This window comes from Microtus oregoni, unplaced genomic scaffold (genome assembly GCF_018167655.1).
Source record: "Microtus oregoni isolate MIOR12 unplaced genomic scaffold, Mior012 000052F_ref0000163, whole genome shotgun sequence".
In the NCBI taxonomy this organism is placed as follows: Eukaryota; Metazoa; Chordata; class Mammalia; order Rodentia; family Cricetidae; genus Microtus; species Microtus oregoni.
Window position 1 is genome coordinate 10,106,222 of NW_024543828.1, and position 72,089 is coordinate 10,178,310.

Below are 72,089 nucleotides of genomic sequence, written 5' to 3' on the forward strand. Positions count from 1 at the left end.
TAAAAAAAATAATATATATTATTATTATATCATATTATATTAATTTACCTACTTATAGAGTGAGAGCGCTAGCTCTCTGAGATCTCAGGGTGAAGCCTAATGTTGCCATGGAAGGGGTAGGGATGGATGTGGGGTGCACAGTTTCCATCCTCTAGAAATATATCTTTTGGTATACTCTGGTTGTTAGTAACGGCCAGTACATCTAGCTGTAGTAGGGCCACTATCTTTTAAAGGCTAAGTGGAGAGCAGCATCAAACCAGAGGAAATTGGGACTAGTGGGAAAGACATTACGTAAGTACAATAAAACGCTACATGAACATAGAATGTTTAGTTTCTTTACAGCACTAGGTGCATGAAGCATGTTCCAAGTGATTCATGAACACCGAATGTGTCCCACCTCTCTCCTACATATCATAATATACATAAGTAGCCCGTTTAACCCACACGGTAGGTCTCAGGCAGGAGTCATTCCCATTTTATAAATCTGAAAATAGGCTCTGCAAAGTCTCTGAAAAATGTCCTTTAATCATCTATTTAAAACGGTGAATGATAGGACTGGAGAGATGGCTCAGTGGTTCAGAGCTCTTAGGGAGAACTCAAGTTCAATTCCCAGCGCCTGCATGGTCACTAGCCACTGTAGCTCCAGTTATAAGGGATCTGACACCCTCTTAATGGCCTCCTGTGGTACTGCACACATATGATGAACAGATGTACATACAGGTAAAACATTCACACACAAAAAGTAAATCTTGAAAAAAGTTAAGATGGGAAAATCATTTTGGGGGGGTGTTTGGTTTAAAGGAGTTTCTTCAATATTTAAATGTAGTATGGCGCATGTGCTTTTCCATTTACAAATATATGGCAACCTCGCCCAATATCATAAATTAGCTTTTGATATATCTTTCAAGCCATTCGTGTTATTTATCTCTAAAGAGATACTTGCACAAATGGAGAAGGGATAAAACACGAGGTCAAAAAGCAGTGTCCATCTGGCCTGACTCTGATGGGGATCATAAGCCTTTTCCTGGATGCTTTTGGATGTCCCCTTCTAGGAACAGAGGTGTATAAGTCAAAGAGGCTACATGAGGCCCTCCTTGCCATTATCAGTAAATTAAACGCTCAGTCCTTTCTATAGAGAAATCAGCCATACTCATTTAGGGCTAAGAAATCACAAAAGTGAAGCTCTCTTTTGGGGCAGGAGTGGTATGCACCCATTTGAAAGCCTTCAGTGTGTATAAGGAAAGCCAAAATCATCAGGCCATTTCACTATTGCCCTGTACTTCCACGGAGACAGATAACTAGATGTGGGCATGCAGTGCCTCCGTGATCACTTAAGTCTCTAAGTACATTCAGAGAGAATGGCAGGGGGATTGTAAATGCTTAGAAGGCTCTTGGGCTTGCATCTTGGCTTTCAGGTCCTCTCATGCTCCCCAAACTTCCCTGAAAGAAGACAAGGTAGCAGCGCAAACTAGGGAGGGCAAGTACGATGGGCAGACTTACATAGGAAAAATGCTAAGCCTCACTTCCTGTCCATGAGGAGATCTCCCTGATTCTCAGTCTTGGTTGTCTACGGAGCCACATATTCATTCTCTCTGAACTCACTTCATAGGGGCTGCAACGGCATTTTATACCTCTTCTGAAGAAGCATGAAGAGGGAATACAGGGTTCATGGCACCTGACACCTGAGAATAGCATTGGAGAAAATCATAACTGCAGACATAGTTGACTACCAAAATTTTGCTCTTTTATTCATAACGTACATAGTAAATAACAGTTTTATTGTAAAAGCTGGAAACTAAGTCTTAAGAGCGGGGAACAGTGTGGATTTCTTTCTGGGACGCAAAGCATACCTCCCCCCAATTTCCTCTGCTACCAGATTCTTATCATGGGAATCTCTACATAGTAAATAACAGTTTTATGGTAAAAATTGGAAACTAAGTCTTAAGAGCGGGGAACAGTGTGGATTTATTTCTGGGACGCAAAGCATACCTCCCCCCAATTTTCTCTGCCAACAGATTCTTATCATGGAAATTTCTACATAGTAAATAACAGTTTTATGGTAAAAATTGGAAACTAAGTCTTAAGAGTGGGGAACAGTGTGGATTTCTTTCTGGGACGCAAAGCATACCTCCCCCCAAATTTTCTCTGCTACCAGATTCTTATCATGGGAATCTCTACATAGTAAATAACAGTTTTATGGTAAAAACTGGAAACTAAGTCTTAAGAGCGGGGAACAGTGTGGATTTCTTTCTGGGACGCAAAGCATACCTCCCCCCAATTTTCTCTGCTACCAGATTCTTATCATGGGAATCTCTACATAGTAAATAACAGTTTTATGGTAAAAACTGGAAACTAAGTCTTAAGAGTGGAGAACAGTGTGGATTTCTTTCTGGGACGCAAAGCATACCTCCCCCCAATTTCCTCTGCTAACAGATTCTTATCATGGGAATCTCTACAGTCTGTCACTGACTCTCCTCCACCTGGCCGTGTTGCCTGACAACGTGTCTTCTGGTGTCTGAAGAAGCTTGACTGTCTGCTAAACCTTTTCTCACACAGGCTACACGAATAGGGCTTCTCTTTAGTGTGGACTACCTGGTGTCTAACCAGGCTACACTTCTGAGTAAACGCTCTCTCACATCTCAGACACTTATAGGGTTTCTCTCCTGTATGAATTCTTTCGTGTTTATGTAAGTTTGTGTTGAGAGAAAAGCTTTTCTGGCACCAGGAGCACGTATATAATTTTATTCCTTTGTGTGCCCGGGAATGCGCTGTCAGATCTGACATCCACCTGAACCTCAGGTCACACTCCTGACAAGGAAAAGGCTTCTCTCTGGTGTGAACTCTATGGTGCTTAACAAGCTCAGCAGGAACTCGGAAGCATTTCTTACACTCCTGACACTGATGACGTTTTGGAACCTGTTTTTTACCACCTGAAGCTGACACTGTTCCCCTCCTGGGATGAGCCTGACCACGTTTCTGTGCCCTGAGTGTGTCTGCACGGGTTTTTCTGCTGTTTTTGTTCTGGGCAGCTTTCTTTCTGGTGTTTGAAACTTTAGACGGTTTTGCTTCTATTCCTGATGTAGAGGCAGATTCAGGCTTATCATTTCTCTTGTCATTTTCTGGCTTTAACCCTGTTCAAATAAAGAAAAGAATCAGTCAGGTGTTTTATAGACAAGAAAATTTAAAGACTAGAGAGAACTGTCGATGAAAATTAAAGAAATACATAAACTAGTGACTCTGGCCCAGGCAGAAAAATGGTTCATATCCATAGTCCCTTATGCCATCTTCGAGGCACAGAAAGAAGCCCATCAAATGGTGCCAGAAGTTACAAAGGGAATCAGAAAAAGCAGAGAGAAGACAAAGAGGTGTAAGACTCAAGAATTTTAGAAAGAAACACCAAACAAAAACCTAGCAAAGTACATCACACCCAAACAAACACCCAGAAGAAAGTAGAAACTCAAACCCAGTATTTTCCAACCCAAAACCTATCTGCAGAAGGCTGCCTAGACAGACTTACGCCTTTCTCAGACCGAGTGTGAAACCTTTTAAAGACTGGTAAAACGCAAACCAGACACGGCTCCGAAAAGGAACCCTCCTGGTATCTGTCAACAATAAGCAGATTGGGGAGTATATACTAGCATTCTGTCAGAGCATGGAAGCTTCCCTCAAGAAGCCGAGAGATAAACGACATGTCTAAACAGCTCCATCTACGGATGGTGTCATGTCACATAAGGGCCAATGAATAAGAAGTACCTTCAACATTGTAGGCATGAGATACATTCTTATAACAAGAGCCACGGAAGTGAAGAAGCAGAAAGAGCAGGAGAGACCCAGCTAGAACTAGTGACCTGGCTTAGGAAGCCTTTTCCACAATGCCTTCTATGCACTTAGACAGCATCAGCCATAAGCCATGGCAGAACTAGCGGGATCAGAGGAACCGAAAGACACAAGATGCCAGGAAGTCTCTGAAAACAAAACTCATTGGAAGAAAGTCATATAAAAGCGATGAAGACTCTGCATGTTAAACTAACAAAGCGTGGGTGTCTGCTAAAATGACATATATCGACAGGACCGGAGCTCTCTGATTGTAATAGATAAACCAATTAGAATGCAATAAAGGCACTTATCAGACTAAACCCTAAGAGAGTTGTAACTCGAGTAAATGGCAAATCTGACAAAGGTGTAATCAAACTAGAAAACAAAATCAGAAATTGTATAACTTAAAGACACATGGAAGCAATAGGCTTACAAATAATGTGTCGTTAAGGAAAACCCTCAAAGCAGGGCGGTGGTGGCACATGCCTTTAATCCCAGCACTCGGGAAGCAGAGGCAGGCTGAACTCTGTGAGTCTGTGAGTTTGAGGCCAGCCTGGTCTAGAAGAGCTAGTTCCAGGAACCAAAAAGGTACAGAGAAACTCTGTCTCGAAAATCAAAAAAAAAAGAAAAAAAGAAAAGAAAACCCCCAAAAGAGAGTGAGAGAGTGTAATATACTTATATTGGAATGAAAATGATGCTAAACTACATCAATTTATAGAGAGTAGAGGTAAGGGAGTGGTCAACGACATACATGTAGCCTTAAGTGCTCACAGCAGAAAAGAAGAAGGCGACAATCTCCAAGTTCCCTCCTCGAGAAACTTGCAAAAAGCAAATTAGGCCTTAACCAATGTTACTAGATGAAATTTCAACAATGAAAATGGACATCACTAAGTAGAATGCTGCTTTTCAAACAGAATAGAAGCAGTAAGTCAGCACCAAGACTGACAGGAAATCATACCATGCTGAAAGGACTAACAAGAAGCACAGAATCCCAGCAGGCTCTGTTGCACAAGACTATGATCTCAGCGCTAGGGATATACCTGGAGGGAGAATAATGAGTGTAATTACGGGCCACATTGCAAAACCCTGTCCCAAACAGCCCTCCTGAAAGGAAGGGATATAGGGCAGGTGGTGGTTTATGAGAACTGGCCCCCAAGGGCTCCTCTATGTGACTGTTTTGACAACAGGAATCAAAACTATTTGAGAAGGATTAGGAAACTTGGACCCGTCGGAGGACATGTGCCACTAGTGGTGAGCTTTGAAGGTTTAAAATCAATTTAGTTTGCTGCAGACTAAGACACTATCGAAACAAAGTGTGACATTATCACATACACTCAGAACACCAAATCTCTGGAGATGAAAAGCAGAGATTCATGAGTTCAAGCCAAGCCTGAGACGCACATTGAGAATCTGGCTTAAATGATGAAAGAAATGAAATTCAAATGTTCTTAGCAATTGACAAAAGTATATGACAAAATCTCACATCCATTCATGATAAAAAAAAGAAAACAACTCATAAATGTAGAATCTTTGAAATTTTTACAAAAGCAAGAAACCTGCCCCCGTACTAAGTACAGGAAGTTGAAGTTAACGCAATAAAGTCAAGACAAAGAAATAAAAAAGCATTATGGATAACTGATACAAGGAAAATGCTGAGGTTGCCGAAGAAATCTAAACAACAACAACAACAACAACAAAAAACACTTGTAGGGAGTTCACTCTGATAAAAAGTCCATGATAAAGTCCAAGGCATTCATTTATGATATAATGAGGAAATCAAAATTAAAACTGGTATCCTTGCTGTTGTTATAATGGGAAAAGCTGAGACACATACTTCACAAAATATGAAGAGTATCTACATACTGAAAATGATAAAAAGTTGTTGAAAGAAATCAACAAACACCTAAAGCCAGACACATCATATTCAGGAATCAGAGGCATCAGCACAATGAAGATACCGGGACTCTTCAAACAAACGTATATGTTTAATGCAATTTTTAGTGAACGCCCAGTTTGTTGTAGGCCTAACTAAGCTTAGTGTAGAATTTCCATATGCCTCTCCTACCTACTCAGGGAGCAGTCTGCAGAGACAGGGGTGTAGGGGCCACAGCAGTACAGTAGCTCAGTGAGTAAGCATGTCCTCTAGGAGGGTCATGGTGGGACGGTGGCCACTGCTGCAGCTCCATGGGAGGCTGAATCTGGTGAGACCACCAGAAACAGAGTGGCAGCGGCACCACTACCGTGTCAGAATGCCAGCTGTTTTAGTATTTCAGGTAGAGCTTGTCTTTTTCATCTTTAAAGCAGAAGCAGCAATTTAGAACAGCACAATAAAACATTTAAACATTTAGAACAGCACAGCAGAAAACATTTAAACATGAAGTTATTATCATAAAATTGAACACAGTGCATGGCTTTGGCGTGTATGTGTGTATGGAGGTATTTGTGTGCAGGATATAGGGTAACCCTTGGTACTCATCCACCTTGTGCGTTTTAAGTCAGGATACTTGACTGAATCTGGAGCACACCAAGCAAATGAGGTTGGCTGGTCAGTGAGCCCTGGAGATCCAGTTTTCTCCACCTCCCTGGTGCAGTTATTTCAGATTTCTGACAGCACACCTGACCTTTTAATATTTATTTATTTCCCGAGACAGGGTTTCTCTGTTGCCCTGGCTGCCTTGGAACTCACTCTGTGGAACAGGCTGGCTTTTAACTCACAGATCCACCTGCCTCTGCCTCTCAAGTGAATGGATTAAAAGGGTGCATCACCACCACCTGGCTCACACTTGACTTTTTGATGTGGTTATGGGGATCTAACTCAGGTCCTCACCCTTGTGTGTCAAAGGCCACCAAGTGAGTCTCTCTCAGCCACCAACAAAAAAGGGACTTCAGAACTGAGCACAGTGTGGAATATTTGGAAACACATTGATGAACAGGATGAGCAGGGGAACGGGAAGCACAGTTCTAACACGAATTGAACAAAATACGTAACAACGTACAGAAACTTAAACATCACTTAAATGATGTGATACCTGCACCTCATTTTATTGCAAAGCTCAGAAAAGAGAAACGAGAAACTAAAAATGTAAATAACACTTTTAAAGAAGCACAATTGGTATAGGAGGGTCATCTGTGTATGAGTTTCTGTCACTGGTTAAATAAAGAGACTGCCTTGGCCTTTTGATAGGACAGCAGCTTAGATAGGCGGAGTAGACAGAACAGAATGCTGGGAGAAAAGAGGCAGAGGCAGAGAGCCTCCATGAAGCTGCCAAGTCAGACATCCCGGTAAGCGACAAGATTGTGGTGACATACAGATTATTAGAAATGGGTTGAATCAAGATGTAAGAATTAGCCAAGAAGAGGCTAGAGCTAATGGGCCAGGCAGCAATTTAATTAATACACATTTCCGTGTATTTTTCATGGAATTTCAGGGGATAAACTAGATGGGTGGCGGGGACACAGCCCGCCGCTCCTTTTACTACACACAATGGTCAATATATAAAGACTCTGTAAAAGGGGAAAAAAAATCAACAATTACTAATAAAGACCTGAACATTGTCCTGGTTAGTTTTTTTTTTTTTTTTATCAACATGTAACAAGTTAGAGTTATCTGGAAAGTAGAAAGTCAACTGAAAAAACACCTCCATCAGACTGCCAATAGGCAAAGTTATATGGAATTTTCTTGATTACTGATTTATGTGGGAGGGTCCAGCCCCTGTGGGCAATGCCACCCCTGGGCAGATGAACCTAAGTTGCATGAGATAGCAGGCTGAAGAAGTAAGCAAGCAGCTCCCCTCCATGGCCTCTGCTTTGGTTCCTGCCCTACTTGAATTCCTGACCTGACTTTATGAAATGTCAGATGAGAAGTGGCATTTGATTATGGTGTTTATCATAGCAATAGAAATCCTAACTAAAGCAAGTGCCAAACCAAGGACAAATGACCCATGAGATCTAGATAATTCAGAACAGAGAAAGCTCTCAGGGGTATCTCCAGAAAAGTCACACCACATACTCTTCTGAAAAAAAGCATCATTTTTTTTTCTAGACATGGTTTCTCTACAGCTTTGGTGCCTGTCCTGGAACCAGCTCTTGTAGACCAGGCTGACCTTGAACTAATAGAGATCTGTGTGCTTCTGCCTCCCGGGTGCTGGGATTAAAAGAGTACACCACCACTGTCAGGCTAAAAATGTCAATTTCAAAGAAAATTTTTGGCCACCAAGTGGGGCACAAGGGCCTGAGTTTATTATGAAGAATATAAGTTTGTGATGGTGAGGGGGGAAAACTATCAAGGGAAGGCAGAGTTCATGGGAGAAGTTGTAGGGGACCTCCCTGGGAAAAGAGAGGATGAAGTTCGGCAGTAGGAAAAACTTTTCCCACAGCTTCTGCCTTGAGAAGAAGAAAAAGTCCATCCAGAATTAGAAAACCAAAAAGAAGCAAAAAAGACACAAAAAGTCAAAGAAAGAATACAATATGCTTCCCCCACCAATAAATTGAAAGATAATCAAAAGCAAAAACAAGAACAGAGAAGGAAACAGAAAGAGACAGATGACGCTTGAATATAATACAGAAAAGTATAGACATTTTTACAAAGTGTGTCCCAATTAAAATAAGAAGAGAAAGCCAAGAAAGCAACAGAAAGAGTGTCAGTGCCATTTCATTCTAGAAAGCTACATCCTGCTAACGAAATGAACAGGAAGAATTGTTGAGACCTGGAAAGGAGGTAAGGGAAGAAAAAATGGAAACTCCTGCAGCTGCTGCAAGTTCCGGGTTTCCAGAAGGAGATTTATATATACTTGAACAGAAAGTTGTCCATAGGCAGGCAAAGGGTCTCAGCCATTGTTCTACTGCTGTGAAGAGACACCATGGCCACAGGGACTCTTATAAAAGAACGTATTTAATTCAGGGCTTGCTTATGGATGAAGAGGATTAGTTCATTGTCATCACGGTGGGGAGTATAAAGGCATGGAGAAGTAGCTAAGAGCTTTACATCCTGAGGAAGAGAGAGGGAGTAAAAGAGACAGAGAGACAGAGACAGATAGACAGAGAGACAAAGATTCACAGAGAGACAGAGACAGACAAAGACAGACAGAGGCAGAGAAACACACAGAGACTGAGATAGTAAGAGACACGGAGGGAGAGACTGGGCCTAGTGTGGGCATCTGAAGCCTCAAAGCTCACCCCCAGTGACACATATCCTCAAACAAGGCACACCTACTCCAACAAAGTGGTACCTTCTAAACCTTTTCAAACAATTCCACTAACAGGGACCAAGTATTTAAACGTATGAGCCAATGGGGACCATTCCCATTCAAACCACCACACTAAGGAAGATGGAAAGGCAGAAAAATACTGGGAAAATTACAAACAAACCAACCAACAAACAAACAAAAAACCAACCATAAAAGCAACAAACAAGCGAAACAAAGAAACGGAAAGAAACTAAAAGACAAAAGAAAACAAAGGAACAGCATGTTAGTAAAGATTCCTTAACAGTTTACAAAGTCAGGAGGCAATAATCAGAAAGACAGGACCAGGACTGGAGAGGTGGCGCCAATGTTAAGAGTGCTTGCTGCTCAATCATGAGACCTCAGTCCTAGTCCTGCACACAGATGTCTCCTGTTCCAAGTGGTCCAAAGACCTCGTTAGCCTCAATGGATACCCTCAGAAACACTCACATAGACAAAGAAGCACGCATAAATAACAAGTTTTTTCTTTCTTCTCTCTCTCTCTCTCTCTCTCTCTCTCTCTCTCTCACTGTATTTATTCATTCTTTCTTTTCAAGGCACGATCTCTCTATGTAACAGCAGCCCTGGCTGTCCCGGAACTTGCTCTGTAGACCAAGCTGGCCTCGAGCTCACAGAGATCCACCTGCCTCTGCCTCCTGTGTGCGGGGATTAAAGGCTTGAGCCACCACCATGGCGCCTTTATTTCTTAGAAAAAGAGAAAAGGACCAACAGTCCCCTGGCTACCAGTACATGACCCACACAGGGCTATTCCAGCCTGGGGATGAGGAATAAAGAAAAGAATGAAAGATAATGGAAATACTCAACATCTGAGGGGAATGTGAGGATATCATCAACAGGAGAGACTGGTTAACCGTGTCCTTCACCACCACCACCACCACCACCACCACAGTAGGTTGTTACTGGTTCATATACGAATCGAGATTGCCAGCAGTTCTTGTATCTTCTAAGAGTTTATGCATTTCAGGTATATATTGCCCCAGTATTTATGTAAAAGTCAGTTAAATAAGTTTATGTCACTAGCATTCTATTAATAGAGTGAAAAATTTCAAAGATTTTTGTTATAGCATAGAAAAAGAAGACTTTGAAATTTGTTTCTAATTTAGAAGCAAGTAAATTTGATTAATAAAAATTGGAATTTTTTAGAGCTATACTGAAATAATTTAGTATATTCGTTAAGTTTAACAAACTGGTAGCTTGTCAATGATTGCATTTTGTGCAATCAAGACTTTGTATTTGCTTGAAGAATTCTTCATTTTATAAAGGAACATTTATTTTAAAAGTAATGTTAACAAACCCTGCTGATTACAATAGTGATGTTACCAATTATTTAGGATAGTAAGGAAATGCAGCCGGGCGATGGTGGCACACGCCTTTAATCCCAGCACTCGGGAGGCAGAGGCAGGCGGATCTCTGTGAGTTTGAGACCAGCCTGGTCTACAGAGCTAGTTCCAGGACAGGCTCCAAAGCCACAGAGAAACCCTGTCTCAAAAAAAAAAACCCAAAAAAAAAACAAAAAAAAGAAATAAGGAAATGCAGACTAGTTGTTAGTCATTTATTAAATGAAACTTGTAGTCATATTAGGTATGTTTTCAAGATCAAATACATATTTTAGAAAGACAGGTCATCTTCCAATATTTCAGAGATTTACGGAATATGGCATTTGAGATATCTTCTCCTGGTAGCATCAACCTACTCCAGAGAAGATAATGGACACTGAAGAAACTCTACATGGAGTTTACTTTTGTGGCCAAAGAGTCACTAAGCAGGAAAATGCCCTTGCCTCGACTGCTGACAGTGTGACGTCCTAATTGGACAAGCAAGACCCAAGAGAGAGTGACTGCCAAACCCTGTCAGACAAGAAGGGAGAGCCCTTCTGAATATCCTACTTCACAGAAAAGTCTGTCAGATATGTATAGTCTATAGGCCTGTAGGATGAAGGTAGATGCCTCAATGGTGCAGAGAAACTTTGGTGACTGTCCAGGCAGCCAGCTGTCTCTGTCATCTCTCTCATTTTTTGGAAGTCACTTACTAGCAGTTCTTACTTACGCAGTTAATGTTATTTCCTTCTTGAGTCTCTGAGGGAGTTGAAGATTAGATAGTTATAGCTATAGTTTATCAGATGCAGAAAGCAAGTTATGATAGAAAGTAAATTATGTATAAGATGTTGGACTCACCAAGATAGGATAGATATAGAGTATTTTCTCTAAATTTGTCAAATGCAAACGGACTAGACAATGTTGGTGTACTTATTGCCTGTATATCTTGCATATAGTCACTGTACTCATTGTATATAATTTTTCTCATATTTGTTATAGCCTTTCCCTTTTTATTTTGGACAAAAGGGGAAACATAGTGATATCCACTTGTATTTTAGTAAATAAATTTCGCCTAAGGATCACAGAGTAAAACAGCTACACTGGTCAGCGTTACAGACCAGGCAGTGGTGGCACACACCTTTAATCCCAGTGGCCATTCTAATTTGTCATAGCAACCAAGTGGTAGAGGTACATGCCTTTAATCTCAGCACTAGAGAGGATTACAAAAAGGGAGGAGACAGCCCTCAGTCTCATTCTGAGATTCCTGGAAGCAGGATCACCCTTTCAGACTGAGGTCGAGGTAAGAGTCAGTGGCTGTCTGTTCTGCTTTTCCAACCTTCATGTGGAACCCTCATTTCTGTCTCTGGGTTTCTATTAATTGTGCTACACTTATAGTTAAAACATTCAGCCTCGAATTCAACTTCATACTCAATGTAAAACTTATTCAAAACAGTGTGGCCTTACATGTAAAAAAAAATTAAAAGTTTTGGAAAACTTACGGGTATCTAGTGCTAAGGGATTGAAGAGTTCTCGCCTTCATGGTGAAACCATGCACTCTAACGGGAAAAGTTGATCCTCATTAAAATAAAAAAAACTTTTATTCTATAGGAGCCCATGGGAAGAGGACAAGACAGTACTTTAACAGTGATAATTAACTACAAGCCAAACATCTAGCAAAGCATCAGAATCCAGAAAATGGAAAGACCTCCCGGATTCAGCGGTCACGAAGCAATCTAATTCAATTACACTCTCAAAGGGTCTTTCTCACAGCGCTATTTTTCATAAACACAGGCTACACCATACAACATATCCACGCACGGAAGAAGGCATCGTTACCTAGAGAGGCAGCCATCTTGTAGATGTTCAGCATTTCCTCACTGTAGAGTGTCTTCTGAGAAGGATCCAGTAAACGCCATTCCGTCTCAGAAAAATGCATGTCGATATCATCAAATGTCAACAAGTCCTGAAGAACAGAATGGATTTGAGTTTAGTACTACTGATGCAGAAGCTGCTTGGTCACCTGCCTCTGACTCACGTGGTTGGCTGTATGCTGAAGAAATTAACATAGAGTTTAGATGGAAAAACCAAAAGGACAGGAAGTAGTCAAGTGAACTATCCAATTCCCATTCTCATCATGCCAAATCCAGTTGTCTGGACAGCATGAAGGTCTGACACACCCCTGAATACCTAGTGGGCACTGTGGGTCTCAGCAGAAGGAAAGCGTAGAAATGAGGCTGCCTGAAAAAGATGAGAGTTAGGATAACCGAAACAGTAACAAAAAGCCATCTGTCATCTTCCAGCCCTTCTATGTAGCAGCCTCCATGCCTACGTACAGCCAACGACCAGGGTCGTGTTGAGCAGACTGGAGTGTTGCTCTAAAGCTGCCTTCATCAGTTCTTTTCTTGACTCTGAGCCTCGAGAAGTGGTTTTCTCTTTTCCTTTTATGCAAAAGATACAGCATGGTACTTAAAAGGCTTTTCTGTCAGGCCAATGTTTAAATCTCCCTATAAGTAAGGAAAGCTTTTGTGGGGGAAGGGATGAAACAAAGGGATTCAAACAAAATGAAGACCAGGATGAGCTCCAACCTTTCTCTACAGGATTTGGTTACAACTGGACACCAAGAAATAAACTCTGCCTCATATTCTTAGGTTGGCTCCCATAGAGAGGTGATATGCGTATATCACCTAGGGCTGTTTCTTGGTCACCTAGGGCTGTTTCTTGGTTCCCACTCACTAGCCGTACTGGGAATCTGCCACTAAGAGAGAACAGTGGGGCTCCATTTCTCTGGGCTCAGGGGTGTGTTTTCATTAGAGGATACCGTCCTCAGCGTCTGGATTCCCTCCCCCTCTCTGGGAGCAGTTTTCTTCAAAGACTTTCTTTCAGTTTTGCTTCCCATGTTACTCTTCCTGTGTTGTCTCCCAACATTGTCTGATTTGAGCTTCCGTTCTCTGACATCCACTTTAGTCTCGGCACTATCACATGTTTTGAATCCACCTTCCCATACCTTTCTTACCTTTTATTTCAGTTTCTAACCTCTCAAGTCTTGTATTCTTAGATCTGCTAGAGTAGGCCCTCCAGCATCAATTCCTGACCTTAAAATGAGAAAAACACACTTGTTCCCTTTAAGGCCATGAAAGACTCTGCCTGTGACTCTGGACCGTATGGAGCGACTGTCAGCACATGATTTTGGATCCCACCTAGCCATTCTAAGAAATAAGGAAATGTGACTAGCTGGGCAATGGTGGTGGCTCACGTCTATAATCCCAGCACTCAGGAGGCAGAGGCAGGCGGATCTCTGTGAGGTCGAGGCTAGCCTGGTCTACAAAAGCTAGTTCCAGGACAGGATGCAAACCCACAGAGAAACCCTGTCTCAAAAACAAAACAAAACAGAATAAAAAAGGAAAATGTGACTAAATCGATCTCACTCCTTGAAAACTCTTAACCAAGACATGGCTACCGTTATCCTATGATATTGGGCATTACAAGGAATTACTCATTCTCACCTTGTCGGGGACTGCATCAGGCTCCTTCTGCAAGCTTTCGACCAGACTCACAGTCTGTTTGACATCTCCCGGATGATGCTTTTGCATCCAGTTCCTCATTCCCTGGGGCAGAATGCTCAGGAACTGCTCCAGCACCAGAGAGTCCAGGATGTGATCTTCGAAGTTGGTCTCTGGTATCAGCCACTGAAAGCATAATTCGTGAAGCTTTCTGGCAGCATCTAGTGGTCCAGGTACTTGGTTGTGGCAGATGTTCCGGAAGTGCTGCTGAGCATTCTCGGGAGGGGCCCGTTTGGTTGGTGACCTGCCCTCCCTGTTCTGGTTTGAGCTACCTTGCATAGGCAGGTTACTTTTCTGCACACGCCCCATGGGAGTGCCGAAGCACCTCTCTTCCTTCCCTTTCCTCCTCATCACTAGAGGAACGGTTTTCCTTTTCTGGGAGACACTGATGCCCTCTTGGTGCCACCTTTCACAGTTGAGGCACCATCAGTTTGGATGCAAAATCAATCAATGAATGAATCTTCTTCCTAAGGGCAGATACAGGGGAAGAGAGAGAAAAAAGAAAAATTGTGAGATATATCGGCATTTATTTTTGGGCCAAAATTATCTCAGGGCCTGTACCTCGAGGCCTGTAAAACAGAGAAAAGCCTGGCTCAAGTTTGAGGGAACAGAGTGAGGATGAGACATCAAAACCCAGGTAGGCGCCCCTCCAGCCAGAGGGAGGGCTTGGCTGTCTCTCATCGGCTGGAGGTACCCCTGCATCACACCATGTCACTTAACCTGTACAAGCTGACGCTCACAGTAATCAACAGAGTTCCTGCTTTGACTTGACTCCCTATGGCTTCTGACTGCCCTGCTTCGTGGGGCTGCAGAATGGGCAAATAGCACACTCACCTTTCCCTGGGGGAATAAGGAGGCTAAGGAGACCTGGCAATTTATTACCAAAGAAAACTGAAAGTTCCGGCCCCTTTAAATTCAGCTGTCAGGTACTGCAGTATGCACTACCTCTGAAGGCAAGCTTCTCTCCTCTGTTTTTCCACATTAGATCACAGCATAGCTCACTCCGTAAAGACAGATGCCAAGAGATGCCCTCTTTTTTTGCTGAACAGTTTAGGAAAACTTGATGAATGACAAAACCAGCTCCCCATGACTAAAAGGCACTCTGAGATTCCAATACTCTATGTGTGTGCATCTGTCCAATGCTCACACATAGGGCAAGTTTCTGGTTCTTTTACATGTAGCAGATAGTCCTCGTCTTTCAGCTTCACTCAGTGGAAAACTAACTTCTATGCCCTCTGACTGTTTCACAGCAAGTTAAGTTGCTTTGCTTCACGGAACATTTACCATTGTTCCATTGCCACCGTTGTATAACACTGAGAGGATACCCGAGACAGTAAGAGCAGAGATGTTGTTAAAGCAAAGGCAACTGAATGCGTCTCAGTGAATGTCGTCCCACAATGGAAACAGGCCCCTGCTATTTGGGCGATGCCCATCTCTGAACAGTTTATAAAGGGCCCTGTATAAATTTGTTGCTGTATATCCTAGCATGTCTTTCACTTGAAAAACTTACAGCTGCCCTTTGCTTTCGAGCTAGTCAAATGGCTGTTTAGTTTTAAGACAGAAATGAAGGTTCCTTTTTCTAATTTATTAATGTTAATTTATGTGCCATAGTGGGTTGCCATGGGTGTCGGGCGCTGTGAAACTGGAACTAGGGACAGTTGTGAGCTGCTAAGTGGGTACTAGGAATTGAACCCAGGTCCTCTGGTAGAGTAGTCAGTGCTCTTAACCACTGAGCTATCGCTCTAATCCCAGAAATGACGATTCTTATAGACAGGAAGGCTCTGAATAAGGGTAACCCTTCTCCAGACTCCACACTTTTTCCGAATAGGAATGCATGCTCCAGGCTAAGGATACCCTCGATGGCCTGATCTCCCTGGGGTAGGCGATCCAGCAGAAACAAGAACAAAACTCTGAGGACGCAGCAAGTGTGCAAGGACAGTCTGTGTCCTTCTTCCAAACACAGGAGATACTGCAGCACTTCCTAGGCTTTTGTGCCAGCAGAAGCCAAATGCTCTTTCCTTGGTATAATGGTCATGAGCTAGTGGAAACTGGCAAGCTTTATGAGTGCAGTGCCAGACGTTACCACCCGAATCCACATCGCCAATTCATTGCCTTTCTGTACAGGTCACTGGGACATCCACAAACACTGTCTGTAAACAGCTTGTGGCTATGCTTTTAGCCAGCATTCTCGGTTGCATTGGCACATGGATAGCTAGAAGGCTGCTTCTGGAGGTTAGAAGTCTCCAATGGAGTCTGCTTTTGATCCCTGAGAATGGAAGTTCTGAGGAAGGACAGGTACAAAAAAGGAGAGGAAGGAGAGAGGAACAAGCTCCTCTTCATTCTCCTACTTCTGCTTCCTGTCTCTGGATAACACCCAGAAATTTTGACAGGAATAATCAAGTCGTGTGTTAAAGAGCTGTAGTCCCAGTTTGGGAAAACATCACAAATGAGATTGTTAAAATTACCTTATAAAACCCAGGCATGGTGGCACAGGGCCCCTGGGATGCAGAAGCGCACAGATCTCTGTGACTTCAAAGCTAAGCTAGGCTATATATTGAGTTCCAGAACAGTCAGGGCTCCATAGTGAGACCCTTCTTCAAAAAGGAAAAGGCACAGGGGAGGCTGTTGAGGTAGCTCAGCTGTTGGGAGTGATTATTGCTCTTATAGAGAAGACTAGTTCAGTTCCCAGCACCCCTACAGCTCACAGCAGCCTGTATAAGATCCAAGAATTCAATCAATTCTCTGGACTCTGCTGGCACTCTGCCCTGCTCCCCCCATACAGAGAGACCCAAACGTGCACCTATGAAAAAATTTTAAAAATTTAAAAAATGGCCTATGAGGGACTGGCAATGGATTCAGCGGGTCAAGGAGCTCTCCACTAAACCTCACAGCTTGAGTTAGATCCCTGGAACTCACTTGGCAGGAGGGGCTCCTCCTGCAGAGATGGCTCTGCATCTAAGAACACTTCCTGTTTTCATGGAGGATCTAGGTTCGATTCCTAAAGCCCGCATTGCATGGCACCAGACGCAGAGCTGTCTAAGAAAATTTCATTTTCAAGGGGTCCCATTCTAGATCTCTGAAGAACAAAACAAGTGATACTGGAAAAAGACCCAGCGGGACACACAAAAGCAAAGGAATCTTGGGGGGGGGGACACGGGGAGGGGCAGTGTAAGCCTTTAATCCCAGCACTCGCAAGGCAGAGGCAGGCAGATCTCTGTGAGCCCGAGGACAGCCTGGTCTACAGAGTGAGTTCCAGGACAGCTAGGACTGTTACACAGAGAAACAGAAAAAGAAAGAAAGAAAAGAAAAACAAACAAAAAGCCCAGAGAACTGCCGTCCAAAATTTGTGATTAGGAGCAAGTATGTGAAGGAGCAAACACATTATCCAGCGCAAGGGGGAGGAGCAAGCCTTTAAGGCAGGAATGGGCGCCAAGTCACAAGCGGGGGAAACTGCCTACGCTCGTGCGTGCGTCCATGCCTCGTGCGTGCGTCCGTGCCTGCGCGTGCACGCGTGCTAGTGAGAAAATTCACTTTCTCTTTTTTCTTTGTTTTTAAATGGTGTGTTGCGGCTGGTGAGATGGTTCAGCCATTATGAGCGCTTGCTGCTCTTCCAGTGCACCCCACCCAAGCGAGTTCCACTTCCATCCACCACATCGGCGGCTAATACCTCCTTGTAATTCAAACACCAGAGGGATTTGGCGCCTCTGATTTCCCTGGGCATACTCAACACGGACATACCCTCACACAGAATTAAAAATAAAACAAATCTTTTAAAACGGTCTTATGAACCATGCGGTAGGCCTAATCCCCTGGTGCTGATTAAGGTTCGATATGTACTATTTTCTCTGTACTTCTATTTTCTATCAAGCGGAACCTGTCTTCAGCAAGGATCAAATGCAGACTGCTACAGTCACCTAGCCTCCAGGAGGACCCGTCTAGCTATGTGCCTATGCAAGTCACCCTCCCTTCTCTACCAGGAAAACTGCGGAGTACCTGAAGGTTTCTCCTTAACGACAAAATAATGTGGATAAGAAAAACGAGCAAAGCACCCCGTACTCCCTGTAAATTTGAATGTAGTTGCAGATTAAGGAGTTCAAACGTCCACCCGAAAACACCCGTTTTGGCAATCCATTTTTTTCCAGTGCTCAAACTTGCTGCAAGGCTATGGAAAAATATTGTGTACCAGTCGAGCCCCACTCACCACCCGCCAACAGGTTCTCCAAATCCTCTCCCCAACGGGAAACTCAGCTTGTCTCCTACCGTAAGGGTCGAGGCAACTTCACAGAGGCTGCTTTCTCCGGATGTGATGTCTCTTCTCATGCTCGTTCACGGTGCCCACCCAGAAAAGGTTCCCCGTGGAGGGGCGGTTCTGGGTGGGCGGGGAATGAGCTGTGTTTCCGGGGTATTTCGTGAGGCCACACCCAGTGATCTCTCTGTTGTCTCTATGGTTTCGGGAAGAACCGGGACTCATGATCTAGGTTGGCTTTTCCTTTTTTTTCCTTTTCTTTGGATGTATGAGTGTGTCCATGCTTGTTTGTGCATGCTTGCATGTGCATGCCTGTTTATATGCACATTGCATGTGTGCAGTACCTGTGGAGGCCAGAAGAGGGTGCAGGATCCACTGGAACGTAGTGTCAGGCGGTGAGAGCCAGTTGGGACCCGAACTAAAGTTCTCTATAACTGCTCCAAGCCTTTTAAACTAAGCCATCTTTCCAGCTTCACCCTCCAGTTTTGCAGTCAGTTCAGGAAAGAATTAATGCTATGGAGTCTTGAGACCTGCTGAAAGTCATTGAAGCCCTGAAAATGGTTGCTGGTCTAGGGAATATGTAGCTTACCAGTTCCAGGTTCTAAGATACCCTTCTTCAGTCCCTGAACATCCCAATTGTTCCTCCTGAGTATCTTGTAAATGTTATGATCATTAGAAATTTCTGTGGGCTTCCTTTCAAGGGCCTGAGAGCAAGACCATGCATAGGTCTTCAAAGTAGTCTGGTCTCCTTGGCGTCCCTGGCAGCTAGCCATGTGGGCAGAAGGTGGGCAAAGACAGACACACCATATAGAATAAAGTTTGAATTTATTAGGTGGGTTATGGAAGGGAAGGGAAAAATGGAGAGAGGAGGGTGGTACAGAGAGAGAGGGGGGGGGAGGTGCCTCTCAGAGAGAGAGAGACAGAGAGAGAGATAGAGAGAGAGACAGAGAGACAGAGAGATGGGAAGAAAAGCAAGATGCTAAACTTTTAAGCGGGATGGGAGTAGGTGTGGCTTGTCTTTTAAAGGGACAGAACAGATGATTACAGTAAAGGATAGCCCTTTCTGCCCAGAAGACACAAAAGAATAAGGCGCATAGGTTTGAACCATCCCTGCACTGGCACAGGCTACATCGTCCTGAGTTCCAGACAGAAAGCTGGAGCTGCCTTCCTTATGCGTATCCCTAGCTTTATTTAGTGAGGTAGATTAGTCTTGGTCAGAACTCACCATAAATCAAGAACAATGTTCCTTTAAAATTTTTTAAACATTTTCTGTTTTGCTGGTAGTCCTTTCTAACCATTAATTTATTCTTACATAAATTTGGCCCTTTGCAGGTAGGTTCCGGTTATATTTTTTCTTGCCATATTAAAAAATTGTGCGGCTGGTGTAATGCTGTCTCTTTAAGAGACAGGCCATGCTCACTCTTTGCAGCCTCCCTCCCTCCCTTGCCATCGTGGCTCTCTCTTGTTCCCCTCTCTCTGCCTTCTCTTTCTCTCTTCCCTCCCCCTTCCTCCCCCTCTCTCTCCCTCTCTCCCCTTCTCCCCTTTTTCTTTTCACTCCACAACCCACCTAATAAATATCTAACTTTACTTTACATGGTGTGCCTATATGTCTCTCTCTTGACAGCCCACTGCAGTCACATGGAGACCTGCTTCATGGTCTCGTGTGCTGTTCCTGCATCGGATTGCCCGCTTTGGGGACCCCAGTTGCTTGCAGCAAACCCATCCACGTAGTGTGCCTATCTGTCTGCCCCTTGCTCACCTGCTGCCCACATGGCTAGCCTCCAGGGATCCCCAGGGGACCAGCCACCTTTGTTTGTGTACCTGCCAGTGGTCTCAACCCTACAGCAAGCTCCCAGGGACCTGCAACAAATCTATACTATTTGGTGCTGTGACTTGGATAGGCCTTCCACTCCAGTGCCTCTCTAGAGATTGGGATCCTGAACCAGGGTTTTTTCCTACTCCCACCACCAGCTTCCAGGCTTCAATTGGTGAGTCTACCCCCGCTTCTGCTCTGGTTGCTTCCCTTAACTAAAATTGTGTTTGGACTGACGCAAGGTCAGTCAGCCCACTCTAACACTGCACACTCTGTATGGTGCATTTGACTGGGGACCCAGGGTCCCTCAGATTCTTCCTTTTTTCCCCATTTCTTCTTTTTTCTTTTTTCCCCTCACTGTAAAAGGCTGCTTGGAGTGGCCTTTGGCCTCTCTGCCTTCTGAGTTACCCTGATGGGATCCAGCCAGGCCATAGCACCCCACCCAGGGTCAGGGGATGCCCAGCTCACAGGTCCTTCAGTGTTCACTCTGATTTGCATCCCACCTATGGGGGGAGACGTCCCTGTTATAGGCCTTGTGGTGTCGCCATTTCACAGGTTTTCACAATTTTAGCTATGGGTAGCAAGCTATCCATGTCAGTCCCCAGGGTTTTTTAAATTCCAGCTGGCTTTTTCAGTTCCAGCCATGGCATGGTGCAGCTTTTTTGGTTCCAGCCGTTTGCTCCCCTCTGCAGCTTGTGGCATGGTGGCTCAGCCACGGGGTGAATCATACTTCTAGGTCTCTGTTATTAAGCTTAAAATCCCTGCAGCTCAAAAATTTTGACTTTTCCATGCAACATGTGGCTGCTGCCATTTTGACTGGGGTCAGGTGACTTCACTACCATCCTGGCTAAGCCAGGTCAGGTGACCAAGTTCTCCCGTCTTTACTAAAGCATGTCCTGTCTTGTTCCCCGGTTTACTTATTTTTTTTTCACTAAATTCCCCTTGTTGACTTTGTTACATATGTTTTGCACAGTGGCTTGCCTTTGGTAGGGTCCACCAAGAGCATCCACTTTGCCCAATTCCTGTTCACTCTCTCTGTGTGTAATCATACATGTAACTTAAATACACCTATACTTAATGTTATAATTTTTCATTACATCTCATTTCAGACTACAAAAATAATGAGTCTCATGTTTTAAACTGGTATCTACTTTTAAGTATCTCACAAAAAATACCTTATATTTAATCCAACCCTTATTTAAAATATATTAAGTTGTTCTCTTCTGTTGTCAGTTCTGCCATTAACCTTCTATTGCAAGCAGTTTTTTCTGCTTTCTGCCTTTTTATGAGTGTAAATATTATCCGTTAAGAGCCAATGCATCAAGCTCAGACGCAGTTCTCCAGGTGGATTCTATACTGTAATTATACCTAATAAACAGCCCTCAACTGCTCAGAGATCTGAGGAATGTGATATTTAAATATTTAATCATTAAACTTTTCATAACAAAAAGACAGTTTGGCTTCTGGCAACAGCACTCTGCTTCTTCCAAAGAAGACAGAAGACAAATGGACACACAACAATGTTCATCCACAGTTCGTTTCAACTGCCGAGCACTGACCATTGGGAAAAACTGCCTTTCATCTAAACTGAAGATCTCCAGATGTGGACAGAATTGCTGGAATCAACAGCCTAGCTGCTCAGGTCATGGTAGGCTTGTCTTCTTACAGATTTCTCAGCCCACAGGATCTTCTGGAGCCTGGCAGGCCCTGTGCTAAACAGCAAAAGGCAAATGCAACCTTCAGCGACCATGGATGACCCTAAAGAGTAACTTTGGGTGCCAACCAAGTAAGTTCTCTGCCATTTTTTAATTAATAACTCAAGTAAAATTTTGTCCTTCTCAAAGATCTCTGATGCAGTTTGATAGCTGAAAGGTTTTGCCAGTTAAAAAAAGGACAACCTCACCAAACAAATGTCAGGTCAAATATCTCTCATGCTTCCTTCCATAGTCTTAGAAATACTTTCCATTGTGCAAAAATATCTGTCACAGTCATTATAACATAAATACGCTACTGTTTATACAATGCATATGTCTAAAACTTCTGTTTTCACAAACCCAAAGAATTCTTATGAGTTCCAGGGAGCCGAATTGAAGGATCCACCTTAAACAAGACAGATATATCCCCCTCAATTCCCTGGTCCTAATTTTTTTTCCCTTAATTTAACTTTGTCCTCTGTTCCGCCAATACCTTAACCAGGTATAAGAGACACCAGACATTTCCATACCACAATCACCAGACAGGATCAAAGAGACCAGCTGTGCCAGGATGTGGCCAGCACCCAGCCTTCTCAGGTTCTCACCCCCCCCCAAAGACGACACCCACAAATAAGCAAGAAGTCTTAAGAATCTGCTGCCCCAATTCCTTCCACCTGTGGTGCCTAATCGCCTGCTTTTTATCATAAAAAGAGGTGGGAATGTAATGCTGTCTCTTTAAGAGACAAGTCATGCCCACTTCCTGCAGCCTCTCTCCCTTCCTCACCATCTTGGCTTTTTTTGGTTCCCTCCCTCTTCCCTTCTCTGTCTGTCTGTCTGTCTGTCTGTCTCTCTCTCTCTCTTTCTTTCCCCTTCTCCCCCTTTTCCTTCCCCTCCATGACCCACCTAATAAATATCTAACTTTACTTTACATGGTATGTTTATCAGTCTCTCTGGCCTGCCCACTGCAGTCACATAGAGACCTGCTGTGTGGTCTCATGCACTGTCCTTGCTTGGGACTGGCCGCTTTTGGGACCCCAGCAGCTTGCAGCAAAACCATTTGCATGGTGTGTCTATCTGGCTGCCCCTTGCCCACCTGCTGCCCACATGGCTAGCTTCCGGGGACGCCCAGGGGAGCAGCCACCTTGGTTTGTGGACCTGCCGCTGGTCTCGACCCTGCAGCAAGCTGCTGGGAACCTGCAACAAATCCATAACAGTTGGAGAGGAGAGATGGCTCAGAGGTTAAGAGCAGTGACTGCTCTTACAGAGGACCTAAATTTGATTCCCAGCGCCCATACAGTGGCTCACAGTCACGTGTACCTCCTGTTCCAGGGGATCTGATGCCCTCTTCTGACCTCCACAGGGACCAGGTACATGCATGGCAAACAGAGATAGATACAAGAAAAATATTCATACAGTAAAAATAAACATATAATTTTTTAAATTGCAATGTAGAACTTGATTTCCACTGGGTTATATATGTTATCAATGGCAGATTTCAAAGCATGGATTTAGGTCTTCAGTTTTGATTTTATTTTTGTATTTTCTGCCAAATTCTGTTTTCCAGAAGGACAGCAAGACAGTAAGCAATGTTCCTTCATGGCCTCTGCTGTGGTTCCTGTCTCTAGGTTCTTGCCCTTCTTGAGTTGCTGTCCTGATTTCCCTCAGTGATGGAGTACAACCAGAGAGTTGTAAACTGATAAAAGCCCTTTCTTCCTCGAGTTGCTTTTGGTCATGGTGTTTGTCCCAGCCATCGACACTGAGACAGGGTTTTATACAAAACACAAATGTTGTCTGCTTCGGCCTAATGTTTAGCTTACAAAAGATTTTGTTTAGAAAATGGGGCTCATAGAGCAGACAATCTAAATTCAGCTGTCTTTCACCAGTAGCCCTGTTTTCTAGCTTTTTGGGATATATGGTACATTTTCTCATTATTTAACATATTTGTCTAGTAATTTTATGTGTATGAATGTTTTGCCTGCATGTATGTATGTGTATCATATACTTGCCCAAATAAGTCAGAAGACTCCATCAGATCCCCCTGTAACTGAAGTCACAGGTGGTTGTGAACTACCCTGTAGCAAAAATTCTAACTGTTCTTAATAATAAAAACCCAGAGGCAGATGTTAGGGGGCGAAAGCTGAAAGATCAGAGAAGCAGAACAGTCAGCCACTAGAGAGTTCTGACCTCTACCAATGCTCAGACCAAGGGTCAACCCTATCTCTACAAATCCTCAGACTGCCTGCTATCTCAACGAAACCTCAGACTGCATCCAAGCTCCTGTCTCCTCCTTCCTCATTTTCCTCTCTCAGCCCAGCCATATACCTTCCTGTCTCCACCTCCCTAGTGCTGGGGTTAAACATGTGTGACTTCCAAGTGCTGGGGTTAAATGTGTGTGACTCCCAAGTATTGGGATTAAAAGCCACCACTGCCTGGCTCTAACTCTCTTTAAGACTAGATTAATCTTGTGTACCCCAGGGTAGCCTTGAGCTCACAGAGACCCATCTGCATCTGCATCTGCATCAAAACTTCTGCCTTGTTAGAACACAAAGTATCACTACACTAGCCCTTGGATTCTGGGAACTGAACCTGGTCCTCTGTAAGAGCAAGTAAATTCTCCTAACCATTGAGCCATCTCTTCAGCACACATTCTTTTTCTGTACATTTGAAAGAGGCTTTTAAACTTTCTATATAGCTAAAGTGGGCTTGAACTCCTGATCCTCCTCCCTCTACCACCCAAGCACTGGAATTTTAGGTCTGTGCTACGATGCTCAGCTAATTATTGAATATTATCAATATTTCTTACTGTGCTTTGGTTTTTCCTTGCCATATATATATATATATATATATGTATATATAAAACTATAGAGCATATTTTCTTGTTTTCTTGTGTTTATTTCTTTGTATGAGCTTTTGGATAAATTCCTGTTTGATCATTTTCTCGTTTAAATAATAATTTAATTTTTGTGTAGGTTTTTTTGCCTGCTTGTACTTATGTGCACCACATATAGCAGGTACCTGTGGAGAAGCAGATGGCATATGGAGATTATGGATCATTGTGAGCCACCACGTGGATGAGCAAGTACTCTCATCTTCAGAGCCAACTATCTGACCCCTTCTTAATGATTTTTGCCATAGGGAGATGAATGGCCAGGATTTCTTGTCATCAGGGACAAGACTGTGGTCATCTGTCAAGCAGTGTGCAGCACATTCTGTATTCAGGCAAAATGCCTAGTTCAGGAATTTTCAAAAAAGCACGATTCAGACTCAGGTTTTCCACTTTCAAAATAACAAGAGAAGTCTGTTCAGGTAGACTTACTGCTTTTCCTGTCCTGAATAGGAAAACTTCTGATTACATCAGGCCAAAAAACATAACTTGCATAGTGCATCAGTAAGGATCTGTCCAGAGTGAGCAGCCGGGAGAGGTATGTGCTCTTCATACTGGCGTGGGGACTCTGTCCAAGTGTGAATGACAGAAACAAATGTATATAAGCATAATTGCATGAAAGACCCAGACACACTCCAGGTAATGAGCTAGAAGCTTCTTTAATGTCACAATCGTTATAATCCCTTCTTTTATACATGAGATATTGGGGGGAAAGAGGAAGAACTTGAATAAAGAAACCATTACAGCATTTCATCAGCCCTATGAAATCTCTTTAACTCAATGGGTATGATATTCCTTCATTCCTAATGAGAGATACACTGTGCTGTAGAACTATCTTCCATTCATTTAAATAGTGCCAGCTAAGATTCAAAGGCAGCCAGCAGAATCAGAAAATCCAAAAATCAAATTAATATCAAAGGGGACAAAGAATCATCTGTCTTATACTGAAAGAATTTTCAGTGAAAGAAATAAAGACCCTGCATGGTAAACTAAATCCGGGCAATTGTCTGATAAAATAAAATATTCAAATAAGATTCTCACTGTTCTAATGTAAGATAATAGGTGATCTATATTCAATTAAAAATTTAATGGACAAAAGGCAAGAAACAATCTGAGAAATGGAATCTAAAGGAAAAGAAGAATCCAAACAATGGAATAAAAAATGAAAAGGAAATTAAGGATACAGTTATAACCTATCTAATGACAAGCACATCAAAGGAAGTTTTGGTACACTTAGTGTTGAAAGAAGTTATGTTATGTCAAAATATACGGAATAGAGTGATAAAAAGTGAGCCAAGGGATGTTTAAACTTAAGTGCTTACAATAATAAGAAGGAACCATCTCAAATCAATAAATTCTCACCCAAAGAACTTTAAAAAAAACAACGAAAAAAACACACCAAAGCCAAAAAGTCCAAATGAACCTGAAAGCGTACAAAGCAGAAACGCTAAATAGGTAGCCACACACTCCGGGTACCCGTACTAAGGGCCAACTTTTGAAATTTCCATAGACTTTTCTATTGGTTCTCTTGTGTGGGGGGCGGGGCTAAATTTCCCAGCTCAGCGTCAGTCGTTATGTATAGCCGTGACATCAACAAAGCCTTGCGTCTCATTGGCTGGACATTAGTGACCTCGTGCAGTCTCCCTGGAGAGGGCACACACAGGAACCTGGAAGCAGCAGAGGAGGGACCCTGTCCGAGGCTCTCCTCAAGTTGGTGGTTAGCTGTTAGCTACCAACTCAGGGAGGCCGAGGAAGCAAACCTGTGGGTCAGGAGATCTCAAGCCTCATCAGAAAGCCGCTGGGTTGCCCAGGCCGGTGGCAACTATGCAGAGAATTCTGCGCGGTATTTTAAATTTCTTTTGGAGGCGGGCAGAATCTGATGGAAAACTCCAGATTCAAGGTAATCCTTTGGCTCTGAGAGTCGTTCTCCCCGTATCCCCCACCTAAGAAGACTCCTCAGAAAGGGTCTTCTCCACCATGAGGTTCTGTGGGGCTTGAATAGCGGGGAGGGACCGGCCGCCATGCATTGTGGCGGTTAAGTCTGAGGGTCCTTAAGTTGCCAAGCGGTTAGGCGAACAGTGAACTCTCCCTAAGTTCCGTTGGTGTGCCAAGGCAGGAAGCTGTTTGGATGAACTCAAAGGACACGTGACACGAGTCTTTGTGGGCTGTACTGTCTCTGCCTTTCCCAGGCAAGATGCCTCTGTGTAGTCCCCAGTGAAGGGGCGCATCTCACGTTGAGAGTGAATGTGGCCTTGTTTCCCAAGTACACACTATCTGATGCCAGGGGGCGGAGTCAGTCATAGGGAGGGTACCATGAAGGAAGGTGGCCGGTTGTCCCAGCAGGATACTGGAGCCAGATCCCCAAACATTACTTACCCATCGTGCTTGTGACCAATAAAAGGCAATTTGGAAACATGTCCTTACATCTGCTCAGACCTTTTAATGCTCTGTCAGAGTTTAGAGCCAGGGCTATGCATTTGCTGCTGGTGATGAGGCAGGCTTGCCCTAGTAATAGTGGGGGTTCCCAGAGCTTCCTGAGCAGGGAAGATGAGCGCTGCTGCACTTGTGCTCTCTGGGACAGGTCACCCACAGATGCCATGGAGGTGTCATTCGGTAGTCACAACCTTAGGGAGCAGAAATGGTTACTGTGTTCAGAGAAGTGACAATATGTGCTCACATCTGCACAGCTGGTCAGAGTAGGACTTGTGTGTCGCTTGTATTTGATGGGAGCCAGTGTGACCTTGGTTTACCTGTCTCATAGATAACTTCAAGCTGAAGTCTGTCAGAGGAATTGTGACCCATCTCTGCCCCGACTATGGCTGGATTAATGAAACCATCTTCTTTAATCCTGACATGGTATGTGGAAATGTTCCAGTGAATGTTGGAATGAGCGTCATTGCTCTTATAGAAGAGGATGAAACAACTCACGCAGTGAAAACCATCAAAGTAAGCCTGAGTTTGCTAACATTCCCTCACAGTAATGGCATTTTGATTATTCCTCTTGGATTAAGACAAGCAACATTGTGGACATAGGGTCAAAGTTGACCTTCTCCTTTGAGTTTAGAAGACTTGATGCTCTAAAATTCAACTGCAGTGATGTTTTTCTGTTCCTAAATCTTTTGCATCTCTTCTCCTAGTATTTGAACAACATAGTAAATTATGGTCATTCTATTCCCTCCCCCCACTCCGTAGCTTGCATCTCTTAGTGAAAGCTGCTTTCTATCCTATGCATTCAAACTAGTAGAATTAGCACGAGCAGCCCTGTGTGCACCATACTTTTAAATACACCAATTAAGATCTACTTAGCACACACAAATGTCCACTATTTACATACCACTGGATGACTTTAAATTTCTTTTAGCTATACTATCTAAATTGATTATCTCACCAACAGGTTATATAAAAGCCTTTTGCCAGCATTGGTAAACATAGATTATTAATTTCTATTATTAAACTATTATAAAAATAATTGTATATTTTATTATTGTAAAATGAGAACTAATATAGATTTATAATATTTCAAATTATAAAAATTTTTATTTTTTGGTTTCTATATGTGTGTGTTGCCTGCATGTGTTGTATGCATGTGGAATCAGCATGCAGACATGTGTGGAAGTCGTAGTTCAACACTGGCATGTTTTTCTCAGTTACTCATGCCCCTTTATATTTAGAGACAGTCTCTCCCAGAACCTGGAGCTCACTGTTAGGGCTATTCTGAACTGTTCAGAAAGTTACAGAATCTGTCTGTCTCTACCTTCAGGACTGAGGTTACAGATGGATTCCACCATATCTTGCTTTTATGTGGAGGTTCTGGGAATCAGCATTTAGGTCCTATGGTTGCACAGTAAGCACTTCACCCACCAAGACAATTTCCTACCTCTCAAATTTCTTTAAATCTTAGTGATAAAGTAGCAATTTTCTCTTTTTGTTCTTCTCATTAGTTAAATTCATAATAGCTCTTTCCATGCTAGGAAAAAATATCTATCTTTGTTAGGAAAAATGTTCATGCTTCTTCCCATTATTTTACTTAATGCTCTGTTTTCTTGATTTTATGTATAATTTTAACATATTATAAGTATTCTCATTGTATCTTCTTGTTTTATCAAGAATTGTACAGCTAATGTCAATTCACAATTTATGCAAACATTCATTTCTTTTCCATTTTATCTATTCTTGTTTTAGGAGACAGGCTCTTAATCTGTTTATCATATGCCTGGAATTCATCATGTAGCCTTCACTGACCTCAAATTCACAGTCGTTCTACTAGTCTCTTCATTCCAATTGCTAGGATTACAAGCCCCATGCACTGTGTCTTGGGTTGGTTTTGTTTCTTTCTAAAAGCTGTATGAGTATATAAGTGCAAACATGCAAGCATTCAATCACCCTGTTTTTGACATACGGTCCTAAGACAAGGATCCACGTAGTAATAAGAGCAGCGGGGCTGCATCCCCGGCACCCGGCCGCCCGCATGGCTAGCTTATGCCCCGAAATAATTACTCGGAAACTGTATTCTTTTAAACACTACTTGACCCATTAGTTTTAACCTCTTATTGGCTAGCCCTTACATATTGATCTAACCCATTTCTAATAATCTGTGTAGCCCACGAGGTGGCTTACCAGGGAAGATCTTAACCTGCGGCTGTGTCAGGTGGGAGAATCATGGTGACTGCCTGACTCGGCCTCTTTCTCCCAGCATTCTGTTCTGTCTACTCCGCCTACCTAATTTTCTGTCCTATCAGGCCAAGCAGTTATCTTTATTAGTTAACCAATGAAAGCAACAGATAAGATACAAGTCCCACCTCCATCAGATCCACATCTTGCTTTGTAACTTGTTGTATGTAGTGGCCCTGTACTGCACATTGGATCATTTGACTGGGAAGGGCAATAGAATATTAAAATCTTTTCTTAAGCCTGAAGATATATCTTTATTCTTCTCTTTGTTCATGTTATTTCTATTTTTAAAGATTTACTTTATTTTTAAACATGTATACATGTGTCCCCGTGGGTTTATGCCACCTGTGTATAGATGCCTGCAGACAGCATTAGCACTAGTGTGGTAGAGCTTATGGCATTATGAGCTGCCTAGCATGGGTGCTTGGAGACAAACTCAGGTCATCTGGAACCAATATGTGCTATTCACTTCTGAGCCATCTCTCCAGCCCCATTAATCATATTTCTTAGGTTAAAAAAATAGAACTGGCAGAATACAAGTTTTCCAGGAAAACTCTGAACTTCTTCAAGGTAGAGTATATCTGTGATTTTCTGTAGAGTGGGAAATGTGAATGCATTCAACATAGGTGAGCAATTTATTTTTGGAATACATTTACCAAACCATGGAACAGGCACAGACAGTTTATGCATCTTCTCATGTCCATGATGATATATCTTATTGAAAGCTGTCATTTAAATGATTTCTGATGAATCTGGTCTGTTTTGATGTGAAAAATAAAGCACTCTGTCTCTGACAGGAGTCGTATGTCCCCAAAGTCCTTACAACTGTGACAAACCAACTTGTTAAGTTGCCATCGTTTTGATGGTGAATCATTTGCATATACAAACATCTGCTTGTAATTGTTATTTTAGCTGCAATCACTGTCTCCTTGTATTATAGGTAAAAGCCATGTCTGATCCTATCTATGGTATTGAACCATCAGAATTTGACAAAAGACTTTGCATTAAGTGTGTGACTTACGCAACACGGGACAACATCTTCATAAGCAAGGAAACATTTTTCCCCATGCAACTACTTTCTGGAGGTATGGTTTGCATTTTTTTAGTTCTTTAAGAACTTTATATAATGAACTTTGACCATTTTCATCTCCTCCCCCGAGCCCACCCCTCTTCCCTATACACCCAACTTTGTGTCCTCTCCTTATTCACTGATCAAGTCCAATCTGCACTACTTATACATTCAAGGATGTGAAGGCTTCCCCTGGAACATGGTGGACCTACCAGTAGCAATATTCTTAATTTTTATTTATGTCTATGAGTATTTACATGCACATATGTGTACTGTGTGTGTGCCTGGTACCCAAAGAGGGCTGAAGAGGGTCTTGGGTCCCCTGAAACTAGAGTTTCAGATGGTTCTGAGCCACCATGTTGTTGCTGGGAACCCAACCTCTGCTAGAGCACCAGGAGCTCTTTACTACAGAGCCATCTCTCCAGGACTGAGATTATAAACTTTTGCCAGCACATCTGACTACATTCAATTTCTAGCCACTGAACACATTAAGCATGCAAGGGATTTACATAAAAAATACTTCAATCACTGCAAAGCCAGGGTGCAAATAGTTCTTGTTCCTTTTCTCTCCACCTCTTCTCTATGTGTCCTTGTTCTAAAACACTGTTAGTCTCAACAGTCAGACCCTCTGACTTTGACTTTAGCCTAGGTACACTGGGAGGTACTCAGATTCAGCAATTTGCTTCTACAAATGTTCCTGGCTGCCTCTCCAAATGGAGATGTGGCTATTTGAAGAGGAATACCAGTGATTCTAACAAATTGCTTTCTCTGAGACACACAGTTCTTAGTTGTCAATATCTGACTGTTAATGAAGGTAGAAAAAGCAGTGTTTAAAGGATTATAAACTTCCCTTATTGTAGGAAGATATTCAAGGTATCTGTGATGGGTTTTATTTTATCTTTTGTTTTTTGAGACAGGGTTTCTCTGTGTTGCTTTGGAACCTGTCCTGGAACTCACTCTGTAGACCAGGCTGGCCTCAAACTCACAGAGATCCACCTGCCTCTGCATCTGGAGTGATGGCATTAAAGGCACAAGCCACCATACCTGTCCAAAAGGTATCTATAAGCATTTGGAAAAGTGACTTTACATTCCGGAAATGTTGGTCATCCTATTGCAGTGACAAAGGGCCTTAGGTAATGTGACATGACCTGAGCGCAATAATATTTACCCTTCTAATTTTCTTGGCTGTTTTAGGATTTTTGCCCTTTAAAGGGGACTTGTTGCTGGTTGAGTATTCCTTGAAGCCAGGTACTTCAAACATCACTATTCACTCTGTGAGCCTGCTAAACTCCCAGAATATGGATGAGGTAATTTGCTTCCATGTTGCCCTTGTCATGGGTAGGTAACTGCCTATCCTTCCTTCCTGATAACTTTCTTTCTCAGAATTTTGTTTGGCAGTATATCCCCTGCAAAAGTAGACACATTCACGAATGTGAATTAAAAAAGAAATAATAGGCCAGGTGGTGGTGGTGCACGGCTTTAATCCCAGCACTCGGGAGGCAGAGGCAGGCGGATCTCTGTGAGTTCGAGGCCAGCCTGGTCTACAAGAGCTAGTTCCAGGACAGGAACCAAAAAAGCTACAGAGAAACCCTGTCTCGAAAAATCCAAAAAAAAAAAAAAGAAAAGAGAAATAATAGAAAATAATGTAGAATATACACATACTTAATTCCTAGGCTGTGTGCTTTACTTGACGTTAGGATGTTCTGTGAACAGCAGTTAGAAAGCACCTTGACTGTGAGGCAATTGTGGGTAAACGTTGAGTGCACTGGGTTTGAGGTGTTCAGCCTGCTGATAAAGGTGGGTAAGACCATGGTCGGTACAGCCTGAGAATTAGATGTAAAGTCAGGGTGGTATACTGTGTGACCATATTGGTTAACACGAATGGCACATCCTCTCATCACACGGGAGATAGAGTGTGGGGCCACCTTGGGTAGCTTGAGGGACATGTCTTCTCATCACACAGGAATAGAATGTGTCGATACAGTTTTCAGGTATTCCCTGTGTGTCTAGGATGAGAATCAGTGATGGGCCAAGGGACCTGCTGATGAGAGCCAAGGGGTTGTTGAGGGTCATCTGTGGTGGGCTCTGCTTCTCCATACTCAGTGTCTTCATTTCTCATCATAGGTCTGTGTGACCAGTATTGATGGAAGAACTGGCGTGGTAGACGACATCATCTTTTTCACCTTGGACTTTCTCCAGAAGCCTAAAGACTATACTCCAGGGCTGTACGACATTGTGAATGTAATTGCTGTGGACAGCATTCAACCAAACTGTTCTTGGAGGGCAGTATCAATGGTCCCAGTGGACATGTGTATTGACATTTAGTTTTAGGACAGCCGGATTACTAGCATCATCCTGGAATCAGAGGGGAAGCCAGTTTTCATTAATAAACTGCCCAGTTATTTTGATGATTTCCTAACAGAGCAGGAGATTGGTACTAAGCAAAATTTTGTTTGGCCTTTAATCAACCCTTCAGGGTTTTTATTATCAAAAGAGGCGAAATTCACAGGACTCAAGGGCCAGTCTTTTCTGTGGGTTTTAATGCATTATAGAATGATAGAGAAAAAAGAAGAAAACATAGGAGTATATGCAATAAAAATTACAAGTTACCATTAGTATTTCTATCGGAGAGCCTTGCAATTAGAAACAGAATATTTCTATTTCCATATGACTCCTGGGATCACGCCATAACACAGTATGGTGGAGGGATTGAGGTTTTCCCACTTGCATGCATCATACCAAGCAGAGGCCCCTTGGAAGGCTTTATGTTATGCCTTGGAAGTTTCATTCATTCAGTCAATACTTACTAAGGAAACAATAGGTAGAGAGTACGGCTCGGACATCCCAGTGGCAGGCTGGGATGGGCAGAGACAGAACAATAAACTGAGAACATATAGGTATACAATTATGGGGGTAGTGCTGCTGTAAAGAACAGGCATGCTATGGGGAATGTGCCATGCTAATGGGAAAGGCTGATTTGATTTAGGATGTTCAGGGGTGGTCCAGCTATTGGGATGGCATTTCACTGAGCAAGGTGACTCACGGAGTATGCGGAACTTGCTGTAAATTGCGCTTGTTTATTTGCTCTCTTCTTGGGTTTATTCAACATCTGATTTTATCTTTCTCATTTCCTCTTCCCCATTGCTCCTTCTATCAAATGTTAGGTTATATTTATCTTGATCCCCTATATGTAATTTGCATGCACACTCCTGCTAGTATACCTCCTCCCACTCTGGTACCCCTCTACCCCTTGCTTCACCTCTACCCAATCACAGAGATCTAATTTCCTCACTGCAGTGACATCCCCTTCTCACACATAGGAGGTAAGACCATTGTGCTTATTTGGTTCATTGAACTACTAAGTGAGTGAAAGAGGTAGCCAAGACCATAGGGATGGCTAGCCCGACCAGAATTCAGAATCAGAATGCTTGTTTTTTCTTTCTTTCTTTCTTTCTTTCTTTCTTTCTTTCTTTCTTCCTTCCTTCCTTCCTTCCTTCCTTTCCTTCCTTCCTTCCTTCTTAATTAAATTCTTAAGTCATCGTATAAACAATGAGTTTTGCTATGGCATTTTCAAAAGTATGTGCATGCATACGAGCATGTGTGCATGTGTGTGAGAGAGAAAATACTTTTTACTAATTCATTTTTGTATTCCACTGCCCCCCTCTCTGTTCGTTTCTTCTTCTCAAACAGTGTCCCTTTCTACTTTCACGTCACAAGTGTTCCATACCCTCTCTTTTTTCTGCCTTCCTTAAGATCTCTTCCCCTAAGGTGGAAAGGTTGTAAGAGCCAGAGCTGTTGGATGGCGTTACGGTAAGCAATGTTTTAGAGACACAACAGGGCTGATGTACATCTAAATTCACTGAGACTGACAGCATGCCTTAGACCTCCACAATTTCAAGCCAGACAAAAATCGCAGGACTAAGAAGGGGAAGTGAACATAAAGCCCCAACCCTAACCAAGAAGTTATTTGCAATTGATACCTGCTAGACAAGGGGAAAACCACTTCTCTTCAATGGCGTAATACTGGGAAGGTATATTAGCCACACTCCAGGGCAGACCCATGCCCAAGACTATTTGGCCAACACAAAACGAACTCCATATTTTTTTCTGTGTTTTACTTTAGTTTTTTTCTTATCTTGTTCTATTGGATCTTTGCTTGACTCTTTTGATTTTCATTTTGTTTTTATTTCTTTTTGACACAAAAGAACATAAAGTTGGAGGGAGAGGGAGACGAGGAAGACCTTGAAGGAGCTGCAGGAGGGGAAAGAATATGATCAAAATATATTATAGGAAAAATTATTTTTAAAGTAAAAGCCAGGAAAGATCTTTTCCTCTAGAGAGGGGCAACATTTCAAAATAGTACAGTAACATCATGCTACGGGAAGTTTGATTCCTGATTTATAAATACTTACAATTGATAGGAATAAAAGGCAGAGTTAAATAGAGGCATGGTGTAGACAAGTAACGGGTTGGCTGCTTGTACCTGCTCATAATATGAAAGGCCTCTGAGAAGAGAAAACAATTATTACCTTCCATTACTGAGGTGCAACATAACACAGCATTGTTCTGATCTTGATGGAAGGCAGTGTTGGTGGAGTACATGGGGGGAGGGAGTTGACAACCAGACATTCTTACAACCGATACTTATTGCGTGCCTGATAATGCCCGGGCCCTAATTACTAACCATGGGAGGAGGCCCTCAGAATAAAAAGTCCTTCTTTTTTTAGTGATTTTGGAAGAGTCACTGGAATCTACCGGATAATCTGAGCTAATTCTGTGTAAGAAAGTAGATATATAATGTAAGAGTAAGTTAGAAGAGTCAGATTATGATGAGAAAACATTCAGAAGTATCCAAAGGCCGAGTCTGACTAGCCAGGAACACTGCTTTAGCTAGAGAGATAGGGAAGGGCTCGCTACTGTAGAACTTTGACAACGAGAGCTAAGCAATGCAAGGGAAAGAGCCATTCAGCTGACAGGAGGAAGAACTTGCCAGCAGAGAGAAGACTAGTGAGTACAATGATCAGGAGGCAGGAACAGATCTTGCCTGGTCAAGGAGAGGGAAGGCCAATGGACTGAGCACTAGTTCTCAATGAGACACCAATGTCGCCTCGGAGGCATTTTCAAACTTTTGAGTGATTACTTTTTGTTTAACTCTTCTAATGGTGGGAAAAGCCTATTTAGAGGAGGAGAAGTGGTGTCAGGAAATAACATATTTGGTTCTGTTTAGAACATCATCAGGGACTGTTCATCAGTCCAGAGTGCAGAAAAAGGAAATTCTTGTATGTTATTGTTGGGAAAGTAAATTGCATCACCATTAGGGGAACCAGTAGAGAGATTCCTCAACATGTTGAAAATAGAGCTAGTGTTGATTCATTGATCCACGAATCCCATTTCTTGATATATATCTGAAGGAACTGAAGCCAAAGAGACATCCTCACTTCCATATTTACCGCAGACGCAGTCACCATAGGCAAAGCACGCATATGCGCCTGTGGCTTACAGTGGAAAACCAGGGCTTTGAATAGTAACAGTGGTTACCACCAGTTGCCAGGTTTGGGGATCTGTTTTGGTTCTGCATAGTATGCCATGCTTCCAAAAATGCCATCTGTTTTATAATCGAAGTTAGAAATAAAGATTTAATCCTATGCAGAGCAAACTGGTTTGCTGTCTAGACCACACCGGCACTGGTCTGATGATTCTGTCTCTCTTGCAATTACCTCCAATGAGCTCTTTGCTGGGTGTTGGTGGCCAACCTGGGAATGATGGTTTCTTTGACTGCTCCTTGATTTCAGGTCGCTGCTGACTGCCTTGCCCTGGCTGGTTAATGGAATCCTCTCCTGGGAGTCCCTCTGCAGCTCCACATGCTACATCCATCATCCTGTCATCTTGCCTGTCTTCTTCCATTTTCTGAGCCCCAATTTCTTTCAACAGCTCTATTTTTCTTCCCTCCCTCTAGAGTTGCCATCAGATCCCACCAGCAGGCTTGTCATGGAGATTGCCTGCAAAGTAATTCTTGAATGCCACAAACATTATTAAAGTCTATTTTCCATCATGAGCACTTCCAGCCCGGAGGAAGAATGCTGCTCTCAGGACCATCCATAAATAATTTTCGAAGATTCTCCTTCACAGTCCAGGGAACACTAAGAATATTTGCTCATCTCCTCATTACCTCCTCCTCTTACTAGCTCACTTCCAAGGCAATAACACATTTGAAATCTTCCTCTTAAGTCTGTGGGATGCCTAGCTCTAGACAGGAGTAAAACTAACCCTAAGTCTGGTGGAGTAGTACAGGAGAAACAGATGGTGGGCTCTCTCTCCTCCTGTCCCTTTTGCAGGCCAGGAAAACCCACATCCAGCCATGCTATTTCTATGATTTCGAGGGCATCAGAGTGCTGGGAAAGTTGCCTGGAACCTGGAGGGAGTAGGTAGCAGAGAGGTGGAGGCAGCAACCTCGCTTTCACTGGCACACCTCTCTCCATATGCCCACTCTTTGGTGCCAGTCCCCAGTGCTTTCCCAGCCCCATGTTTGACAGCCGCACAGCTGCTAAGCAATTAGAATTCATCAACTCATAGAATTTGCAAAGGGGCACAACGAACAACTCTCTCCTCCTACTCAGGCCATGGTAGAAAGAGGGGATGGCATCTTTTGACAGAAAACCAGAGGTGAGAACGGATAGAATATTAAGTGGGTTCTTCTAGAAGCAGCTTTCCGGAAGTTTATCATAGAATCAGAGTTTTGAGTTTGGAAAGGACTTTCATAAATATTCTTAGCATGACTTATGAAGTTAATTTACTGTCTCTGAGAGATAGGAACAGAGTTACGGTCTGTTTGGTCCTCGCTTGATGAATAGAGGTGTTTATTCCCTTGCCTTCTGGCTAGGCAGTGGGACGCAGCATCAGAGGCCACAAGATGGATAGCCCATAGTTTTACAAGCACAATGAACCACAGCTAAACCAGGCAAGGCACTGCTGCTTACACCTCCTTCAGCAGGTCAGCTGGGAGGACACATCATCAGTAGTCTTCAAACCAGCTGACCCCTCTTATTTTCCTAGGGATGCCCTCACACTGTGGGCTTTTACATGGTCTAAATCCCCTCTTCTGTCCTTAGTGGAGACATGGAAAAGAAATTAATGGGCAAAGATTATTTCCTACACACATTAGACTTCTCTCTTTCTCCCCTAAAGCTTCCTAACTTTAAAGCAAAGTCAAACAATGTTTTGGTTTGCATTCAGAGGTGAAGCTTTGATTTCTTCCATGAAACAGGGCATCTGCCTCGAATATGTGCCTAATGTTAACTGATACCTCTTAGAGTAGTAATAATGAAAGAAATTCTGCAGCACCTTCAGCCGAAGAGCTTCAAAGCTTTCAAATACTGCTCAAGTCACCCTTCAGACCCACTATAACATACTTAAAGTGATTAAAAGTTGGATTGAAGAATGGGCCCTTAAGGGTGCTGTTTCCTAATGTTAGACTAGCTTGCCTTTAGACTGGCAACCTCTTCTGGGGCTGGGGGCATGAATAGTGAACATATTTGAATTCCTAAAGAAGGAGGCAGGGGTCCCTGTCCCTCTTTGGAAAAGGTGGTTGCTGCCTCTTCTCTCCCCACTCTCCCCCCTCACCCTCCCTTTCCCTTCCATAACCCACCAAATAAATTCTATACTCAAACTCTCAAAAAGAAAAACAGAAGGGGGCAGATGTAATCTGTGCAATGAGATAATACTACCCTTAAAAATGTCAACTATCAAATGTCCAGCTCGAAAGACCTTTTCTGATTATGAAGAAAGCACAGAATGGTCAGTAAAACATAATATATAGTGAGACTGAAGGAGAAAAGACAGGGAGCATTGCTGAGACCAGAGTGATGCCCTGGACACAACAATCAGGATGGTGAATACTGAGATGTCAATCCAAGCCCATTCGTTCCACTAGAACTGCTCTTCCAGATGTAGCCCTGTTTTTTTTCATTGCAGCCCACAAGTAAAGCGAATATCCAAGTTACAGAGAGCTGCTAGAACCACTGCTAGACCATACTGCCCTTGAGAACAAAGCCAGTGTTTGTGTACAACTTTATTGTCAATGGCTAGAACTCTGCCTGTACAGCATCTCTTCCCTGTGAATAAATGCTTCTAATACAAATAGTGAAAAATGGGCAAGAAATATTATAGATATGTGGTTAATTTCTTGACATACCACATTACCTCTTTCTCTGCTCAGTAAAATAACATATTTGAAGAACAATGGAAAACATGGCACAAAAATGTAATCCTCTTTACTTGATCTGCCCAAATAGTAGAAGTTTAGGTCCAATTTCATCTGAATGCAGTTCCTTGCACAGTAGTCATACAATAGGCATCAAATAAACACATCTTGCATGAACAAATACAGATGCGACTTCAGAGGACATTTATGCTAAGAGGACACCTTACAAATTGTAAATTCAACACAATGTATCAGGTTAAGACAAAGCAAGCTGGTTGAAAATAATACCAACCCACTCTCAACAAGAAAGGGGTGGAGTGTATACTTTATGCTCCTGCGAAGCTGCATATGCTCGTTCCCCCTCCAATCCATCTGTGAGCCATCGAGCAAAACTGGAAAATCATTCCAGGAACCAAAGCACATCTGAAGGGTCAGTGGGGAAAAATTAGCTGCTTTGGCTGAAAGGGAAACATCAGTGTCTGTTTGTAGTCTCATGAACAGTAATACTGTGCTCTCAGTATGAAGTCCAGTTTACTCTACTTTTATTATTGGGCCAAACAGACTTTTAAAGGAATAATCAAATGAAAGGTGATTTTTTTTTCCAGTGCAGGTATTTACATACCGCCATTTGCTCAGTCTGAAGAGCGTCCTCGTTTCTCCTCTGTACTGTGGGGCCATCTCAGAGATGGTTTGCATAAGTAATGCATTTATTTACTAATCTTCAAAGAGTCTCTATTTTTCCTGCCTTCCCACTGTAGTCATTAGGGGTCACAACTCTGCAGGAAATATGGGCTGCCATGGTAACACGAAATGTCTGCTGCTGGGCTTAGCGTAATTCCTCCCTAATAGAAAAACAACGAGCAGTAAATCCCATCTTTGATAAACTGGCTTATTGTTATATGGAGCCTCTACCTGGGAGGTGGCAATCCCCCAGAGCAGTTTAAAATGATACAAATGCAATTTGTATCTGGATTGATTTCTCATTTTGCATGAGGAACTGGGTAAAATTGTGCTAGGTCAAGTGAAATTCCTTGTCACATTTAAAAATCATTGGCACTGCCCTCAGTCCCTCATCTGCCGGGCACATTTATCAGATGCTATGTGTTGCTGTGCTCGAGACTGGAACAAAGCGAATCATTTCCCCCAAATCATTTTTAATCCCCATAGAGAACTAGGAAGAAAACGCATGAGCTCTGTCATTTCGAACTATTTAGTGATGATAACTATTTCTTTTTGTTTACAGTCTTTGTACATTGAAAGTGTGGAGGAATCCTGCGTAGGTTTAAAAGACCAGTCAGGAGAGAAAGGCATTTGATATTAACCTAAAAAGGAAATCATAAACAACAATCAAAAAAAAAAGCTCTCTTGCTTCTATTTAGGAACAAAAGAAATGTAAGACAAGGAAAGAAGAGTCGCCACCCAATTATTTTGTTCTGGAAGGAGAATGTTCAGAAAATAACAACCTGAAACTAATAATAAGTACTTAAATTACACTGCAGCTGAGACAAAACACGATTCTTGTCAAAAAAAAGTACATATTTGTCAGCATGTATCCCTTCGAGGATCAGTCACATGGCCAGCCTCTTGGACGCTGACAGGAACACTCACTGTGGAGATGATGGCTCTTTTCCCTCACAAACCTACTCTCTCTTAAATCCTTAAGGTAGTTTTGGCTCTGCTGTCCTGTCCGGCAGCTTTCCGTCACACCACTAACAACACTTAGGTTCTACTCCATCCAGGCTGCTGGCCACACTATTGACCAATAGACAGGACGTTTTCTACCTCCATGTCATAGTATATTCAATAGCCCTCATCTGGAATGCCTTTCTCTCCCCCGTCTCACCAAGGCTCCCCATCAGAGTACTATGACGCCTCCCTAGCTTGTACCATACAGTTGGGCTCTCACTTGTATTCTCTCTCATATATTGCTTGCCAATCGCCTCCTATGTGCAAATCAAACTTTGACAAAAAGGACTACAGTAGAGCAGCAGAGAACAAGCACCAAGGGTCTCCTATTGCTTCGTTGGCTGTCACACTTTTATGAAGAAGGTGGCGTGATGGACAAGTACATGGGGCAAGGAATTGATAGTACCCCTCAGCCACCAGCCAGCAGGGAACCCTTGGTCCAGTAACTCTCCAGGAACTGAATTCTGCCAATGATCACATAAGCTTGGAAGCAGATTCTTCCCAACTGTATCCTTCAAATTTGATCCTAAGCTTCATAGCAGATTGGGACAGGCCCTGAGACAGAAGACCCAGGCAAGTCATTCCTGAGTTCCTGACCCAGAGCCTGTGACTCAGTAAATATATTTTTATATAAGTGGCTAAGGGTTTTTTTTGAGTAATTTGGTATGCAATATTAGGTTACTAGTAGTCTGAATCTAGTTATGAGATTCCTAGCAGAGAATTCTTAAATACTGTGGAATCAGACCTTTGCAAGACAGAATTACATTTTTGGTATATTCTCCCATGCCGTGAATGTTTGGGAAACTAGAATCACATTTCTTAGATGAGGGTCAGGCCCCTTAGGTGATTATCTGAGCTAGCTGTTCAATTCAGGTCATAGGGTAAAAAGCAGGGCCTCCATGGTTCCATTACCTCTTCCCTGTGTTCATGAGGTGGCAAAGTGTGTCGAGTTCTCTCTGGAATCTCTTACTACTGTCTACCTGAGTTTGCCAGTCTCTGCTTTAGGTAGGTTCCTTCTTACCAGCCTAACTGAATCCAATTCCTCGACCTGTTGTTTGAGTCTTTTCACAGGTGGACCTGAACTCCCTCCCTAGCTTCATCTCTCCCTCCATTTGCCATCTCAGCTAGCCCTACCAGCAACCAGACTTAACGCACAAATGTAAACACGCCTTTCTCACGCATAAAGCCTCCCCATAAGTTTCTGTTGCTCTGTGGAAAACAGCCCACACCCGTGCAGCCATAGCCTACTCTCCCCTTACCCAGTGCTCTCTTCTCTAACCACAGTGACCTGCTTTCTGTACCTTGGACTAAGTTCTGTCTTCTCATAGATCCTTCAGCCTTGCCCTCACCATCTGGCTAGTTCCGTGTGTCCTTCGTCTCTCACCCCAGCATCAGAGAGGCATTTGGTGATCTTCCTGACCTAGTCAAGCCTTGCTTTGCACATCATGCTCCCTTCGCATCATTCCCTCCCTGTTGTGGGTCTTAGAGATACTTCTGTGACTTCACGGTGCTAGTCTTTGTCAGTTAGATCTATAAGGCTAAGCCTTTTCCTCCTTGTTCACTATTGTAGCCTCAGCACCTGGTACATAGTAGGTATTCAACATACATAGTGATATATTTTATGCATAATATAAATACATTACAATAGTATTTATATTTTATACATTTTAAATAACACATAATTCAAACTATTTTTAATAGATAGATAAAATTATATGTATTTATCATGTACATATCATTATATTTTGATGTGTATGTACACATTATGAAATCTATCTATTTTAACATATAGATGTCCAGACATCAATTTTATTGTGAGAAAACTGCATCTTTCAGGAAAGAAATGTGGTATTTTTGAACTTTCTCTTCTTTTCTAATTGGAAGTTTGTAAATTTTGAAAACATTTACCAATCCCTCCTTAAACATCCCAGTATCTGATAACCACAGTTGCATTCCTACCGTAAATCAACTTTTTGTCCTTTGGGTTGTTGGCCTTTAACAGCTGATCCATCTCCTGAACCCTATGAACTAACTTGTTAAGATTTTACACAGGAGTGAGCTGGTACAGTGATTTTCTTTCTGTGAATGGCATTTTTCACTTTATACAATGTCTCCAGGTTCATCTAAATTGCCTCAAATGACAGGATCCCTCATCCCATAGCTGAATAGCATTCTACTGTTTATGAATATGTATTTTAAATAACTCTTCTTTAAATCTCTGGTGTGCCCATCTATCTAGTGAGAGAAGGCTGTCCTCCCTCCTACTACTGAGTCGTTTGTGATTCTGGGTTGGATGTTATTCCCCACCTTACACTCCCAATCTCCTAAGACAGCAACCTTTCTGGGCCACTGCACTCCATTCACTGAGACTCATAAAATGAAAGACAGAACCTCCGTCCACTTCTCTAGTTCCGGTCACTAAATATCAGCATTCAGAAAAAAAAATCAGAGTGAAAACTTTTTTATTTCCATCAAAAACATCCAAAGCATTAAAAACTACCCAAGGGCTGGGTGTACAGCTCATTGCCAGGACATTTTCTTTACACGTCAGTGCCTGTGTTCTGCTCTCAGCATTAAAAGTTTCAAAATTAATCAAAGTGTATGAGTCATGTGCTTGGTTATTTAAATATGATTAAGCCAACTCTACATCGTTCCTGGCTAAAGTGCTATTTCAGGTGCAGCTTCATATTCCCGTGGCTTCAGCTCAGTGAGTCCTCGGTGATGACATTTTTGCAGGCATCACGCACAGCACACCAAAAAATAAAGCTGGAAGGGAGAGCTCATCTCCGGCAGCTCATGCGACCTCATTCCAATCCGTCCTAGTCCAAGCTCTTCACTTGGCAAATAGGGAAACTGAGGACTAGAGAAGAAAGGTTAGTTCACCTGCGCTCTGCCAAGATAAACAAGCCCATGAGTGAAAAGCTCAGACTGAAAGTCATGATTGTCTCTGAGTTTTTCACTTTCTGTCACCTCTCGTCCCCCTGTCATGAAATTCCAGTCATTTTTTTTACTGACTCTATTTCCATCCCCAAAGGTATTTAGCAGCGTGCCTTACAGCTAGGAAAGTCTTAAGGAAATAAAAAACAAATAGTTAAAAACTAAATCTATAACAAGGAAATTGAAGTACAATGGACCCTTGAAATTCAGGTAGGGCATCCAGAAAACTTGATCTCCAGACTCTCTCCAATTCACAAATCCTGCTATTATATAATTGGCATATATAATTTCCTCCATAAAACTTCTATTTTTCTCCTAAGAACCATCACGTTCTTATGAAATCAATCTCTCTATCATAGTAGCTCTGAAGTGCGTGCAATTCAAATTTATGCCTCAGTAAAATTACAAATTACTATGCGTCGTGGGCCTTTAAAACTCACTCATAAGTCGTTAAAGGTACAAATGTTCTATCAAAAACTGCCCTGGGTCTACTGGTTCCTTAAAGTAACAACCTTGCAAAGCCCGTATAAGCATTTGAGTTAATGATCCTCATTCAAAGGATGTACTACATTATGTCAGTGTAAAATTTGCAAAGTACTAGCTCAAGTGTTACCTGTAAGTGTATAGAATACACCAGAATAAGAACAACCAAACCCATCCTAACCATGGAAGTGCCGTCTCCTTCTGTTCACTCTGATTGTCAAATTCTGTTTAGTTTGAAGGTATGAACTGAGTGTTTCTATCCAGCTCCACGAAGATTGGCAAATAAATATCTAAATTATGTCTCTGAATTTCAGTCCTAGAAATTGTACCTGAAAATGGATAGATATCAAAGCAAGGGAAGAGAGACTATTTGTCAACATTTACTGGGAAACATAGCATGGAAGGTCCATAAGCAGACATAGAATTGCAAAAGTCAGGGGAAAAACCACCGTAACTGTCTAGGGGAGGCACAAGCCCCTGGACAGTTTTGTTATTTGATCTCTTTGGAAGGACTAAGATTTCCTAATTTCACCCAATTATATAATTCGGATGGAGTTTATACATAGTAAGGTCTAACATATGTATAAACATATGTATATAACATATGTTTATTTCAGTATAACATATAGAAATAAGAACATACAGAAATAAGAACAAAAGAAAAGTGTTCACGTCTATGGAATTTCAAAACTTAGTCATGCTCTTATAACCCACATACATACCACAAAAGAAATTATTCCCAGCTCCCTCAAAAATCCGTCTGGCTCCTCCTCCCAATAACTGCCCCTTAAAGTCTAATAAGACTGACTTTAGCCGGTTTTGAACTACACATAAATGAATTTATATTATGGCATTATGCCACCTTTCTCCTTTTAAACAGTCTCTTTTCCCTTAACAAAATATTTGAGAGATTCTGCCACCATTATTGTGTGTAGCTGTATAGATAGGCCATTTGGGGACTAATGCTGCCGTTTCTTGGTGGCTGCATGTAGTTACTGCACATCAGGAACACATGAAATCATCCACCTACTGTTTCTAGGAATAATCAAATGAAATAAATGTCCACTGGTGAAGGACGAGGAAGGAGGAATCAATAGGGCCTCTACAGCCGGGTCCTCAAGGAAAATTGGCAATTAGGTGAAAGGTGAAGGGGATAAGAGGCCTGAGTGGCAGACCTGATTGAGATTAACATGATCCATTAAGTCAGTCCCGAGACAAATAGGAGTGGCACTTGAAATTTACATAAATGCTATACCCAGGCGCAATCAAGTTCCTGTAGGAAGAAGAAAATTGACGAAAGAAAACTTGTAACTTGAATGGTGGCCTGAAATTGCCTTTGTCTGGCAGGAAAACTGAGTATAGCAGACAGATGCTAGAAAAGATTGCGGGTTCATTGTTGGCATTGTTTGTTTAGCTTCTAAGTTGCCACTGAAGTCCATAATGAATGTCAAGGCTTAATGATCCCCCCCAACTCCTTTGGGGGGGAATGAAAAATATACAAGCCCTCTTAGTAGACTCCCTTTCTTTTCTGAGCCAGGAGCACTGTATGTTTCTTGTGTTTGTGCCAAGCACTGGATAGTTCTGAACAAATTGAATCCGTCTTCATGGAACTCACATTTTGTGCGAAGAGATGGCCAGTCATACCTAACACTGCATCATCGTGTTCAGCTAGGAACCACCCAGAACCCCTCAGGAAGATCCCTTCACTAAAATGCAAAGCTTCCCCTGCCAACTGTACTCCACTGTGAAGCAGAAAACCAACCTGCATCCTTTGGTGGACATTCTCCATACTTTCCATCTTTCTGTGTTACCTGTGACTAAGCCATGACTAAAGAGAAAGAAGGGACTAGGTCTCAGGACCTGTAGAAGGCCTGCAAGACCAGTACTGTACAGTTAGGCCAGCTCTATTTCTGGAAATCTTGTGTGTGTGTGTGTGTGTGTGTGTGTGTGTGTATTTCGGGGGGATTACTTCCATTCCAGAGAGAGAGAATAAAGAGATAAAGAGACAGAAAGAGAGAGAGAAGGAGGGAGGAAGGGGGACGAATAGAGAGAGAGGGAGGGAGGGAGAGGAGGGAGATTGGAGGAGAGGGAGGGATAGAGAGCTACCTCTTCTAGGGTTACTTTAAATATTTTTTCCCATCACTCTGCTTTATACGCCCATATTTTGCGGCCCTAGACTCATAGTCTCTCTCTTGCCTCTCCCTGCCAGTGATGCTATAACTGGGCCTTAAGACCATGGCTCTCTATCTTGGCGATAAAGCTGCAGCATATTACTTGGGACTTCACATGCAGAGTCCTGACCACTGTACTATATATATTGGCTTCTTGGTACTTCAAATCTAAGCTAGACCTCTGTTTGAGGAGTTCTCAGAAACAGTGCAGGCTGGAACTATGTCAGAAAGCAAGTGGGACTTGTACCCAACATAAGAGGAATAAGAACTGCCATTTTTATGTGTCTTGAATACATTGCATAAAAGAAAAATAATGGAACACTTACTGTGGGAGAAGCTCTATCTAAAGATACTAATCAAATCAGCCTACTTAGTCCTCCCAGAAGCAACTATATGAAGCTGATGTGTAGCAATATTTCATTTGTATTTTAATAAAAAAAGCTTGCCTGAAGATCAGAGAGTAAAATAGTCCCATTGGTCAGCCTTATAGACCAGGCAGTGGTGACACACAACTTTAATCCCAGTAGATACACTAGTTTGCCATAGAAACCAGGAGGTGGTGGCACATGTCTTTAATTCCAGTTCGAGGAGGAATATAAAACAGGAGGAGACAGCGCTCAGACAATCTCATTCTGAGAATTCTTGGAGGCAGGATCACCATTTCAGACTGAGGTAGAAGTAAGAGCCTATATTATTAAAACATGTTAAATGCCATATTCTGTAGGTCTCTGAAGTGTTTGAAGGTAACCTGTCTATCCAAAATATATCTTTATTTGACCTTGAAAACATACCTAATGTGACTACAAGTTTGATTATAATAGGTGACTAATTACTAACTTGCACTGATGCTATTCCCTCTCATTTTGTAGTTGAGGTAAATTGCTTCAGCTCGCACAACTGGCAGCTTATAGAAGCTGCAATTCAAACTCTAAGTGCTAGGTGCTATAGATTGAACCCTTAGTAGAGTACCACACATGGTCTTCTGTAGTGTTTATTTGAAACTATTTCTTACCAATCTTATGAGAAGTAGTAACTTCTATTACACAATGAGGCTATGAGTCAGAAAATCTTGGGTTCCCATTAACAGTAGGTAGCAAGGTAAAGATTGAAGCTAAATCTCATAAAAGCAATAGAATGAGTCACATAATAACTCGGAGATTTAGAGATTAGGAGGGATTGTTGCTTGGCTTGAGCTGAGTAAGTCACTACCTTTTCTCTTTTTTATTCTACCCAAAAAGTGAGGTCAGAGTCCTCAGAGACAAAGATGAGAGATTGAAACTAAATAGATTCCATAAAGGGTCCGGAAGGGAGCCTCATTATTTAAAGTTATCAAAAGAAAGACCATGGCACAGTGATTCAGCAGCGCACAAGCACAAGAGCACATCTAGCTTGGGCTTGGATTTCCATTTTGATTATTTCTCAGCCATGCAGGCCTTAGAAAAGTTTCTTAACTTCTCTGAGCCTGTGTTTCCTTGCTGGTAAAAGGAAGCTAATAGATTTTTTGCATGTTTGTTTGTTTGTTTGCAAAATACAGGTTTTTTTTTTTTACAAGCCTTAGAGAATTTTAAAAAAAAAGATAGAGAGAAGGAAAGAAAAACAGTCAAAGGCAAGGCTACAGATACAGCTCACTGGTAGACTGCTTACCTAGCTATGAGAATCCTGGGGTTTGACCCCCTCCCCAGCACTACAGAAGTCAGACATGGAGTCATGGGTCAAGTGTTGTAATGAATGTCTGTAAATCAAGTCAGAGGTAGAGGCATGAGAATCAGAATTTCAAGATTCTCTTTGGATACACAGTAAGTTCCAGGCCACCCTGGAATATCGGAATCCCTATCTCAAAAGAGAGGGGGGAGGGTAGAATATGACCACAAAAAGAATGAACGAAATCTGAGCTCATGCTTATTACCCCAGCATTAGAAACTTGTGAATTTGAGGCCAGCATTGGTAGCATAGTAAGTTCCAGACCAGCGTGGACTAAAACAAGAGACCATATATTAACAAAACAAAAGCAAAATATTTTTAAAATCCCTAAGTGAATGAAACTTAATCCAGTTTAAACCTGGATTAAGATGAATGCCTAGGCAATGGCTGTTGGTGGGTGCTGTAGTTCTCCTTGCCACCTGCCCCATTCCCTTCCTAAGCATCGGCTACACCTGGTGCGTTACAGCTACTCCTGAGGAAGGCACACTGCCACATGCCCCAAAGCCACATTTAATAGTCAGTATGCACTTTCCAAGTCTAAAAATCACTCTCACAGTGATTGGTCAGAAAGTAAAGGTTTGAAAAAAACATCAAGAACCTCGAAAAAGCTGCTGAAGCGTTTTGCTGTCCCAAGAGCAAACTATTGCTCAGGTCTTCAAAAGCGCTTAACAGAAGAATAAGTGACCACACATAAAACTGGCCCAAGGACAGGACTGTCTTTTAGGTGTGAACAATAATCTCGTTCCCAGAAGAAAAAAATTACGTCAAATGCTTGCTGGCCTCATGGTACAGCATGCCTACTGTTGTTTGCCAGACAACTTTCTAGCTCAATTGAGAGTATGGGCAGGTGAGGGGCTTGCACAGCCGACCACTGCAGTTAGTTTCAGGAGCTGGGGACTGGAGCTACTCAGGGTTATTTTACCACATTCCAAGGTCTGCTCATCTCATGCCATCCCCCAGGACAGAGGGCAGAGTTCTGAACTGACTGTACCAACCAGAGAAGCCACTTCCTGCTCTCCTGGCTCTCTGGAGTCAGAGCTGCAAACACCACTTAGGACTGGACTAGGACTCAAATATTACTATGGCTAATACCTTCAAATGCTTTTTATTGTGCTCTACTTTGGTTGAAGCACTTCAACTGCATTAGTTCATTAAGTGTTCAACAACTCTCTAAGTTCAGGTCCTATTCCAAACACTCATTTAATAGATGTGGACACAGGCCTTGAGAGGCTGAGTAACTTCTGGGCTCGCATTAACCGAAAGTGCAGAGCTACTGACGAAAACTCAAAATTTATTCGGACTAAAAGTAGGATGTTGCTTTCTTCAGAAAGGAAAAAACAAGAATTTTCTAGATCCTGATGATTGCTATCATTTTCGATGTAAAATAATTGTGAGCGTATCATAGCACCAAACTGTCATTTTCAGCATCTCTCAGCAGTTACTGGAGAGGAAAACTACCAATGGTGGAGAATAAAAACAAATAGCTTTTGAGATACTTGTTAATGTCATATATACATGTCTTGTTCGTGTTATTCTAACTAAATTCCTAAAAAATACCTCCCAATAACAAATTGTTTTAAGTATAAGACCAGAGAGTATATTCTTGATGGTTACAGAAACATAAAAGTGTTCCTATGTAATAGACATTTTAAATGAATTTCAATGGAGAGGGAAAAAAAGAAAAAATAGAGCACCGAATGCTTTTATTGGAAATGAGCTCGTCTTGAAGAGTTACTTTGTGAGCCCTGAATTTCAAGTTCTAATAGCTGTCAGACAGCATTGTCATATTGTGGAGGGAAATGTGCTCACTTTCTGCAGATGTGCCTATTTCTGGCACTTAGTAGCTGAAAAAAAAATCACTAAAGAATTAGGTAAAGGATAATACAAAAGGCCCAGGAGCTCGACAAGTACTTTCCGCTGGATTTTGTTAAATCTAATGAGTCGGATCAGTTTGGAGCCTTCAAATCTGTGCAGAGTAGTTTTGTTTTATTTATTTATTTTTTAAGAAACACCTAATGGTTCAAAAATAAGAGGGGAAAAACATCCATAATATTTTGTCTTTTCTATATCTCTACCAAAGCTTCTAAAAATAAAATGAAGTTTTTTTCATAGCCATTTTACCTGACATCAAGTATTTGAACTGTATTCTTCTGAAAAGCCTAGTGTACATCCATGCTGGAACGCTCTTGTTTTGAATGATAGACTAACAAGGTAATCATAACGGCCTTTGTATTACATATCACAAGTCACTGTGGGACTGACATGGATTTTAGTACTTAAAATGGCTAAGCACCTACTACATGCAAGACTCACTATACTAGGTGCTGGGTTGAGTAAAAAGTAGTAAACCCCAGTCTTGTCCCAAAGGATCTTGTCACTGAGTAACAATACAGGGACCCTTACAAGCCATAGATCAGACTCCATGTGCAAGTCTCTCAGGACTTCTGTTTTGCACCCATAGTGTGACATAAGATAATAGCTCAGTTAAACAGTATTCCAGTTCCGGGAATGTGAATATTCAATGAGCAATGTGGATCATAAGAAAACGTAGCTGGGCAGTGGTGGCACACGCCTTTAATCTCAACACTCAGGAGGCAGAGGCAGGCAGAACTCTGAATTAAAGGCCAGTCTGTTCAATACAGTGAGCTCCGGGACAGTAAAGGCTACACAGAGAAACCCTATCAAAAAAAAAAAAAAGTAGAAAATAAAAAGCTGAAAAGTTCAGAAGAAGGAAGAGGTCACTGGAGGTTAACATATTCTCGCCAACACTCTCCAGAACATGTTCATGGCCTTGTACTGATGAGTATTTCTCAGAACAACAACATGGGACATGGAAAACGGAGCCTTTGAAGGTCACAAGCACAAAAAAGCAAGCTTTCAGTGATCTGCCCTGGTTCCAGTAGTCAGTCCATGGAAGCTGAGTTTATATGAGTAGGAACGCACAAAGACACACACAGACACACAGACACAGACACACACACACACACACACACACACACTGAAGCTGTTTGGAATTCTGTAGATATGGCCTCCACATCAAACGAGAAAAAGTGCAATTTAAAAAATACCTTTCAAATAGGAGTTAACAGGATAGCAAATCAAGTCCATTTAAAGAACATTTCTGCAGCTCATCACTGGGATGGCTAGAGAGGTAAAGCGCCTATGATGCCCTCCCCACCCTAGGGATTTTCTGGTGGCACACTGTGCGCTAGTCATTGTGCCGTGGTTTGGGGAGGCTCCAAAGATAAGCGGCACTGCCAATTCGGCCCCGCATAATTCTTTCTTTGTTGGGCAGGGAAGACAGAGCTATACAAGAGGGCAGCACATTTTTGCTTTGATTTTCAGTTTTAAACTAAACCTCTGATTCAAGAAAGCATGCTAATCATTGGTCGCTTGTAGATGCTTTTAAGTTAAAATGCCCAGAGGAGAAAGCAAGAAAGAAGGCAGACAGGTAGGTATAAGCTGCAATCACTGGTCACGGATCCTGTTGGAAACCATGATGGGCAGTCAGAGTCTTCATTCTTCCATAAAAACCAATCTTGATTAAAAAAAAATGTTTCTGTCAATGGTTAATATCATCAGCTAATCTAATGTTTTTTTTAAAAAAAATAATTACTATACTGGGCTAAACCAGAATTATCTTTACGTCCACTGTAGAGGGCTTCAGGATGCCACCAGCAGTGTGATGAATTTCTGCCACAAGCTGACCATTTGACGTGGTGAAAGTCTTTTAACTTCCTGGGCCTTGACCTCCTCCAGAGAAAAATGTGGGTGTGCAGCGACATTCTTCGACTACGATAAGGAGTCTAATCTGCTGAGATGTGGTTAAGAACTGCCTGCGTTTGAGAGTACAAAGAGTTGGAACCCCGAGCCACTGGCTTCAGTTGCTTTGTCTGAGCCGCTCATTTGAAATCAGAATAACAGCGCTGATGCTTTCAAAAGAAGACTCCAGTTTTTCCATGGTGTCACAAGGTGAAGCAAAGCATTTCGATATAGGTGAACCTCATTGGAAATGCGCCCAGCCAGTCCTACACGCTATAAACACTGTGTTCATGGGTTTGGGACCAATAATAAACTATATTCATGTGCATCTGATTTGGCAATTATTTAGAATCATATTAGGCCCAGTCTGACGCACAGGGCGTAATTGGCCTTTCTCAGTACTGCAGATTAGCACCTTTGTTCTCGCTATTCAAGCGCAGAGGACTGAATTTCATAAATAGAGAGATTGGTATTGTCTCCACATCCGTTCAGGGAAATGTTTTAAATTGCCAAGTTTGGAACACCTCTTTAATTTAATTCTGGTCATCCCAGCTCCTAATCACATCACCAAGCAACACTGGCGAGCAAGATTGCGATTTCTAATCAACAACTGCATTAAAGCCAGTTAAGCTGTAAAATCCATTGTGAATTTAGAGATTCCTGCTGAATATAATAAGTCAAACCAGCCATCAAGTTTTATATAAAGTATTTAGTTGCCTGCTTGGGATGGGGGCTGCAAAAAACATGGAATTTTTTTTTATACAATTTTTCTGGAATCTGGCTCTGCTTTGGTTTTAGTTTAATTGGCCTCAATACAAAAATCAAGCTTTAACAAGCTTTGCATATTTTCATGATTACTATTGTCTTTCAATCCCTGAAATTCTCTCTCTCTCTCTCTCTCTCTCTTTCTGATGCGAATGTAGAGTGTTTGCTTTTAGAATCTTGTAGACTTTCCTTTAAAAAGAAAGTTTTGCTTCAATCCACCAGGTTTTCTATACTTCTTGCCAGTGTCTTTTTAATGAGAGACCAACTTGCCCCTTTGATTCTTCAGGCAGAGATCGAGCTAGATATTGGAGGGAAAAAATAGTAAAACTTGGGACGAAAACTCCCACAGACTCTGCCCAGGAGAGGCAAATCAGTCTGTAATAATTAAATGCCATATCTAATGTGAATCCCCTCTGTCGAGTTTTCAAAGAACACATCATGCCAGGACACAGGGGCCCTTGCAGCTGGGATTTCCATGACCCCCTTCAATCCAGAGCTCGAGTCCCTGAAGGAGAAAAAAAAACCCTTGGAGAGCTTTCTGTGTTTCGGGTTGTTCCATAGGCTCTCTCTAGCCACACATTTGCTTCTGTGGAGAGGGGACTCGAAAACCCCACAAAAATAAGGCATTAAGCATAAGGATGGGGCAGATTTTTAGGCAGTAGCGAATGGAATTTGGGAGGAAAAATTAAAGGCAGAAAAGAACTTTGTGGCCTACTGATAAGTAATCTTATAAGAAAGGCCAGGATAAGGAGCTAAAAAGCATAGCTCAGAACCTGATCCGCTTCTTCCTTTGTTTCTTATGCTCATCTCATTGAAATACTGACTTGTGAACGTTTCCTCAAACTGGGACAATATTCGAAACCCAAAGCACAATCCCCAGAAACACAGCCTGGAGATCACAGCAAAACCCTGGTCACCAACACCGTGATAATTGCATTTTCAGATCATGGACATTTGGACTTGCTGTTATTCCAAAAATGTACGACACCTGAATCAATCAGCCAGCCTGACCTTTTGTCGAAGTGGCAGGACCTGAAAAGCTCATAGAGAAATACAAGGTCCGCATGAATATCTACATATCTGGAGAATATTTTCCACGCACATAATTTACAAAGCACCACTTTGAAAAAGTATGCTGTTCTTTTTCAAGGATACTAAGGAACTGTGATACTTCAAAGAAGAAGCAATGTAATGAAATTACTAAAAATAAATTCTATGTCCTTTAAAATTAAAACTACAGCTTTGAAAGTGCCTGGTTAGTCAGAAGAATGTTGCTTGGTCACATTGTAACTATTCCACAAGCAAGGCCAAGACCCTAGCCTCCTTTATGATGTACATGAGGGGAGAATCCCAACAAACAAAAAGCAACAGTCAGCTTGCGTGCTCTGCCTTTATGCGGACATTTCAGCACATGGTCATCACTACAGGGCTGAGAATACCAGGGAAGGCACGAAATCCAAGAATTCCATTCTAGTTTCATTTCAAACGAACAACAGAGCCATAAAAACTTCTAGATACTGCCATATTTTGAAATAAAATTACAGCTCTCTTTTAGCACTCTGCAGAACAATTTATTGTACTTGAATAATTACTCCAGCTGAATAAAGTCCATATGTTTCAAATAAACCTGAGAGATGCTTGTTTTTCTCATCTATTCTCCCAGTTAAACAATATACTAATTAGTCACATAATTCATAAAAGTTACAGGGATGTAATAGCAGCTTGTAAATTGCCAGACATTACATAATATATGATTTCATCAGTCATCACAAAGCACAAAACAATGGGTAAAAATTAAACTATAAAACACGCCCTGAACAAAATGTATCATTTTGTCTTTTTTAAAGAACAGTGACAGCCAGACATACAAAATTAAAAAAGGGAAAATGCTTTTCATGAAGAGACAGGCCATTTTGTTTAGATTGCGGCCATCTTTGCAAACGTTCCAGACCCACAGAGAAAACACGATCACACAGCCGCTGATTTCCATTTTTAAGAGGAATTATTAGCTAACCAACCAGTTGAGATTTGATTACATATCAAACGCCTCTATTTCATGTGGAGGAGGGAAAGGGCGCAGGATCAGGGTGATGAGAAAAACCACATAAATAGCACTATTCAAGCACTAACAAAATTAGTCATTGAACTGGTTTTTCCTCTCCTTAAGTGACATTAAAGCAAAAGAGGCATCCACTTGCGCTGCACACACTCACAGCTCCGTTATAGACTACATTGCGTCTATTTTCTTTCACCAAATTCCCTTTAACCAAAGCCACAGAAATTATATGGCATTAATCAAACATGTACAATTTGAAAATCTCTCCCTGAAAATGACTTCTGTCCTCTCTGTTAAGTCTAAATTCTGGATGCTATGGTACACAGTTTCTAAATTAGCTACTATTTGCCGTAACTCACACATTTCCACATCCACCACAGTCTCTCATAATAACCAGTACCGAAGGCTGATTCCTTCCACCTAGAAACACACACACACACACACACACACACACACACACACACACAATATTCTCTTACTTGCTGATTTTTCTTTATACAATAAAAATTCCATTTTAAGACAGAATAGTAAAAGAAGCACACTTATAAAATATGAATATTAATATCAAACTCTAAGGATCCAGAAGAAGGTACTTTCCTTTATATCATTTTTCTAACATAAAATAGAGGGTTTCCCTGGGACTTATTTCATTAGACTCCAATGCTATAAGACCCCACATCAATAAGAAATTCCACTCAGTTATCAAAATTTGGTCTTATCAAAATACTTGGAATCACTCAGTCGACTTTTCAAATAGCAATTCTAAAAACCATGCACATAAAATTATCCTCAAAACCTCTTCAAACTTCACTTAATTTCATTTCGAGACTCCGAAAATCTCCCAACTTCTTTAATACCCTGGTGCCCCCTTTTGGTGTAGCTAGATCAAGGTTTCCAGCTTAAAAACATCATATCCACTGTACGTATTCACTCACAACACCCAGTGTTTAACTTGGGAAATGTCGATCCACATTGCAGATGGCTCACCGTTATTAGAGCTTTTGTTCTGCCTTTACTATTACCAGTTATTGATCTAAAACATGTGCAAACAAACAAAGCTAACTCTTTTGAGTGGGAAAGGAAAAGCGTCCTTTCCCTTAGACAATTGGCATAGCACCGCTTAGATTCCTTGAGTTCTTGTCCCACTCTTCATGGTAAATAAGTGACCCGTTACCTTTGCTACAGGACATTCAATGGCTTGCTGCCGGCTGCATTCAGAAGATATTTTGGTTTTTTGTCCTCGATACATTTATGCTGTATGTCTGTCTATCATCCTGAGGAATAAAGGCCAGTGAGCATGTATAGATCCTAACAACTATTGACAAACAGCAAGCTCAGGCTAGCAACAAACTTTGCCAAAGGGGAAAGGAAAAGTTAGCAGTTTAAAGAGTTGACCAACATTTAAGAAAAGGAAAAGAAATTGAAATATCCTTACGACTTCTTATATGTTAGAGCCGGTAATTATGCTTCAGAAATAAGTTCTTTCCACGTTCAACGGCACTGTATGAAGAAGACGAGCTGATTTCCAGCAGGGATATTGAATCCTTCCATCTGAAGGACCAATCAAGTGTGAAGTACAGTATAGTTTTAGATTCAATTGAAAGGAAAAAGCTTGACTACTAGTTCATAGCATGACAACTTTCATGGATTAGTTCAGACCCCATTCTCCTCCCTGAAAGGGTATCACAGCATGAAGACAGTTTTCAATGCACTAAACTTTAATAGCTGAGTGGGGGAGCCAAAGCTTGCCTTTGGTCTCTATAGAAACAGTATAGCCAAAATTTGAGGCAAAATTAAGGTTTTTGGTCTTAGGTGCCATATCTCCCTTCCGACGTTTCTTTTCACAAACAGACTTTGACCCTCATCAAATGTACACTTTTTTGGGGGGCAGCTACTGTAAAAGAGAAGAGGCAAAACCTACTTCATTATTTCTGCCTCTGAACTCCACAGAGGCGGCCGTCAATGACATACCAGCAAGCCAGATGTGTAGCAGCTGGTGTCAGAGGCAGGTGAAAGCAGCCTTGGAGGAAAGACTTTTCTTGGCGACATTGTGATGCTGTGATGGGTGGCGGTCTTGACAGACAGCCCTAGCTGCTTATCTGTGAGTGACCACTGCACTGTGCCCACAGCAGCACTCAGGCCCCGGAAGCCCCCTCCCGTCCCTCCCACCCCCCTGCCTTCCTCAGTTAGCTGGGCCTTGGAGAATTTCCCACAGAGGCTACCACAGCATTCCCTGACTAGTTCCTGATACCCACCCCTGCATCTGAACTGAACACACTGCTGGAGGAAAGAGGTGCTTCAATAGCTGGTGTGGGGGTGGAGGGAAAGGCAGTAGAAGACAGACTCCTTGAAAAAAACTATTTATTTATTTATTTATTTATTTTACATCCCGACTGCATTTCCCCTCTCTCCTCTCCTCTCATACCCTCCCCCTACTTCCCCTTCCCCTCCCCCCCCACTCAATTCACTCCTTCATGGGTTTCTGTGCAGAAAGGGGCAGGCCTCCCATGGGTATCAACAAAAGCATGGCATATCAAGTTGCAGTAAGACTAAACTCCTCCCCTTGCATTAAGGCTGGGCAAGGCAATCTAGTATGAGGAGTAGGTTCCCAAGAGCCAGCCAAAGCACTAGGGACAGCCCCTGCTCCCATTGTCAGGAGTCCCCAAGCAGACTAAGTTATACAAATGTCACACATTTGTAGAGGGCCTAGGTCGGCTTCATGCAGACTCCCTGGTTGTTGGTTCAGACTCTGTGAGTTCCTATGAGCCAGGTTAGTTATTTTTGTGGGTTTTCTTGTGTCTTTGACCCCTCTAGTTCCTACAATTCTCTCTTCAGCAGGATTTCTCAAGTTCAGCCTAATGCTATAGATCTCTGTACCTTTTCTTCACCAATTACTAGATAGAAGATCTCTGATGACAATTAGAGTAATCACCAATCAGATCCCAGGAGAAAGTCAGTTCAGGCTACATATCCTCGATTGTTAGGAGTCATAACTGGGTCATCCCTGGGAGTTTCCCATGTATCAAGTTTCTACCTGATCTCCAAATCCTCACCATATCAAGACAACTTTTTCAGTATTCTCTCCCTCTAACCACTCCCAACCTGAGCACTCAAGTTCCTATCCCAACTCTCCTCTAGTCCCCCCAGGAGAACTCTTCTATTTCCCCTTCTTAGGGAGACCCACGCATCCCCCTTAAGCCCTTCTTGTTATCTCTCCCCTCTACCGCTTCCCACACAGTTTACCCAGGACATCTCATTAATTTGCCTTCCCAAAGTGACCCATGTGTCCCTCTTAGGGTCCTCCTTCTTACCTAGTCTCTCTGGGTGTATGGATTGTAGCTTATGTATCCTTTGTTTTACATCTAATATGATATATGAGTGAGTACAAACCCTGTTTGTCTTTCTGAGTTACCTCATTCGGGATTTTTTTTTCCTAGTTCCATCCATTTGCCTGAAAATTTCATGATGTCACTGTTTTTAACAGTTAAGTAAATTGTGTAAATGTACCACATTTCCTTACCCATACTTCAGTTAAATAACATCCAGGTTGTTTCTGTTTCTGGCTATTACGAATAAAGTTGCTATGAGCATAGTTGAACAAGTATCGTTGTGGTAAGATTGAGCATCCTTTGGGTATATGCCCCAAAGTGATATAGCGGAGTATTGTTATAGATTGATTCCCAGTTTTCGGAGAAACTGCCACACTGACTTCAAAAGTGGCTGTACAATTTTGCACTCCTGCCACCAATGAAGGGGTGTTCCGCTTGCTCCACGTCCTCTCCAGCATATGCTGTCACTTGTGTTGTTGATCTTACCTGTTCTGACAGGTGTAAGATGGAATCTCAGCAGGGATACAAGGAACATATCTAAACATAATAAAGGCAATATACAGAAAGCCAACAGCAAACATCAAAATAAATGGAGAGAAACTTCCAGCGATTCCACTGAAATCAGGAACAAGACAAGGTTGTCCACTCTCTCCATACCTATTCAATATAGTTTTTGAGGTCCTAGCTAGAGCAATAAGAAACCAAAGGGAGATCAAGGGGATACAAATTGGAAAAGAAGAAGTCACTCTCACTGTTCGTTGATGATATGATAGTTTACATAAGTGATCCCCAAAATTCTACCAAGGAACTTCTATAACTCATAAACACTTTCAGCAGTGTATCAGGATACAAGATTAACTCAAAAAAAATCAGTAGCCCTCCTGTACACAGATGACAAAAGGGATGGGGAAGAAATCAGAGAAACAACACCCTTCATAATAGCCACAAATAGCATAAAATATTTCAGAGTAATCTAACTAAACAAGTGGAAGACTTGTATGACAATAACTTTAAATCTTTGAAGAAAGAAATTGAAGAAGACACCAGAAAGTGGAAAGATCTCTCATGCTCTTGGGTAGGGAGAATTAACATAGTAAAAATGGCAATTTTACCAAAAGCAATCTACAGATTCAACACAATGCCCATTAAAATCCAGCAAAATTCTTCAAAGACCTTGAAAGAAGCAAAAAAAAAAAAAAACCCTCAGGCTAGCCAAAACAATCCTGTTCAATAAAAGAACTTCTGGAGGCATCACAATCCCTGACTTCAAACTCTACTACAGAGCTACGGTACTGAAAACAGCCTGGTATTGGCATAAGAACAGACAGGAGGACCAATGGAACCAAGTAGAAGACCCAGATATCAATCTACACATCTTCAATCACCTGATCTTTGCCACAGAAGCAAAAAATATCAAATGGAAAAAAGAAAGTATATTTAACAAATGTTGCTGGCATAACTGGATATCAACATGTAGAAGAATAAAAATAGACTCATATCTATCACCATGCACAAAAGTCAAATCCAAATGGATCAAAGACCTCAACATAAAGCCAACCACACTGAACCTTATAGAAGAGAAAGAGGGAAATACACTTAAACACAGTGGCACTGGAGGCCACTTCCTAATTATAACCCCAGCAGCACAGACACTGAGAGAAACAATTGATAAATGGGACCTCCTGAAACTAAAATCTTCTGTAAAACAAAGGACATAGTCAACAAGACAAAACAGACGCCTACAGAATGGGAAAAGATCTTCACTAACCCCACATCAGACAGAGGTCTGATCTCCAAAATATACAAAGGTCTCAAGAAATTGGTCACCAAAAGAACACATAATCCAATAAAAAAATGGAGTACGAACCTAAACAGAGAACTTTCAACAGAGGAATCTAAAATGGCTGAAAACCACTTAAGGAAATATTCAACATCCTCAGTCATCAGAGAAATGCAAATCAAAACAATTCTGAGATTCCATCTTATACCTGTAAGAATGGCCAAGATCAAAAACACTGATGACAAAATATGCTGGAGAGGTTGTGGAGAAAAGGGAACACTTCTGCATTGCTGGTGGGACCGCAAGCTGGTAAAACCCCTTTGGATGTCAGTGTGGCAATTTTTCAGAAAATTAGGAAACAACCTTCCTCAAGACCCAGTAACACCACTTTAGGGTATACATCCAAAGGATGCTCAATCATACCACAAGGACACATGCTCAACTGTGTTCATAGCAGTTTTGTTTGTCATAGCCAGAACCTGGAAACAACATAAATGCCCTTCGACTGAAGAATGGATAAAGAAAATGTGGTACATTTACACAATGGAGTACTACACAGCAGAAAAAAAATAATGACATCTTGAATTTTGCAGGAAAGTGGATGTAGCGAGAAAACATTATTTTGAGTGAGGTAACTCAGACACAGAAAGACAATTATCACATGTACTCAGTCATAGGTGGTTTTTAAACATAAAGCAAAGAAAACCAGCTTGCAAACCACAATGCCAGATAATTTAGACAACCATGAGGACACTAAGAGAGACTTACATGGGAAGTAGATAGTAGAAAAAGACAAGAGCTCCTGAGTAAATTGGGAGCATGGGGACCTTGGGGCAGGGTTGAAGGGGGGAGGGGAGAGGCAGGGAGGGGAGCAGAAAAAATGTAGAGCTCAATAAAAAAAACAATATTAAGCAAGGAAAAAAAGATGGAATCTCAAGGTTGTTTTGACTTGTATTTCCCTCATGGCCAAGGATGTTAAACTTTTAAAAAGTGTTTTTCAGGCATTTGAGATTCCTCTTTTGGGAATTCTTTGTTTAGAGTTGTACCCCATTTTTAATTTGATTATTTGGTTTCTTGATGTCTAGTTTCTTGAGTTCTTTATATATTTTGAGGCAAGCAGATTATAATAGGGACTTCTTATGAATCCTGAGGTCATGCATTTAATTAATTTTTTGGTTTACCACTCAACTTCTAGAGATGTTTCCTAAGGCATCAGGTAAAGATGTGCATAATGTAAATCACAAAGATTTCATTATTATACATATTAATAAAGGAGAAGATTAATCTGAATAAGGATATTGAGTGCATTGAGCTATTCATCTAATGGACTATGAAGTAGCTATAGAAATTACTTTTGAGAACAATATTAACATAAAAACACACCAAGAAAATATTGAGTTAAAAAATAACAAGTCTAAAATCATCATGAATGGTGAAGGTCAAAGTTATCTGTATTCATACTGTATTCACAGCTACTCAAACTAAACAAAACCAAAGAGAGTTGAAAGCAAAAAAAAAAAAACAAATCCACTGCAAGACGAGAAATAAACACCTCTTAAGTTTGGTACACATACTTCCAGGCTTATTGGTTTTGCATATACAAAAAATAATCAGTAAGTTGAACACAAGTCACAAAACAGCACCCTAACCACCTTCCCAATTGTCTCCCATCATTTCTGTGGATAAGGCACAAGATAGATTTAAGTGGCTATTTAGAATTCTTTTCCTTTTCAGTAAGCAAGGCTTTCAAGCTAAAGTTCATGGTAGCATCTGCTAGAGGTGAAGGACCTCCAACCAGTAAACAAGCCATGTTTTTTGCCTCTTTTTCACATTTAGACCTCCAATCCTTTTCATATATCTCTAAATATAGTTTGCGACCCTATGTCCAGCTGCAGCAATAATGGAGGATGCCCAGTTAAACTGAAATCTGAGATAAACAATGAATCCTTTCAGCATAAAACACACCCGGCATGCAACATTATGCTAAATGTAAATGCAGTAAGAGGTATTCACTGGTAATTTTCCTTTTCAATTTAACTGACCCTCCTGCATTTTGATTTGTTGTATGGGTACGCCCTAGTTGAGAAATACAGAGGGAGCAGGGAAAGAGGGGAGGGTTGACCGTGGAGTTCTTTCTGGATTGATCCTGCTGTAATTTGGCTTTTCACAATCCAGGTCAAGCAGATGTTCAAAGATATCGCTTTCATAGATGCTTTTGTGATTTCCTCTGAAACCCCCACATTACAGAAGACCCCTAACCTGAAGGCCCCTCTTGCATGTGCAGTTCTTGTCTGATCCTTGGGGTTTACTGCACACTGCTCACTCTCCCAGCTTTTGAAGCACTGGGAAGCTTTTTACATTTACCAGCTGAGAGTCACACGCTGTCTCACAATGTCTGCCCAGCCCCGGTGGATAAACATCAAGGTTTCTTAAGTGCCCCTTGAAATTCCTCTCTCCCACTTCGATGTAGAAGAAACCTCTCATGCCCACTCCCAAACATCATAGGCATCTTCAAAGAAATCTTTCTTATATATTTTTTTCTTCTTGTGTTCAAGAACCAGACCCATTTTAACCCTTGATGTAAGTGAAGAATGTAAGAGTATGGGATTCTGGTTTTGGTTCTCTACCACACAAGGAGCCGCTCTCACTTGATTATCTCAGATTCTAGTCTACCTTGATGGCTCCACAAAAGGTTTAATATAAGTCTTGCTGCTCTAACACTTGCTGTGCCTCCTCCAGTCAGTTCTAGCACATGTTCAGTTGCACACCTTCTTGATCATCCGGATACTTTGTCCTTCTCATCAATACTTGTAGTTCTCACAATAAACACTACTTGGAAAATCTAGTGGAGTCCCTGGGCCAATGAGGCAATAGCACCATCCGGGAGCTGGTTAGAAATGTACCTTCCTGGTACATCTTCCTCTGCGCTGAGTTGTAGTCTTTGAGCTGGGGGCAACCACTCTGCTTCAGCAGACCCACCAGGGGTATAACCAACTTTCTTTTGGACCATCAACCAGCTCCCAAATCTAGCTCTTACACCTTAAATTGACCTGTTTCTCCTCGTGTATATTTTGTCTCGGTACTTTTTACCTTTTTCCTTTTCTGTATGTCCTACTCCATGTCTGTCGTTCTGGCAGCTGGACCTGAGCATATCCTCCTCTTCCTCTCTCATTCTCTCCCTCCTTTGAGCCTATATTTCTCCTCCTACTTATTCTTTCAGCCCGCCAGTCCTTCTTATTCCACCTCTGCCTCACTATTGGCTACTTAGTTTGCTATCAAGTCAATAAGGCACTTTAGGCAGGTAAGGTAAAACACATACAACACATCTTTATATACTTAAGCAAATGTAACATATTTTTGTCTAGTTAAAGTAATATTATGCAACATAAACAAATGTAACACATCTTTACATAGTTAAAGTAATATTCCACAACACAGGGGCTTCTGATGGATGTTCAAACTTGAGACTCTAGGAATGTTCTATCTTTTTTCTTTGCAGAGTTACATCATTCTGTTCATACCCTGCTGTCCAGTCAGAAAATGAACTCACTCCCAAGTTTACAAAAAAAATGGCAAGTTTCAGATGGAAATACCTTAGCCTTCTTGCTCCCAAGTCAACAGACATCCCTGTAGCTCTGCTCTAGTCTTTTCTATAGACTAGAAAAGATACCCCTTCTCACACAGAGCCTCGACACCCAAGCTCTGGGTCAGCCTCTCTACCTGGCTGGGAATGTGATTGTATACTTTTCTCAGTAGAATGCACAATCTCCATAGGGTTTCAGTGATGTGGGAGTCCCCTCTGTATGCTGTGATTACCATTAATGAATAAAAAAACTGCTTTGGACCTATAGCAGAGCAGGACTTAGCCAGTAAGGAAAAATTAAGCTGAATTCTGGGAGAAGGGAGGGGGAGTCAGAGAGAAGCCATGTAGCCCCACGGGACACAGATGCTGGAATTTTATCTGGTAGGCCACAGCCTCGTGGTGATACACGTTACTAGTAATGGGTTAAATTAAGATATAAGAGTTAGCCAATAAGAACCTAGAACTAATGGGACAAGCAGTGACTTTAAATAATATTGTTTCTGTGTGGTTATTTTGGGTCTGAGCTGCTGGGCAGCTGGAACGAACAAGCAGCCTCCTCCAACATTTCAGGACTCTATGCCCAAAATATATCACATTTCATTATTCAGGCTTGATCTGGTTTCCAGTTCACCATCAAAGTTCTTGAAGAAGCCTTAAAACTATTACTTCAATTTCTTTATCTTCATTGATGTTACACTCTGAGCTTTCTCCTCCCAAAAATATTAAGATGATCTTCACATCACTAAGAACGAGTGGACACTTTATGGTTCTTATCTCACTTCATGTTTAGCCTAATGTCTAACAGAATTCTCTCCAATGGGGAAAATGTTTTGTAGTTTTGCTATCCAATATGACAGCAGACAGCAATGTGGCTATTGATAATTAAATGTAGCTAGTGTGATAGAATACTGAATTTCTAATTTGGTTGAATTTAGATTGAAATGGTCACATATGGCTCATGGCTATCATATTGGTCAAAGCCATTCTAGACTTTGGGCCACATCTTTTTCCTTGAAACATTTTACTTATGTTGGATCTCATGCTGAACCCCCTGAGGAATCCACTGAACCTCCTTCATTGGCTGCCGTTTTGCTACTGGATAGTTTAAGGTTCTGCTGCAGGCCATCCCCCATCATTGTGTTTTATACTCCAGGCTTCACCAAGCATCTGCAGAGAGATCAATTAGAAATTTGTACACTCTGAGAATATTTGTGCACGTTCCTTAAATTGCCTTTGTATTAATTAAACATATTAACAAGGAGAAGTGATATTTTTCTTGTAAAGACATAGTTAAAGTTAGTTTTTCCAATGCTACCTTTCTAAAAAATAATTTGGAAAACCATATCAATTTTTATTCCTAGAAAACAGCCTACCTAACTGCACATGAGCAATTCTGAACAGACCCAGAGCTTTGTTTGCTCATACTTATCTTGATACTTGACAGGCCAAACAAATAAGCACAGGCCACCTGGGCAGGTGTCCTAGATAGCCCTCCATAAGTTGTTCCCCATTTTATGAAAATATGTCCTTGAATATTTTTGGGGGTTTCACACAAGAATATACAATGTATGTTGAGGGCTAGCATGATGGATTGGCAGGAAAAGGGGCTTGCCACACAGCAGCCATGTAATGGCAGAGAAAAGAAGTCTATAACATTGTCCTCTAACTTCCATATCCATCTCATAGCACATGCACGTGTGTGTACACATGCACACAAACTATGCACACACATCACAACCAATAAATTTTACAATAATATAAACTGATCGTAGTCCTCTAATGCTCCTTTGCCCTCTGCGTTATCTCTCATCCCTCTTCCTTTAGGCGCTATGACCATTTCACTTCCATTTTCATATCACGCATGCATATATGACCCTACATATTTAGATAATATCTGGAATCCACTAATAAAGAAAACATGCAACATTTGCCTTTCTAATCTTGACTTAATTTATTAAGGACAATTACCTCCAGTTGTATCCTGTTTTCCTCAAAGACATGATTTTGTTCTTCTTTATGGTTGAAGAGAACTCTATTGTGTATACGTACCAAATTTTCTTCATTCTTATATCAATGGAGGAGTAGTCAAAGGGTGGTTCTATACCTTGGTCACTCTGAATGGTGCTGCAATAAACACTGATGCACAAGCATTTCTGTGATAACTTGCACTAACCTACATCTGTAGACTCTTCCTCCATATTTTAGCTGATGATTTCTCCTTCCTTCCTGAAACAAGCATTTTTGCTTCCTAAGCAAGACTTTTCATTCCTGAAAAAAATTAAACATAAAGTGAGTACTCGCCCTTCATAAAGACTCATTCATGTTTTACACCACATATAACATACCAAGCTCCCACCCATCTCTCTTTGTCTCTCTCTCTCTCTCTCTCTCTCTCTCTCTCTCTCTCTCTCTACACACACACACATAAGCAAATGCATGCATACTGTTACTGTAGTATTGTTTTGACTTAAGTCATAGGAATTAAGTTGCAGATATCTTGAATGTCTTTCTCTGTTTTTTTTTTTTAAATGCAAACCTCTTCAGAACAGAGAAGAAAAATAATCTTGTGAAATGAAAGGGCATGAGACATACAATAGTATTTACTATACAATCTACATTCAAATTTTAACAATGATATCATTTATAGTTACTTTCCTTCAGTCTGAGATCATATAGTATTTAGTTCTTTTGCCTGTTCCAGGACAACTGCTTTCGGCCATCTTGTTTCTGCTATCCTACCTGTCCTCTATTTTCTCCTTTTTTTTAAATTTTTTTTAAAACAATCTTTTCTCATTTACATATCAATCCCAGTTCCTTCTCCCACCCCTCCACCTGCTCCCCCCCCACCTTCTACTCACCCACCCCCATCCACTACTCAGAGAGGGTAAGGAGTCCCATAGGGAGTCAACAACGTCTGGCACATCACTTTGAGGCAGGACCAAGGCCCTCCCCATTATATCTAGGCTGAACAAGGTATCCCTCAGAAGAGAATGGGTTCCAAAAAGTCAGTTCAAGCACTAGGAATAAATTCTGGTTTCACTTCCAGTGATCCCACAGACTGCCCAAGCCTCACAACTGTCCCCCACATTCAGAGGGCCTCGTTTGGGCCTATGCAGGTTCCCCACTGTCAGTCCAGGGTCAGTGAACTCCCACTAGCTCAGGTCAGTTGTTTCTGTGGCTGGCCTTTACTTTCAAGAATGAGAAGACCACCTTTCCCAGACTCACTTGTTGGAGACAATCCAGCCTGGTATGACAACTTCAAGAACAAGTCTATACATTCTTAAGGGTCACCTTTCAGCAGAAATCTGTAATATTCCTCTTGGTAGAAAGGACAGAACTGAGTTGGGTGGCCATGGTAGTGCATGCCTTTAATCCTAGCACTCAGGAGACAGAGGCAGGCAGATCTCTATGAGTTCTAGGCCAGTCTGGTCTTCAAAGACAACCAGGACCGTTACACAGAGAAGCCCTGTATCAAAAAACCAAAACAAAACAGAAGAAGAAAAGCTAAAAAAAAGGACAGAGCTGGTGACAGATTTGCTCAAAAGAAGCTGGTGCTTGGGCCAGTGGGATGGCTCAGTGTGTAAAAGTGCTACACAAACCCAAAGACCATAGGGCAATTCCTGGACTTGAGGATCTGAAGCGACAACTGACTCCCAAAGTTGTCCTTTGGTTTCTAAGTGCATGCCACAGAACATGTTTCTTTCCCTCCAACAAAGATGATGATGATGATGATGATGATTCTTTTGATGATGATGATTTTTAATTAAAAAAAAAAGAGAACCAGTGCCCATAGTGACTGTGAAGTCTGCCCACAGTATCTACGAATAGCAAAAGTCAATTCTTAAACTGGGTCTTAAATGGGCTGTACCACTTTGTCTACCCTAAATTGCAAATTGATAGCACCATTCGGCAGTAATAAGCAGAATTCTTCCTCCAGATTGTGTAGGTGGCTGGAAAATGATCATCTGCTGCTGAAAGTCTTTGGAAAGCCGTTATTGTGGAGGGGGTGATGACCATTATTCTGGGCTTCATGCATGAGACTCTAACGTCTCAATAGCCACCAAAGGAAAAACCTTTAAAAAACTTTATGGACTTGGAGGGATACATACTTTTTTTTTTTTAAAAAAAATATGTGTGGAAGAGGTCACAGAATTCTGGTTTCTATGTTTTGTTTCTTACACAGGGTCTTTCTATGTAGCCCTATCTGCTCTGGAACTCACAGTGTATAAACCAGGCTTGACTTGAGCTCATAGAGCGCCATCTGCCTTAAGCTCCCCATTGCTGGTTTTAAGGTGTACACCACAACATCTAGCTAGGAGGGATACTTTTTAGGCCATCCCTGGCATATCATCTGTAATACTGAACAGTAGGTGCTATTGGTAATGGAAGATTGTTCTCAACTTCACCAAAAATAATTACATTTACAATCAGACATTTCCAGTCTCAAATATTGAACATTTCTTTAGAGGTGTTTTTTACTTAACCCCAAATAGAATTCTTGTGTCCCACACTGCACTGCACAAATCTTATTCCATCTCCAGTCTTCCCCATCTCACAAGACAGAATTCTCATCTATCCACTAAAGTCTAACCACCAGGAGAACTGATTCTTCTACTTCAGAGCTCCAAGTACAGGTAATGGTAATTAGCATCAAATTCCCACCTTTAGTTGAAAAGAAACTTAGTCATAACATTTCACACCACTCTGGAAATATTGGAGAGTGTGATTTCTGAGTCATGGGGGAATTTCCTGTTTAGTTTCTTGATAAACTGTCAGACCAGTTCCTACATCAGCTAAACTATTTTACATTCCCTTCAATAATGTACCAGAGCTTTCGTGTCTCCATGTCCTTTCTAACACCATTGTCTCCTTGTGGACAATCCAAAAGTGTATAAATAGAGTGCCATTGTGGTTTTGATTTACATTTCTTTGATGAGAAGTGGCTGGGAATTTTTTCATGTGTTTACTGTTTATTTGTACATATATCTTAAAAGAATTTTTACTCATGAAAAAGGGGTGCAAAGATAATATAGAGCGTTCCAGTAAACTCTCCAAGGTTCCATTGAAATGCCTTTCACTCTCCGTGGCACATTCATCCAAACAAGTGGGCTATCCCAAGTGGTATCAAACTTTTAGGTGAAAAATAGGGTTTTATTTGGGTTTAGATGGGGTTTGCCCCTGAAATCCTTTTTTTGCTCTCCCAAGATTCAGCACAAGCTCGTTGGCTGCACTTACCTGTCATGTCTCCTTATCTTCCCACAGCCCATGATAGTTTCTTTGATTTCATTACCTCAACAGTCTAGAAGACTATAGGTCACACATATGGGGGGCACCAATTTGAGTTCATCTGGAATTTTCTAATGATGATACTGATATTACAGAGGTTTTGAAGCCTACCACTGATACGAATGATTTTCTCATCTCATGTCAAGAAGTGCCTGTTATTCTGTGCCTAAACTGTAGTTTATTGCTCTTGATTACTTAGTGAATTTTCCAGTACGGAGTTCTACTTTCTTCACGTCCACAGCTATTCATTAGGCATAAATTACCAAGTTCAGTCTATACTCAAGGGGATTAGGATTAAATATATTTGGAGAACGGAGAAATTTTATATATTATTTGAAATTGTCCTCTCTCTTTTTAAACAATTTTACTTATTTATGATGCATGGAGGTGTGCATATATGTGTAGAGGTATGCAGGTCACAGGGCAACTTTTGTGAGTCAATTGTCTTCTTCATCACATGTGTCCCAAGAATCAAACTCCCACTGACCCATCTCACTGGCCGGAGGATGTTAAATATCTTTTTTGAGATTATAATATAATTACGTTTCTCCATTTCCTCTTCCTTCCTCAAAACCCTCCTTTTTTACCTCTCCTTCTCTTCTTCAATTTCATGTAGTCTTTTTTCCCACCAATTGTTATTCTCTCAAGAAAATGTGTCATGTCTACACTATTCGTTCATGTAATAATTTCCATCAGCGGACTCATGGGTAGCATCATTTGTTTTGCTGAGCAACATGTTCTAACTTTGGCCACAGGAAACACTTTTAGGCTGACTTCTCTTGTTCCATATTTCTCCCTTGCTTCCCATCTCTCTGTTCTTATTTTTAGCTCTTTGTAGCACTATTTGATGCCCCAGTTCCTTCTTATATTTTCCTACCTTAGCTCGACCACTGGCCATTTTTCCAAGGGATCCTTTTACTGGAGAACACTACTTAGAAAAGAAAATTTAGACACCATGGATGCTAATGGTTCTTGGACTTTCAACTTCTAAGCTGTCTCAGTGGTTAAAATAAGGGTGCATTTGTGTGTACAGCAAAGTAAATATAATACATATCTATATGTCTGTATTTGTCCTTCTGTATAAATGTATGCACACACATAAATATGAGATTGTAATGCTTGTATCTCCAATAAAGCACGGAGAAATTTATTGTAGCATGTCTTCTCTGTTTATCTATAACTTCCTCTGATAGTGAGAAACATGATTTTATTTATATTTACATTTTTATATACATCACATATTTAATCTCTAAATATATGTAATGTCATTTCAGAATTGTTAGTATGAGTCTCAATGAGAAACAAATCTCATCAGTAAAAACAATGTTTATGTGCAGTCTGGTGGATTTAGCTTTTCAATACTCAAGAACACACTGTTTTCTGATAGATGTCAGCTCCTTTTTCCCCCTATCCTTTGAGATTATTTCACATGCTTGTCATTACAAATATGTTTTTTGTACCACTGTTTGTGAAGTCTACATTCTGGGGTCCTCTGATGATGTAATAGGAGCAGCGGATGTAATAGAAGCAGCAGCGGGCTACATCTGTTGTGAGGAGTGGCAGGCTGCATCCCGCCACCCGGCTAGCTTTACCTGGAATAATTACATAGAAACTGTATTCTTTTTAACACTGCCTGGCCCATTAGTTCCAGCCTCTTATTGGTTAGCTCTTACATATATATCTAACCCATTTCTAATAATCTGTGTAGCCCACGAGGTGGCTTAGCAGGGAAGATCTTAACCTGCATCTGTCTGGAATGGGAGAACCATGGCGACTCCTGACTCAACTTCTTTCTCCCAGCATTCTGTTCTGTTTACTCCACCCACCTAAGGGTTGGCCTATCAAATGGGCCTAGGCAGTTTCTTTATTAATTAACCAATGAAACAACAGATAGAAAGATGACCCTCCTCCATCACTCTGACATTTAAGAAAATTTTAAAAGAATTAATTTCTTGAGCAATTTTAAGTTCACAGCAAAATGAACAGACCATATAGTCTTTCTCCTGTGTGCCTGCCTGCTATATGATCTGTCCCCTCTAGTTCTTCATATTGCCACTAGTGTGCTAGACTCACTGCAACTGATGCGTTTACCCCAACACAGGATTTCTTATTATTTGTACTGGAATTTATTTTTTATGTTTTTTTGTTTTGTTTTGTTTTTTGAGACAGGGTTTCTCCAGCTTTGGTGCCTGTCCTGAAACTAGCTCTTTTAGACCAGGCTGGCCTCAAACTTACAGAGATCTACCTGCCTCTGCCTACTGAGTTCTGGGATTAAAGGCATGCACCACCACCGCCCGGCTCTAGAATTTAATTTTGCCTTTGTAAACTGCATGGTTTGAAGAAATGTGTAGCATATCCACCACTGTCATAAAACAGTAGTTTCAGTCCTAAAACCTTCTATTTTCTACTTATCTATTCTCTGTACTTCAGCATTAGATAACTACTGATCCTTTTATCATTTCTACAGTTTCTACTTTTCTGTAGATTATGTTCTCAAAATTTCATAGAAAGCAGTCCTGTCATATTGATCTACTTTGTTTAGTTTTATAAAAGCCTACCTCAGAAAGAAAGGAATGGAAAGGAAAGGAAAGGAAAGGAAAAGAGAGGAAAGGAAAGGAAAGGATAGGAAAGGGAAGGGAAGGGAAGGGAAGGGAAGGGAAGGAAACAAAAGGAAAGGAAAGGAAAGGAAAGGAAAGGAAAGGAAAGGAAAGGAAATAGGGCACATGACATTGATAGGAAAATGAATGAAACTGCAAACCATTATGTAAACCAAATAAGCCAGACTCAGAAAGACAAATGCTACATGTTTTTCTCATATGTAGAAGCTAGATTTATTTAAAAGAGAGAGAAACAGTGTGTGTGTGTGTGTGTGTGTGTGTGTGTGTGTGTACATTATAAAACTAGAATGTGGATTAGGATAAAGGAGGAATAAATCTCAAGGGAGCGGGGACTTCTTTTTCCTTTGAGAAATTGTGCTTTTCCTTTTAAAACCTTATTAGATGATGCTCATCTTGTTTCCAAAGGTGAATAGTCTATAGTCAGTTGATCATAGGTTAATCACATCTACCAAAAAATCTTCACTGAGCCAGCCGATAATGGTACAATTATGTAATTGCATACTATAGTCAAATCAAGTTGCCATATAATTTATTTTTGTCAGTCATCTTAAAAATAGCTTTTAGCCAGTTTGCTTGTTACTTTGCTTGAAACATCACCTGTATCTCAGGCTGGCCTTGAATACACTGTGCAACCACAGATGACCTCGGCAATCTATTCTATCTCTGCCTCCCAAGAGTTAGGATTACACACCACAGTTGGTTTCTGGAGTACTAGAGATCATTCACTGAGATTTATGCATGCTGGATATCACTCTACCAACTAAGCTACATTTCCTGAAGATACTCTGTAAGAGTAGATCTCTCGTAGAATACATTAGGTAAATAACCGTAGTATGATGTAGTCACATTGTGGCATACTCTAGCAGCAATAAAAACTGACTTCAGTTCTCACAAATCTCATAGGTGATTACCATACAAAAATCCCCATATGAATAATTCTTAGTGACTGATGCCACAAGACAATACTTACTTATGCAACATCTGCATTTATGTAAAAAGCAGACAACAGTTCCCCCCAGAAGGGCATTGGTTGGAAGGAGGCAGGAGGATAGAGATTCTGCTACTGGACGTGCATTCTGCTATGGTCTCCATATTTGTAACCATCACTGTTATGCATGGGTACGACACAGCAATAAAAAGTTCAGAAATTTTGGAGGCTGAGGTTTACTGGAATTCAAGACTAGCCTGGGCTTCATAGTAAAAGCTTGTCTCAAAGAAAACGAAGTCCCTTGAGAGCCGGAAGACCTGGATTCGTATCTTAGCATCGTTTTACTTATGTGATGCCAACAAAAGCACCTCATCCTCTCCAGTGCTAGCTTTCCAGTCTCTAAAATCACAGGTTTTACAAAAGCCCTGGATTGACCCCTAGCACTTCAGAAACCAATTGGGGAGCACACCAGTAATCCCAGCACTTGGTAGA

At 41.5% G+C, this 72,089-nt stretch overlaps 2 protein-coding genes across 2 annotated transcripts; one reads left to right on the forward strand and one right to left on the reverse strand.

Annotated features, from left to right (window-relative positions):
- Positions 1–2,352: 2,352 nt before the first annotated feature.
- Positions 2,353–14,286, reverse strand: LOC121437477 (zinc finger protein 75D-like). Its single transcript, XM_041637345.1, has 3 exons — positions 13,879–14,286; positions 12,212–12,338; positions 2,353–3,131 (listed from the first exon to the last, which is right to left on the reverse strand). The coding sequence occupies exons 1-3, from the start codon at positions 14,284–14,286 to the stop codon at positions 2,353–2,355; spliced, it is 1,314 nt and encodes a 437-aa protein (XP_041493279.1).
- A 12,110-nt stretch (positions 14,287–26,396) lies between these two features.
- On the forward strand, positions 26,397–32,637 carry LOC121437478 (cancer/testis antigen 55-like). Its single transcript, XM_041637346.1, has 5 exons — positions 26,397–26,472; positions 27,334–27,518; positions 30,184–30,328; positions 31,507–31,619; positions 32,437–32,637. Exons 1-5 carry the CDS (start codon positions 26,397–26,399, stop codon positions 32,635–32,637), a joined length of 720 nt encoding a protein of 239 aa, XP_041493280.1.
- The last annotated feature ends 39,452 nt before the right edge of the window (positions 32,638–72,089 follow it).

What these genes read in the sequence shown, in the direction of transcription:
- LOC121437477 (XM_041637345.1), bottom strand. Translation starts at nt 14,286, where the DNA reads ATGAGGAGGAAAGGGAAGGAAGAGAGGTGCTTCGGCACTCCCATGGGG. An exon ending in CTGATGCAGTCCCCGACAAG is followed by an intron (nt 12,339 to 13,878) that starts GTGAGAATGAGT and finishes TCTGTTCTTCAG; the next exon opens with GACTTGTTGACATTTGATGA. An exon ending in CAAGATGGCTGCCTCTCTAG is followed by an intron (nt 3,132 to 12,211) that starts GTAACGATGCCT and finishes TTATTTGAACAG; the next exon opens with GGTTAAAGCCAGAAAATGAC.
- LOC121437478 (XM_041637346.1), top strand. Translation starts at nt 26,397, where the DNA reads ATGCAGAGAATTCTGCGCGGTATTTTAAATTTCTTTTGGAGGCGGGCA. An exon ending in TGGAAAACTCCAGATTCAAG is followed by an intron (nt 26,473 to 27,333) that starts GTAATCCTTTGG and finishes CCTGTCTCATAG; the next exon opens with ATAACTTCAAGCTGAAGTCT. An exon ending in CATGCAACTACTTTCTGGAG is followed by an intron (nt 30,329 to 31,506) that starts GTATGGTTTGCA and finishes TGGCTGTTTTAG; the next exon opens with GATTTTTGCCCTTTAAAGGG.